This window comes from Antechinus flavipes, chromosome 4, assembly GCF_016432865.1.
Source record: "Antechinus flavipes isolate AdamAnt ecotype Samford, QLD, Australia chromosome 4, AdamAnt_v2, whole genome shotgun sequence".
Classification (NCBI taxonomy): Eukaryota; Metazoa; Chordata; class Mammalia; order Dasyuromorphia; family Dasyuridae; genus Antechinus; species Antechinus flavipes.
The window spans coordinates 169972606-170044694 of NC_067401.1; the positions used below are offsets into that span (position 1 = coordinate 169972606).

Sequence of the window (72089 nt, forward strand, 5' to 3'; positions counted from 1 at the left end):
GCTCAATTCACAGATAAATCAGCAAAAAGTATATCATAAGTATATCATAAGTTTTTAGAAAAAATTAATATAGATTATGAGTTGAAACAATAATTAAACTTAGGGGAACAATCATTAATATAATTAGGGAATCATGTGAACAATTTAGAATCTCGATTACAACTAACTTTTTAGCAAAAAACATGGCAAGAAGCAATGTCCATGGAATTGATCCTGATAGTGTAGCTAACCAATTATTTGAGTGGTTAAAAAAGATAAATCCTGTCCATAATCTGACCTTTATGCTTTTGCATTTTGTTCCTCTCACATGTTTTATTTTGCTACTGATTGGCTTAGCCCTTTGTGCTGTCAAGTGTGTTCTGTAATCATTATCAACTATGAGAACTGAAGTCCATAGACTTCATTTTTAATTTAAAAAGGAAAGAATTGTAGAGGACCAGGAGATAAGATTCCATCCAAAGCTTTGAGTTTTACAGTTACTTGGCTCAAAAAACTCCCTTATTGAAATAGCAGACGCTGCTTATCAATATAATAAATTAATAATCTAGTGACTGAAGCAAAATGCAAACACTACTTTTTGGATTAAAAGTTAAACCTTTGAATTTAGGACAGGAAAGAATGTCCACAAGGAGGCTAAAGGTATTTGGGAGAAAGATACATGAGATAATTGTATAATAAACTTTATTCTAATGCATATCTAAATTATTTACATCTCTAAGTAACCAAGATCTGGGGCTTAAGGGGTTTAATCATTTACATCATAGTAGAATTTTGTTAGGCTATAGGAATTTTTAAAAGAGTGTCATTTGTAATCAAACCTATGAGCATTTGAGGTATATATATATATGTATTTGTGTCTCTGATCAATAAACTTCAAAGAGTCCATAACCAGGACTTCTTTGCCTAGCCCTGGTATGTTACATCCTTCATCACTACAGAAGCTGGACTCCAACATTTACCCACCACAGTTTTGAAGGTACCAACAAGATTTAGGGAAGGAGCTTGGTACCCTAAATTCTTGACAAAATCCCTTTCTTTTCTTCTGAGTAAATTTGGTCAAATTTCACCTAAAGGGAGGATTTCTTCTAGAGAGTCAAGTTGAGACCAGACTTTCCCCTCAAACCTAAAAAAACCCCTCTGAGTTATGTATGGGGTAACTTGATCTTTACAGAGACCCCACTAAGGAATATATTGGAGTGCTTTGTGTTCAGTGAAACAATTTGGAAATAATTAACAATATAAAGTCCCAGTAAATTCCCTGGGAATAATCCTTTGAAAGGTTTTTTTTTTTTTTCAATAAAATATTGAGGGACTGTTTTCATGCTCTTCAGAGCTGAAAAATTTGAGCATCTACCTAATTGGAGAATGGGCTATCATCAGTTCTCTTCAGAGAACTTCTCCTAAGGGCATACTTAAAGTGTCCCCTCCCTGCTATTCTCCTAAGAGCATACTTAAAGTCTCCTCCCTGTTATCCCCCTAAGGGCATACTTAAGCCCCCTTCTTGTTATCCTCCCTATTTCAGCCAAATATGGGCAACTATGTATTTATTAGTCAGGTTCAACTTCTTGGGTAGTTCCCACGTTTAGAATGTAAGATCCTCAGCCAATAAGGATTAGGGATTAAAAGCGTCGACCCAGCCCCCTACGGTGCTTCCTCCCTTCGATTATCTGCTCGATGGGTGGGACGCCCGATTCTTGAGAGAACTATAATAAACTTTGCTTTGCTTCTAGAGATCTATCCAGTTTGTTTTTTTTTTTTTTATTAATGGTTTCTGACCCACACAACTTCATAGTAAAATCTCTAAACCTTGCTGTATTGGGAAGGAGGGGGGAAAAAATTGGAACACAAGATTTTGCAAAAGTGAATGATGAAAACTATCTTTGCATGTATTTGGATTAAATCTTTAACCTGAAGGGCTCATTTTACAAGTCAAATCTTTATAGATTTTCTTTAAGATTCTTCCTTCAACCTGTGTTTGGTTTAGATAACAATAGAAACAGCAAGGAGAATATAAAAACTTAAATTCCCTAAAGTTCATTGTAGACTGTGGGTTTCTAATTTAATGTTATTCATATAGTTCTGTTGGTAATAGTTTAAAAAAAAAAAAAAGGTTTGAGCTGGTTTTTATCACATCACCTACTTATTGGAGAAACAAAATTATCCTAAATTCTTTGGATATCTGTTTCCCAAAAGAGTTTAGCAAAAATGTCTAAGAATCTCTACAAGTAACCTAAACCAGGGAAATTGCTGTCTTCAGAGCTTTTTGAAGAACAGGCCCTTTCCAACATATCAAGAGGAGAAATTCTCAGGAAAAATCATAAAACTGTATCAAGAAGAGATTTTTTTTCAGAAACCAGATGTCTACATCAGACATCTAAGCTCTAAGATATGTGTTGATGACATGGACATTGCAAAGGGTTACTAAGAAAGAATTTGAAGTGTAATGGGCTGAGGTTCAAGTTGATGCAATGAGATCCCAAGCACATGAGACTAAATAGTAATTGGACCATACTCTATTAATATATAAGCTTGGAGAAAGAATGGCCCCCGCCCACTCTTTGTGCAAGTCCTGATGTGTTGTATAGGAAAAGACGATTTTGGTGGGTGGAGGCAGGGGAGTGGAAAAGGAAGGGGAAGGAGAGACTGCTTGTATTGCCATTGCGATTGCGAAGGCTTTTCAGCTCAGATCCCCCTCTGTTAGCTGGCTTCCTGTTGCAGCTGCCCATATTGGTATCGCAATCTTTATTCACTTCTTCACTTCAATAAAGATTGAAGATTTTCCCCTCAACCTGAATTCCTGACTCTGGCTGATTTTAAATACGCGGTCATTACATTGAAGGTTCACTCATAATCTCTCCTTTCCCATGTGCCTGCTGTCTTTGTAAGGTTGCCTTATGAAAAGGAAAGCTTGCCTTGTGGAAGGGGACTGTCCCCAAAGAATTCTGTCAATGTATCAGTCAATCTTTTTCTATGTCACACCTCTCACACTATTCACAGAATGGTAAACCACCTAGGCCTCATAATTAACAATTCTTAGTGCCTTCAGGTGTGTGTTGTTTTGTTTTTTTTTTTTTTGTATCCTAGTAAGTCAGGAAAAAGGATAAATTTGATGTCATTGGATAATTGACTATTAGCTAGTGATTTACTGAGGAAATTAAAGGGGGAATTGAAAAAATCAAAACTAATATTACCTCTGGTTTCTACTATATTTTCTTTGTGATGTATTGATTTTTATAATTTAATTAATATTTGCCTGAACTCACCGTGCTCAGGTTATTTTATTCCCCATTCCGGGCTCTTCCAAAGAGAGTCTAAACTTTGGCTGATAGACCTCTAATTTGAGCACTCACACCCCATATGGCAATTGAGCTGATTTTCTAATTCAGGAACAAATAATACTCTTTTTTCCTTTGATCCCTTTCTCTGTCAGGGACCTGTTATATAAAACAAAAGGTTAATAAAATAACAGCTCAGAGCCCCCATTTAGGAAAATATTTAATTTCAGGTAGAGATTTAGATCTCTAATCGATTTAAATTGTAGTTTAAAGATATAGATGGAAGAGAATGTTATCACTCACACCATTAGAGGAACATCTGTTTATTGTATGTAAGGCCCAACCAGGTTAAGTTGATACCTGTGGTGATCTTCTTCTTTTAAAATTAGTAGAATAGTTCTCTCTGGGGGGGCGGGGGGGGGGGGGAAGAGGGGGGAAGAGGGTAGGTTTCTCAAGGGAGGTTTTCTTGAAGGCAGTCTTAGTTGCAGTTGAAAGTAATAATCACCCAAAACGCAGCCAGGTGATAAAAGTTCAGATCTTTTATTGTCTCTAATATAGCCCGGTTAGCTTAGAGCTCTCCGAATATCTCCCAATCCAAAGATTTTGTCCTTCAGCCTCTGCCTCTGCTTTCTTCAGGCTCCAGCCAGCACAAAGATGGAATGACTCTCTTGTCTCCTTCACTTGGGGCTCAGCTAGCTTTCTGGTGAGTCTTTCAGACCAGCTTGGTCTCAGTGGGGGAAGTGCAGGAGTCCAGCCACTACAGTGGTGTGAGATGAAGATGAATCTGATTGTGTCTCTCAGAGAGCCTTCTTAATCTTCCGCTGAACTCTCGACTCATAGCTTCTTCCTCTGAAAACTCTTCTTCCACCACCAGCCAGCCAAGTGGAAAAAATATTCTCTTGAATCACTCTTCACTGGCATATATATGACTCTTCTGAGAGAATGGGATTATGGGTTTTCTCCCATAGTGCTCTTTGGCCCTAAGAGCTTTAAGGGAGATGTGAATTCAGATTATCTCATACTAAACCCTGAAATTTCCCAAACGTGTGAACTCCAAGGAGTAAAGGTGCAAACACAAGCATTGTATCAATTAATTCTACTTAGTACCTTGTTTCAGGTTCTGGCCCAAAACATCTTCTTGTAAGATCAGATCAATAATCTATCAACTCTAATGAGTTAGCAGTTTGTAAAGATTCCAACAGATACCATCCTCCAAAGACTTATTGTTTGTCCTTACTTGTCTTTGTGTAATTGGGGGTAAGTTTGATCTTCCCTCAAGGCCCATCATACTTTGTGGTACTGATTTCTTAGCCAAGACTACAAGAGACAGATGAGTCCCTAATTGTCAGAGAGGCATGTGAATAGCCATACCTGAATGCCAACCTATTTTTCCTAATATAACAATTATTTCCCTCCATTGCTATGTATTAATAACAGGGGTCTCCCTATCTTCTCATTGGGGTTGATGGACTTACTGAGATGGCCAGTCTGACCTGCTTTGTACGTCATTGTTAATAAACTGCTTATGCTCAGATTCTGTACCTCAGTTTACCTTTATTGTATTTACTCATCATATTCTGAAAGCAATATGATGAAACTCCCCACCTACAGAACTTACTCTTTCTCTGCCTTCTGTTTTGAAAATTTGGGCTCAGGATGTGACTTCAGCTCTCCAATTACTGGAGTTCTTACTTGCATGTGAGTAATTGATTCAGAGACCAGTTGTTTTCAGGACTATTTATGGGAATGAGTGAGTGATGACTTCCCTAGTGTGATTCTTGTCCCAGACACCACCAGCTTTGGGCAAGTTTACTACAAGTTGCACAAGTTTCCCTGAGATGATCTCAATGATCAGTCTCCATTGGCTTCTAGAGTCTTTTTAGGCAGTTCTGAAATGGGTGAAAGAGATTTCTCTATGGTTACTCTTAATTCAATTTTAATTCCTTTTCATATATTTGCTAGTATCCATGTGGGACAATTGGATTCCTCTATAACTTTTAATGTCACTCTACCAAGTAACTTCATCTAAGAAAACTGGCCACCTTCTGTGTAAAGGCAAGAGTTATATTTTCTTTTGTTAGTTCCTTTAAGTTATCCTTTTCTATCCTTATTTCTTTATTAATGAAATAAATAATCCTAGTTCTCACCAATAATAGCTTTTTCACCTATGATGAAATGTGTATTAGTCAACCTACAAGAAAACTGTTAATAAAAACTATTATTCCTAATATATAAAGTTGATTTACTCATTTCCAACCTACTTAAAATAAGTAAGAAGGTGCCCAATCATTCATAGTCCTTAGACTAAGTATGAAAAAAAAAAATTGACACTATTTGATCAAATGAAATAATAATATCAGATAAGAGGCCTGTTCCAGTATTCTGAAGGATTTCATTATACTCTCTGAGTTCTGTATAAAGGCATTAAGTTTTCTAGAATTGGGAAGTTCCATGACTAATAAGTTACAAAGGAGAAAATATTTCAGTAGAGATAGAACAGAGTTGTATCAGAGAACAGATATCTAAGAGCAGAAAGGAAAGTCCCTCCAAAAAGGTTTTTTTTTTTTTTTTTTTCCATAATTACTCTTAGTAACTATCTATTCATAGACATTATAATATAACCTGCTATTTCATTACCATTTCCAGGAAATTTTGTGGAAACCACCAAGAGAACAGCAGTTAACTAGAGACAGATATAAATGTAAATTTAGGCAGAGATCTATCAACCTCTGTTTTATTTTTAGGAATTTTCCTAACATTGTTGGCAGCTTAGAGTAGTTGTGATTGAATTCAAAATTTGTTTGTTTAAAATTATTTAAAATAAATTTCCAGAAGTCAAAAGGAAGGCCTTTCGAGGTCAATTTATAGCCCCTGAACTTAAAACAATCAAGTATTATAGTAGTATGTTACATAAAATTTCTCCTTTAGAAAGAAACAGGGCTACTCTCTTAAAGGAATTTCCCCATATTTTTATATGCATCTGTGTTTTTCTGAGTTCTTTCAATAAAGTGTCTAATGGTCAAAAAAATTGTGGTCCTTGAGAAAAAGGAACAGAAAGCCAAAGAGACAGAAAAAGAGAAAGCATTTTGTTTACAGGTGCCAGGAATCTATGCATTGGAAAATATAAATAAAAGCAAGATGATTACTTCCTTCAAGTATCTTGCATTTAAATGGATATAGAGAGCAAGCACAAAAAGAGGAGCTAAAAAGGTGAAGGAAGGAATAGAGTACAAAAACATGGCAGATGTCCTTAAGTGGAGGATAAGTACTGAACAAGATAAGGCCAAAGGTGGCCTATCAAAATCTAGAGGATTTTGTGTGTGTGTGTGGTTTTTTTTTTTCTATTTTCATATAGACTACTGGAAGGTAATCTTGAAGGAAAAAAATATCTGTTTATTCAAATCCATTGAAATATCCTGGGATGGCTTAACTATATAAATTTGCAATATCGATACCCAAAGAGAATGTATATATGTTGCATCTCCCCATTGTAACTGATTTATAATTTTTTTTTTAAGTGTGGTCTCTCTCGCCTGTGAAGTGCTCTTCCACTGGCCAAAGTTTCTCTTCAGTCGGAATTCTCACAAGTTGAACCTTTCTTTAGCAAAGTAATATGTGAATTATGCCAGGAGGATTTTGACTTGAGAGTCCACAATGGTTGTGTTTGATAGCAGGCAAAAATGGCAATTCTACTTCTGTGTCCTGAACAGCTTCTCCTTTTCTTTTCTAGTTACCTATGAAGGGGAAAATCCATGTCTCCTTTTAATTTCTCATTTCTAGTTTTCAGTCATGTGAAGATTGACCCAAGGGCCAGTAGAGCCTTACTGAAAGTTAATGCTGTCCCTGCAAGTCTACTTTGCCTATTTAATGAATTTGTGAGGGGGACATATATGTTTAAGTAAGTTGCCCTATCATATTTATATGTTTTTTACTAAGTTCTAGTTCCCCTTAGGAGAACTCCAGTGTCTACTGAATTATAATTCAGCTATTTCTCACAATTTAAGTTTTCTAGACAAGTAAGTTTGGCAGAAAGTATCTTCTAAAAGTAAAACGAATTTCTTAACCAAGAGCTAATAAAATTCAGAGTATTTAGTAACCTAAAAGTGAAATTGAGAAATCAATCGGAGAAATTATTGCTCCTTCAAATTCATCTTTCTAATGATCCATCCAAAAATAGATACTGAAGTTCAAATCTTCACTGGAACAACAAAATAAACTCTAAGCAAATTTAAATTATTTAGTTTTTGAGAGAAAGATTAATTTGTTTTAACTAGCTTTGAAAATAAAACTAAACCCCAACAGAGTAAGATTTTAATTTAGTAGGGGAGTCTCAAAACCTAGCATGGATTTCTTGAAAAGAATGCTTGCTGGGTTAGCAAGTTTGCCAATAAAATATATATATGGATTGTCTTTTTGTGTATATTTGTATATGTTATGTTACCAGTTCAGTGAAAATGCTACAGAATTTTTAGCTTAGGTGTGGTCAGTTTTGGAAAGAGCAAAGTAGTAGCTATTGAGCTCAATCTTAATAATATAATTTTCACTTTCTGCTTTGAACTGGTCAAGCAGAACAAAATCAGGGTGGGAGTGGGAGGGATAAAAAATAAATAGGAAATGCCTCCCTTTTCTTCCAAGAATTATTTCAAATTATACTTTTTTGTATGAGAAGGTGAGAATATTATAGCCTCAAGCAAATTAGTTTAAATAAGTGTTTAAAAATGGGAAGAATATTTCCCTTAGTTATGTTAGTGTGAGAAATACCGAAAAGTTAAATTTCCACAGAATGTTGTGAGCTTCAAAGTAATGTAAGCTACCAACTGTAAGTACCATTGACCAGTGAATTTTCAAAATGTGATAAATTAAGGAAAGTCACGTTTCCACAAAACAATTAAGTTTCAGTCTCTCAGAAGCCTTGAGTAAACAAGGAATTGGGGAACTAGGAAGGCACAGATGGACTCAGCCAATCAGAAAGAGTCTTGTAGTTTTGAGAAAATCACAAGCTTAAAATAATAGCTGATCCAGCTCAAATTGTTTGGCATCAATGACCTGATGACCAAATCGCTATTGCACTTGCTTAATAGGTTAATTGAGTATTAACACACCCCATCAGAGGAATTTTCTGCCATTTTTGAACATGGAATGTATGATGAGAAAGGGGGGACATATTTAGAGGAAAACATACAATGGGCATATCAGAAGGATTGTAATCTGGAAGGTAACAGACCAATCAGGCCTCTGAGGGGAGGGACTGTGCCCAAGCTAAATAAAGATTCTTTCATTTCTGTGCTCAGGGCTCCCTCTTCCTGAAGAGGAGCAGAGCCGCTTCTGGCCAGAAACATTAAGACAATTCTTTAAGATTCTTCTTTAATAAATTATCCTTGATATCTGATTTTCAGTGTCAAGTATGTTTCTAACATTGAGAATTAAGAATTTAAATATTTGTGGTCACTCCTTTTGGATTGATTCCTACTAAGGAAAATAGCTTTTATTTCTTTATGGATGTTTGTCTATTACTCTTTAACCTACTCAACATAGCTAACGTTTTCCTAATATAGCTGAGATGTTTTGCATTTGAAAAATTTTGCACTTTGATGCCTAAAAGATAAGCCTTGTAAAATGTAAACTATATGTGACTTGAAAATTTTCAAATGCTTTAAATAAAAAAGCTTCATTTATAACTTTGAAATTGGAAATAGGCCATGACAATCAGTAAACTGGAATATTGTATGACTTAGGAGTAAATAAAAGTTGTTTATCTAAAACCAAGCTTCAGGAGATAAGAAAACACTAAAAGTTCCCACTCCATCCTTTGTAGTTCTTCTAGGAAAATAGGTTTTTAGTCTTGAGAATTACATTTACACAAATAACAAAGTTCCCCCAAACCTTAAGATATTGCTTTAAAAACATTTATCTATAAACAAAATGGCCTTTCATTTTGGAAAATGATCTTTTAATATTTATATATGCGTAACTTGGTGAACTGCTGATAAGAAATCTGACAAAAGGGAAAAAAGATATCATTATCTGTAGAAATGGGTATGGAAACAAGAAACATTTTTGTGAATCTTTTACTTGAGAACATGGACCATGACATGTAAAAATTCAATTTGAAGTTTCAGTTTAATATCTATATTACAAAATGATACATGGATTTAAAAAAAATTATATATTTAAATATGAACCTACTCAAACATTTCCCCACCAGATGAAACTAAGATAACTTCATCAGACTGAATCAGAGTGGCAAGATGGAGAAAGTAATTGGTCATTTAGTTCAGAGGACTTCTTAAACTTTTTCCACTCCCAACTCATTTTTGCCAGAGAATTTTTACATGATCCTAGATATATAGGTATATAAATTAAACATTTACTGATAATAAATCATAACTTTGCAATTCCTACATTCAGTTATGATACTCCATTCTGGGCCATGACCCACAATTTAAAAAGCTGGGATTTAAGAATAATGTAGTTAATTGTACACAGATTGATTATACAGTATATGTGAGAAACTTTGTGTACATAAGGTAGTTAATTGTTTTTCTTTGTCAGTATCTATATTCCTGCAGAAACATATTCCTTTACAAGTAAGCACACTAAGGTTTTGGGTTCCTGGGTTTGTTTGGTTTGGGGAGGGGGGGAAGGGGGATGGAGAGCAAGCGCAGTTGGGTTTTTTAATTCTAGAGTAACCAGAAGGTGTCACTGTGAAACAAAGTTGCACAAAAACACTCTTCTATTCCTACTCCCAAACAAAAAAAGAGGAAGGAGCTGATTTCCCACCCCCCCCCCACCCCCCACCCCCCCCCCCCCCCCACCCCCCCGCCAGATCACACCGTTCTCTGCCATTCGGCTGCCCAGAGGCATAATCTTTTTTTGGATCTCATTTTATTCCCCATTCCGGGCTCTTCCAAAGAGAGTCTAAACTTTGGCTGATAGACCTCTAGTTTGAGCAGTCACACCCCATATGGCAATTGAGCTGACTTTCTAATCCAGGAACAAATAATACTCTTTCTCCTTTAACCCCATTCTCTGCCAGGTTAGGGAATTTATATAAGACAAAAGGTTGTTAATAAAATAACAGCTTAGAGCTCCCATTTAGGAAAATATTTAATTTCAGGTAGAGGTTTAGATCTCTGATTTATTTAAATTGTATGTTTTTCCAGCTAATTTCTGATTTGATCAATTGTCCCTTACTTCATATACACTAAGTATAGAGATAGGAAATATACAGAATTCATAACTGAACATGGAATTTTATGTGAAATAAAGATCAGGATAAATAAACAAGCAATTAGTATATATAAATACCTGTTAATAAACAGGCACAGGGAAGAGAATTTATGGAGAGAAAAACTTTTTGGAACTTTCCTTTTTTAAAGTGGTGATTGTAAGCTGCCAGCAGCATCATTTTGAATACATTGTTCCAAGAGGGATGCAAGGATCTGAAAGGTAATTTGCAATTGCTTCCTTAGCTGGCAACCACTCTTCTTTTTGCCACAGCTCAGTCCTCTACTCTACTCTTCCTGATCACCCATCATGATCACCCCTCTGTTGCCAACTCCTTGATTCTCTCTCAGTTCTGTCACAGACAATCTTTTAAATAATTTTCCAACTGACTCCAGGGAGACTTTCTCATCTGCCTGGGAATAGGCAGTCTACTCTTCAAAACTCTCTGACCAAGACTAGTCTGCCCACTCCTAGCAGCTAAAAGATCACAATAGCATAGTCTTTCTCAGAGCCATACATATACATATGTGCATAGATGATATATAAAATATTGCCCTTAACTCCATCCCTGATCAAGCTGAAAATATCCATAATTTCAACTTGAAAAAATGAAATTTAATTTTATGAAGATATGAAAAGAGATTTTAGACTTTGGTTTATTTCTATTTTTTGGTTCTATTTGGTAATGTATGGTTTCGCTGTAGTATAATGTTGCTTTTCCTCCACAATAAGAAGTACACAGCAACTATGCTACAGTTGTTTCATACAAAGAACTTGAGAAAACAGAAATAAGGAATTTAGTACGTGTTATGGTTTTACAGAAACCATCATTGTTTTAGTTCTTATAATATTTAGAATATTTGTAATATCAAAACTTTCATCTAGGAGCATAGATGAACTTTCTAGAACTTCCAATTCATTCTTTATTTACTCACATGTATCTTCTAATCCTCTAAAAAGAGGGGATTATTGATTATAGATTGTAAATTATCAAATTTGGATTGTTGATTTTGAACTATTATTGAAATGGAATTATTGAATTATCATTGAAATTATTATTGAATATTATTTCTACCACTATATATTTATTGAAACTGCACAATTATTCAATACTTATTTTTCCTCATAGACAATTATTTTCCTTATGGTATAGTACAAATTTTAAACTAAATGCCATTTTCCAAAGTCTCTTGATTTATCAGTCAATCATAATGTTGAGAAAGAGAGGAAAAATAAAGAAACAGCAAAATACGTTTATACTTTTGTGGATGAAAAGTTGTTTTAAATTGTTGTAAAACCTTATTATTTTATTTTAAAGACTTTCATTCCTAAGCTTAAAATCTCCATGCCAAACATTAAGGTGAGGAATCCTTCCCACTTGAAACTTTTTGGAAAAGATCTCCTTAGGTGACTCAAACTATAAGAAATTCTACTAAATAATATAACTTTTTACTTTCTATCCATGAATCTCACTTTAAAAATTCTATTCTCTATAGAGGTTAATATAAATACATAAGAGCAGAGTGCTTGTTATAATAACTTTTTCCCAAGCTGAGGAGAGGGGGGAAAAATACTGACCTGACCATCTCAAAGCCATCAAAAACATTCTTGCTAAGCTTAACAGAGCCTTTTCTGGTTTTGAGTGATCACCTATTACTTCTTTGTGAAATCTCACAGTCATTGTTTTATTTTTTACAAATATTAATTTGAATATTTGTTTTGCAATATTATTATTATGTTTTATGTAATATGAATATAGAATAATATTAATTGCATAAAGGAAAAACTTTTAAAGCATTTAAAAACTTAATGTGATCATTTGGTATACAAGATATTTTCAATGTTATATCACATTATGTTGCAATTATAAAACAATCCTAAATATGGCTCCTATTCATCTTTCAGATATTACTGATAGTAACTTAGTAATCATATCTTTGAATTCTTTCAATACCCAAGACCAGGTGACTTGAATTCATCACAGGCAATTAGGTGCTTTCTTACTATTATTTCTTACTATTTCTGCTTATCTTGGGAGCCTTGTTAGCCATTTTTGCTCTACCATTTCCTCTATAAAAGTCCTTCTCCTTGGCAGAGAAAACTAGAAAAATATGAACTCAGCAGCACTTCATGTACTATTTTCAATGATCATCATCCCATTCGTCCCAAGTAGAAATCTTATCCTTTCTTTGATCTTTCTATTTCTTCCACTATAACTTAAAAAAAAAAAAAGAAAAAAAAAAACCAACTTATTTTTTGTCCTTAAATTCCCTTACTGGCCTTAGCTCATTCTGAACTTCATCTCTCTTGACACTGTTTTTATAGGACCATTCCACATTCTTATAATTATCCTCTTTCCCCTGGCCTTGCTTCCATCTTTTGTACATTTCTCATTAAAATTTAAGTTAGTTTATGAGTTCCTATTGCATCCACATACATTTTTTCTTTGTATATTTCTCAGTTTTTCTTTTTCCTTAGAATTATTTTTCCCTGTGTTTTTAGAATTTTATTCTTGAATAAAGCCTCTCCTGGGTTGACTTCTCCTTGTAGAATTCCCCTGCAATCCCCTGGAATTCTATCTATCTTTCCTTTGAATCTTTTGAAATCTGCTTTCCCAAAATCTAGAATATATGTCACCCTATATCTGAATTTCCTTGTCTTCTGTATAACTAACTCTAGGAGGGAATGGTTACTTCCTCCTCTGGTATCTGCAATTTTTTTCACTAACATGCAGAGGAATTGGTTGCTGGGAGTGAATATTATCATTAAAGCAAGTCAAAATGTTTTCAGCACAGAGAAAGCTCCAGCAGATGTCTGCAGGATTGAAGTCTCCTAAACCTAATAAAATAATTGAAATTATGTGATAATTTTTACTTCTATGGTGCTCTGTTACTTACTTATGCATATGTTAATAGTAAAATGCAATGTGTCCTCTTTTATTTTAAGATCCTTTGCAGGCAAAGATTGATGATATTTGATCATACTGTAGGCATGAATTGACCATTTTGTCCCAGATTTCACTAATCTGAAACAGTATATATTAGTAAATCTAACTTTGTCTTATATTGCTAGTAATATCACCCTACAACTCTCCCAATGGAAGACTTCAATCAGAGCCATCCTTCAATAGATCCCTGCTCCACACCCACATGATATGATTAGAGAAATTAGTAAAGCTCCTCAACCCCAATTGGAACCATTTTTTGCAGTGCTGTCCAAAGAGAGTACAGAAAGCTCAATAAAGTTGCCCTAGGGCTACTTGGTTCAAGTGCCCACATTTCATTTATAAGCTATATGATCTGGGGAAGTCATTTGACTTCTCTGAGACTATTTCTCATCTGTAAAATGGGATAATAGCCTTTGCCCTACTCACCTCTTGGAAACTGTAATAAAAAACACATGAACATGTTGTGAGCATAACATAGCTTTATACATGTAAATCACTATTAACCTAAGAAATTCATACTTTTGATTAGGGAGGCAGTACAGTGGAAAGAAAAATGGATTTGAGTTAGGGAATAAAGTCTTGACTCTACCCTCTTATTATCTGGAAAAATAATTTAATCTTTATGGGTCTCAGTTTCCTCATCTATAAAATGAAGGGAGGGGAATTGAACCTCAAGATTATAGCTCTAAATCTATGTTTAAAGAATTAGAATCTTCAAAAGTTCTTGGTTAAAACATACTGACCATATATTAAAACTCACTCTGCCAGGTTACTGAGACATGTAAGAGGCATGTAAGAAGTGAACTAGAGTTCATCATAGGGAGGGCTAATATGTTAATATGCTCAGCTATTAACCCTGTGTAGAAGAGACACCTTATTCATTTGTGTATTTTTTGCTGTGCTTTGCACAATTATTTATTCTGAGGGTTTTTTAAATTATATGTTGAGCATATACATGCAAGGCACTGTGCAGGGTAGTCAGAATATAAGGATAAAGAGATAAAGAGGTTAATGGAAAAAAAGAAGAATGTTGTTTAATGAATGATTTTTTTTGGTTCAGTTCAGCAAACATTCAATAAATGAATGACATCCTTTCTAGGGACAACTAGGCAAGAGCTATATAGAAATAGAAATATTGTCATATTGTCAAATATATGTCATAGAAATGTTGATTTGGGAATAAAGGAGAAGGAACCTGAGCTCGGAGCACCATAGTAGGAGTCATGGGTAGCCAAGGAGTAGCACCGAATGCAATAGTAGGGGAGTAAGGCATAAAACAGGAGAGGGACATTGAAAGGAGTGTGTGAGGTTTTTTAGCCTATTTCATGTTATCCAAGGGTCAGCCTAGGATTTAGCATTTTCTTCTTGAAGCTGCTTCCATCCCTAGAGAGAGGGTGGAAGAACAGACACTTAGACAAAGTTCTGACTCACTCTTTTTTGGGGAAAAAAGAACAACAACAACAACAAAAAAAAAAAAACCAAGTGGCAGATTTCCCCATGATCTGATTCCAGCTAAGTGTAAACAAATGACAAGCTCCTACATCCAATGGCTATTAACTCTGGGAGGAAAAGAACAGGTGTCCATTAGCAGAGCAGGATCACAGCTGCCTACCCATGCCATGGCTCCAGGAATGTATGTACTAGCAGCCTACTTGCTCAGTGGCAATAGGCAAAGCTAAAACCAAAAACCAAAAAGAACAGCTGTTGGCCAACCTGCTGGCACCAGAGGGAATGAGGCAGTTGCTTTACAAACTGCTGGCAGTAGGGGTAAAGGACAGCTGGATACTTTTCCTCACTGGCAAAGGGCATGGAGAAGGAAAATACAAAAAGCAGCTGTACCTCCTGGATTTGGCACAATGATGACTTTTGATGAGCAAGAAACTGCCCTCATTAATCCAACAAAGCAGGGTACAAACAAGTTACACCCTGTGCCCAGATTATCTCCTTCTAGGTTGTTTCAGAGGAATGTTGCCTAGTGCCCTTTTGTTGGTAGATGCTATTTCCAAAGCTAAAAAACTAGAGAAACTGCATAATTGACCAGTAGGCTTATATTATGTTGACCCTGGAATGGGCTTCTCTGAATTTATCAGATCAGTTAGCTTTTCAGAAGTGACATATCCCTAGCTAAATTCATGAAATTGATCTTATATCCAGGGATGAAGAAAGATCTAAATCATTGCCATTCTTTCTCTATCCAAAAGGATGGAAGACGAGAAAGTCAGGACTGAACACACAAATAATTCACCAGACAAATTCTATATAGAAAGAAAAAAAAATTTTCTAATGTTCAATTATGTTTTAAAATTAGTACTTAGGGATTACCAAGAAGCCAACAAACTCTGCTCATTAGTTGTTTTGAGAAAAACAATTTAAAGCTTGACTTCCAAGTACTGACCCTGACCTCTAGGATCCAGTGCTGACACCTGGAAAGCACAGAGGATCAAACTATAGGGAGCCTAAAGTTTAAAAAAAAATAAAACAAGGTGAAGAGAAAGAATGTCCATACTCCAGACTGCAATGGTTCTCAAAGTGTGGTGCAATGAATTCTGGAGGGTCTCTGAAATTCTTTCAGAAGGTCTACAAATTCAAAATTAGTTTTTTTCTATTTATGATAAATATCTATTATGTAATCCATATAAACAAAAACTCTTTGGACATATTCTCAATAGTTGTTAATACCGTAAAGATACTAAGAAAAAGAGTTTGAGAACCACTGCTCCAGAGTATTGGTTCTGGAAGACCAAGATATGTGAAATATGTAACCCAATTATGCTTTCCTATTTACTGAAACTTCAACTTGGCTTTCATCAGCTAGAATAAAGCCACACTTATCTTTTAATTCTCTGGCCCAGTCCTTTTCCTGGTACCTTACAAAAATCTCCTTGCCACAGGTAATAGGATTGAAACAATATGAAAGGAAAACTGATGATCTGATGAGCAAAAAGACCTTCTTTCCCCTTCAATACACCTAGCCCTGATATTGATCCACATTACTGCTTGCCTCATGTAATATTCTATCTTGCTTTCTGATTACTGAAAGAGAAAATCACTGAACATAGATATCCCACTTCCCTTTCCACCCATTTCCAAGCAACAGGGAGAAAAGCATAATCAGGCACAATATTTCCTGCCCCCATGTTTGTCTTGTATCCACAACAATGATAAGGTTGTAAGAGGCATCCAGGGAACATCTGTTTTTCTTAATTCCAACTCACTCAACTAGCCACTAGGTTCCTGAGACATGAGTGATAAGAGTATATAGAAGAGCTGTCTTATACTATGTCCAGAAATAGTCATAACATATACCACAAGGTGGTGAGAAGTTCAACAGGAAATCATGGGGACTGTAGGCTTAATCTCTAAAATAGTCACACATATCAGTAAACAACCAGGAAGGCAACTAAAATGGCTTAGCTTGTTTCTTTTTGAAGTTACTCATTAGTTCCTACACTCATCTGCCCCAAGTAAAGAGAAGCCAAGTCAGACTTTGCTTGGTTCTTTTAATAACAAGCTATTCTAGATGACAGCTAGGCAAAGGAATAGCTGCCATCATGTGAACACCAATTGTATCATTTGAGCTCGCAATATTGGAGGGACTTTCCTACCCACACATTCCTCATAGCAGACAAGGTTAGTGGGTACTCTTTGGACACAACTTTTTTTACTTTCACAGTGACACTTTCTATCCTGGCAATGTCCTGAAAAAGGTATAAGAGGGGAAAAAGTCAATCTAGTCAATTCATAAGGAAGGCTTGGTAATGAAGCCAATAGAAATTGATCTATCCTTATAACAACTCTTTCCTCAACTTTCCTGTGATTGAAATACCAGTAGTCCTGGGAGCTGTAAAGAATATTCCTAGAACTATGTGCTAAAAGCAATTTTCTCTGGGGTAGAACTTCATTCAGTGGGAAGATAAAATAACTACTCTTATTTTCCATGATATACTTTGTTCTGTTTAGTAACCCTTTAAATGTTTCCTAATTAGTTCCAGTAATGGGAATGGAAACTTTTTTTTCTGGGAAATTCAGCTATATTATTAAGCTATTAAGGGATTTGTATCCTGTTAGAAGCAGGATATCCCCAGTATCCTTCTCACATGTTCCCTTCTCTGATAATTGAAGAAATTTCCAAAGTTACACAAAAAGGCATTACAAAATTTAGGAATAGATAACATTTTTCATTTAATGAGAATCCTGTGGAATGTAGATGGAGTGGAAGCAGCGATCCAGGAGGAGAATGGTATTTCAGGAGGGATTCAGCCTGGTGCTTGAATATCAAAGAGGGAAGGTGCTGGTCATGGAAATATAAAAGATTATAGTCATCTTCTGGAGCTGAGAAAGAAGCTGAGGCTTATGGCTCAGCATTGTGTTTGATCAGATACCCACTAAAGGTGATATAGGTGTCAAACTCATCACTGAAGATGGCATTCTCCCGCTCCCCCTTGAAGAGCCGTACCCAGACTTCATCCTGTTCCTGAAGTTCCAACATCAAGCTTTGACTCTGCATGATGCTTCGGTCGCTCACCTGGGCATAGAGTATCACCACTTCAGCATCATTCTTCATGATGTGGAGATAGGTCTCCTTCTGGTTCCAGGTGTGCACATTGAGGCTGAAGAAGTAGATTCCAGGCACGTAGCAGTAGAATTTACCTGTGAACATGTTGAAGTGACTGTAGAGGTTGACAAATTCCATGTCAAAAATCAGCGTCTGATAGTAATCATTGCTGTGCAAGGGCTTCTTCCGTCCCACTGAGAAGGCAGCATAGTGGTTCTTACATCGGTCACCAGGAGCCCCCATTGTACCCTTTTGTCCCTTTGGCCCAACATGGCCCCTGGCACCTATTGATCCTGTTTTGCCAAATTTCCCTTGGAGGCCCCGCTCTCCTCTGTCACCCTTTTCACCTAAAAGGGATATAAAAAAACATGGCATTAAGTGGTTCACCCTTCTGTTATCATCCCAGGAAACATTCTGTCTTCCCTCATACTTTCAGCATCCAGGTTCCCAGATTAATTCTTCAATCCTAACTTCTACTCTGGCTATCCCATTTTTATTTTTCATATCCTGAGCACAGAGATGATTTGATTCCCAAACAATCCACCAACCCCAAGGAACTTTCTATTTTGATCCAGAACCAACAATTTTTTTTTTCTTGAAAGCCCTGGCAAGGAAAAAGGGATCATATGGGTTTGTCCAAAAGCAGCAGTTTCAGTGACCAAGCCCATGGCTCACTTTAAGCGAATTAATTGCAGATGTCGGAGCTCCAGGATCCAGCCTCCTCACCACAAAATCCAGGTCACATGTGTTCCCAGTTAGATTTTGCAGTGTTGTGCAAGGTTATCTGATGCTCGCAGTATTGTGGCGTTCAGGTGGCATTTCAGAAAACAGGCTGGGGAGCACCAAACCTCAAAACAAAGAACAAAGAAACTTGCAGTCAAGAATGCAAGTATAGGTAGAAGAGACCCAAATTGTCTCCATACCTTGCTGTTCTGATCTATATTATCCTGAGGATTCATCTCCTGAGGCACATCTTAAAAAAGTATTCACAACCTTGCCTAGAATCTCAAAAGGAAGCAGAAGTTTCCTTCTTTCTCTTCTAGGCAAAAAATCACTATGACCTTGTAGTCCAAACTGCCCCAGAAGAATTTATTTCCCTTCTAAATAGAGTATTCATTCTTAGATATGGGGAGTAATCCCTCCTATACTCATTTTTGACATGTTCAAAGAATAAGACCATCTCCCTGACCTTTTAAGATAGTGATATTGATCTGGGGCATTGGCATTGGCATTGGCTGGTACATGGGGATGCCTGAGTCACAACAGCGGAAACACTGAGAGGCAGAGGACTGTTCTTCCAGGCTGGGATTGTTCTTTTCATGGTGATCTTCAACCCTGAATGAAAAAAGGATTACAGAAAAGAAAATAAGACCTTCTAACAAAGAAATAATCTCTTTTAGTCATTTTACTGAATAACTCCCACAGAAATGTGGAAGGAGAATTGGATTTTGAGTCAGAGAATCTGGGATCACATCCTAGCTTTGCCTAGTTTGGCTTTCATTTAATTTCTCAAGACCTTGATTTCTTCTGCTATGAAAAAGAGAGAGTTGAATTAGATGACTCTAATGTCCCTTTCAGTTCTAAATCTGTGAACTTTTAAAATACGATGTAAACCGCTGTTCACTCTCTTAGCTTCCATGCTGAAGTAGTACCAAATTTTATGCTCACCACCCTGCTTTCCCTCAATACTTCCCCCAAATGTTCAGAAGGGAGCTTTTATCCTTTTTAACCAAACACAATCAACAAATGATTATCAACTATCTATTTATTACTATGCAAAATATTGTCCTAAACTTTGTTTATTGGAAGATAATGAATGAAAGATGCAAGGTTGTCTGGGGGTTATTTACACCAATGATGGGTCAGCATGTAAAGAGATCGGGTTTCATCAGCTCATCTAGATGCATTTATTAAGTATCTAATTTTGTCAGGCACTTTTCTAGGTGATACAACTAGAAAGATGAAAATGAATCTGTTTGGAACTGGAAAAAGTCTTAAGGGATGATCTAGTACACCTCCTCATTTTAAGGATGAGGAAACTGAATCCTTGAGAAATAAGGTGGCTGATCTAAGGTCAAAGAGATACTAAATGGCAGTATGGATGTTGAAACCAGAGCTTTTGACTTGACATCTGGTGCTCTTACCACTATTCCACACTATTAGCAGAACAACAACAATCATTGTGAATATGGCCATCAATAAGGACTTGTGATCTTGTCTAAGCACCAGCACAGATCACATCCCATGTATGTAAAGCTTATCAGATTCGTTGCAACTACATTCCGCCTGACTATTGTTGTTGAATTGTTTCAATCATATCTAACTATTTGCGATCAGATTTAGGGTTTTCTTGGCAATACTGGAATAGTTTGACATTACTGCTCCAATTCATTTTACAGGTGAGGGAAATAAGGCAAAAAGAGTTAAGTGACTTGCCCAGAGTCAGATAGCTAGTATGTGTCTGCAGTTGGATTTGAACTTAGGTCTAAGTAAATCCAGACCAAAATCAACCCACTGTGCCACTTAGCTGCCAACAATCTAGCTGGAGTTACATAAGGCTCAGTTAGATAGTTTCAGAGGCTGTATCTTAAATCCTGTTTTTCCTGATTCTAACTTAATCCATTATAATACACTGCCTTTCAACACCATGATAAATCTAAGTAGAATAGAGCACTTTGCATTTGGCTTATTTATAGGGAAATAGTTATAGTCAAATATAAAATAAAATACATCCTTGACTTGGTTTCTCATATGTCCCATAAGAAGGTTGTTTCTTTTTTAAATTATCTACAAGATACAACCCAGGTGTAACCTTCTATATTCTATTGTAATGTTTACATCTTGAGCCAAAAAATCACTAGGATCACCTATAAGGCAACAGTTTCATGCTACCACCTAGTGGTTTCCTGTTGAATTGTACAGATTTCTTGAGTCAAGAAAGGTATTTGACTAGGACCTCTGAATCATAGCTGATTTTACACAGATGGGGTGTTCTCATTAGGCTTAAAATTTTAGACTAGAATTACATAAGACTCATTCAAATGAAGTGATCTACCCATAGTTACCCAGCTTATCAGATGCATTCCATTTAAAGACTCAGCCTATCTTAATTCTAGATAGAAAATTAAATCCAGAGGTTGCCCATATAGTTCTATTCTGCTACTTCACATTCCTTTCTTATGTCCTCGAAATAGAGCTAAGAAACAAGTGAGCTCAGTTTGCAAGATAATTAAGAGGTAAAAGAAATGAGGTGACAATTTCCACATAGGCTTTTTTTTTTTTTTCTTACAAGGAACTCAATGTATTTTATCACAGAGAGTTTGAAGTCTACACATCCAACACAAGTGGCAGTAAATCCTAAGTTTTTCCATGGAATAGCCTTTTCTGATCTTGCTGTCTTAATAGGAAGATAGAAGGCATAAGAGAAAAGGAGGAGACAATGTGGTCCAGTGGGGGGAAAACACAAGATTTGGAGTAAGAGGATCTGGCTTCTAAATTTCTCCTCCCTCCACACTACTTGTGCAAAGTTAGGCAAGTAACTCTTTGGGCTTTAATTTCCTCATCTGCACAATGAAAGCATTGGGCCAGAACTGCTAGTCCTGAATATATGATTCTATGATGTATCCTATGATCCTTCTCCACTTGAATCATAGCATTCAGAACTAAAAGAGACCTTAAAGGTCAACCAACCCTCTCTGCAGAGGAGGAAACTGAGTCACTGAAAAGTTAAGTGTCTTGACCAAAAGTCACCCAAATAAATTAGTAGCCGTTATTAGTGAGCCTCTGCCTGTTCCTTTTGAAGTTTCTGTTTTTGTGATGCCCTGCTCAATGCTGTGTCACACCAGATGAAAGTCAGGATTAATCGCATTCCTTTATATGTAGAAGGAAGGTAGGAAGGAGGCCATTCGCTTTTTTTAAATGAACTCAACCATTTTTTAAGTTCCTGTAGTAGATAGGCACTGAAAATATAAATAAGGCAAAGTTCATGCTCTCAATGAGCTTACACTCCAAGAGTAGAGAAAGACATGCACTCATATAGATAATTATAATACAATGAAGTCAGAAAGCCCTATGTTCAAATCTGACAGAGAAAATCTGGGCAAATCACTTAACATCTTAGTATCTCTGGCAATGCTAAGAAAACATGCTGACCTTTGTCAAAGGAAATTTCTGTACTGGGAAATAGCTATGTTTGTCCAGACTAAAGGATTATTCACTTTCAAGATAAGGAACTTGAGTCATTAAGCAGAATGTTCTGAAGATCACAATCTAGCAGAAAAGCTAGACTTAGAATCCAAAAATTCTGTTTTGTTAGCCAAGGACTTTAGACATAATCATTCAGTGATAAGCCTGTGAAGCTGGGAGATCCAGCATTAAGCTCATTAAAACCAGTGATTAAGAGCTCATATTCATAAAATCATAGGATTTTTAAATTGTAAGAGCTCATATAGATCAATGCAGTTCAATTCCTCTTATTTTACAAAGAAAGAAAGTGAGATTCCTAGATATTAAATAACTCCCAAAATTATAAGGTAGGCAGTAAGAAAGTCAGGATTTGAATCTAGGTTCACTGATTACAAATACAGAACTTTTTTCATTACATCACACCACCAAGACAAATGGCTCACATAACCCAGTTCCCATGCTTTAAACCAGTGCCTTAAATGTCTCACTTTTCAATGTGATCTGGCAACGGTGATGGTGGGACTTCCACCTTAAACTCTTCCTGAGTTTCCTCCTGGTCCTTCTGAGGTTGCTGCTTTTGTGATACCCTGCCCAGTGCTGTGTCACACCAGATGAGAGTCAGCAGCAGGCAGGATCCAAAAATGAATCCAAATTTGTAGGAACCAATCATTTTTTCTTGCTCTAGGGTAGAAAGAGACACACAGGAAAAGTTTGAGAGTCAAACCATAGCAGATGAAACAATAACTGAGATGCCCTCCCTTATCTATAGCTATGGGGAAATGTCTCTGCCAGAACTTATTTTGATCTTATAAACTATAATGATAGGAATCACAACCTGGGACTTGAGCCCATCTGTTTGAGGCTTGAGAGATGAGAACTGACTGGCTAATTTCTTAAAGTAACATTCACTGCCCCAGCACAAGAACAGTAACTTTTCCAGAAGCTTGAAGAATGAAACATATGGAAATTCATATTTAGAACTCCATTAACCATTGTTATTCCAATTATTAGACAATCAGTTGTTTAGAGGAAGCCAAATATGATGGAATGAACACTAAATCAGGAGCCAAATGGTTTAGACTTGAAACACTGCTCCATGAGTCACTAGTTGCACGAAGAGCAAACTACTTCAACTTTCTGAGTTATGGTTTCCTTATCTGTAAAATGGAGATAACAATTCTTGCTTCACCAACTCAAAGGGCTGTGAATATAAAGAGGAATACTAAGAGAACCCTCCAATTTGTTGAACTGGCACTAGGCATGCATGGCTCTATGGACAAACATGTTCTTATCCAGTGCTGAAGGAAATGGTTAACAAGCAGTTCACAGTAGTTTTTATGTCTCCCTGTGATTGAATGATGATTGACATTTGAGCCAGGAATAGTTGTCTTCACTAGAACTTTAAGAGCAATTAAAAAAAAAATTCTGCCTTCTGTTCTTTTAGGCTATCCCTTGTATTTTCATCAGAGAGAGGTTCCCTCCCCTTCCCCATGGCGTGCAATGATAACAGCGCATAGTAGTAAGAGCATGGGCTTGCTTAGATGAGCCTGAAATTGGACTCGATGTTTCTAGCTGCCTCTTCCTTTTTGTATTTCTTTCCCTGAACCCAAGTCACTAAAGGACAATCTTGAGAAAGGGTCATTTCCAGTCTTGTCAGTAATCTTGGGAATCTGAGAATTTTGGATTTGACAATGTAGTAGATTGTGATTCCCTCTACATATTCTCAGAGGAAAAAATGATAACTACCAAGAAAATTCTGTAGCCAAAAAAACTAAAAATATCGAAGCCATGCTATATTTTGTCAGGAAGTATGGACTTTTGAGTTGTTTAGACTCAATTCTAAGGTGAATGCGGAATATCTTTTGAGTAGTTTTACAAAGTTGCCTTTAACTCTCAGGAACAATAGATAATAGGTTACTCTTTCATGTTGTAATTTTTGTTAATGTGGTTTTTGAATTTTAAGCATTTATTTTATGGAAAAGGAAGTAATTGTTATCCTATATCTGATATCTACTTTATATATTGTGTATTTCTTCTAGAAGGGATCCAATTCATTTCTTTAATTTAATAGAGACCCTAAACATGAGCCATACATAAGTTTTGTTTAAGAGATTTTTGTGACACTCGGGGATGAGTGGAATGAGCCAGAGAATGTGAGAAAAGCCTTCTCTCTTAAAATTGAAATCTAAGTCCTTGTGAATCCAAAGCCACAGTTCTTATAGAAAGGAGGGCTCTCCCTGGGGACCAAGGTAACTCAAAGTGTTATGTGAGTTATTCAGGACTATATAAATGTGAACTGTTATTACTGGACCCACTTAGAAAAGGAGAAAATTCCCAAGTGATTTTGTAGTCATTGAAGTGGTTAAATCATCCCTTGATTGCACTCTATGTGATACTGGATTATTTTCTCCCATTGTCCCTCCCCAGTAAATTAGGTGGTTAAGAAAGTAGGTAACTACAATAGTCCTCTAGGGAATTATTTAATATACCTTCTGAAACATCTAATTTAGAAAGAGTATTCCTACCCCTTAAGATGATACCACTCTAATTCAACCTTCATTTCCCTCTCATATCTGCTTTCTTAAAAAGCATTAGACCTTAAAATCCTTAACAAAATCTCAAAATATTCATTCCTGAAAGAAGCTGTAGAACATTTGCTGAATTATTGATGACAGGGCAATTCTTGAATTTAAAATAAGAAAAATTTCATATATCTTTTCACCATTCAAAACTGGGCATTTCAAGGCTCTTTGGACAACGTCCACTTGGATAGAATACTATAGTATGAAACTAAAATCCTGATGCTTGTATACACTAAGCCTTGGGATTAGTATCTCACAATGGTCAGAATGACCTGTCATCTCTGATGAATTCCAGTTTATCAGAATCGACTTTACTTATAGATTCCTAAACTCCTACAGCTGGAAGGGACATTAATTGCTAACTTCATTGTTTTAGGGGTATAGAAATTGAAGTCTAGAAAGTGATTTGCCCAAAGTCACAAAATCAGTGACTGTGGTGTAAAAGTTAACTATGACAAAGCAAAATGATTAAATTATTTACTTTTACAACAAATCTTATAATATTCTTACATCTTTAAAAAAAAACTTTTGATATGCAATATATTCTGCTTTTGCTGCAATCCCTTGTTTTACACAATTTGGTATTGAGTTCACAAGTTTATGACATATTTTTTGTCACAAGACAATACATTCCTTTGGATATTAAGCATACCTTTGATAAACAGTCTGTTTTCTCAAGTCTAGCTTTAATTATAGGCCAAAGGTTTTGTGGTGGGAGTTATATTCTAACCCCTTTCCTTCATACAAGTTAAACAATTTTTTTTCCCTTAAAAGGTATTGAAACTATTCTTTAGACAAGATTCTCAGATAAAGATTTGAGCTGTTAACAACACTAGTAGGTTGCCTGAGTACAAAACAACTCCAAGGAACTCCAGATGCTTTCTGATGTTTGGTTAGTGGACTACCATGAGCAATTTAGAGGCAGAGTAGCTTCATTCAGATGAATCAACTTTCAATATTCCATTTTTTGGTATCATCTTTTCCATAATAAGCAATTCTTTCTACATAGCAATAGTTGTTTGTCATTTTTGAAAAGGACCAATGACATCACAGGTAATGTCTTGACTCATGAGTGAATTGGATTTAAGTGAGACAGATTTGTGCAAAATCATCAGCCTCTATCTCTCTTCTAAAGTCATGAAGTCTAATGGCAAGACAAAAAATCAGGATGACTGCCGATGGCTGGGGATGTAGTGAATTATGTTTATATCTTCAATGTCTGATCAGGATTTAAGTGCTTCCCAGTGCCTATTTCAGCTTCCTTCATGGCTGTTGAAATAAATTGTTTCTGGCATTCTCATTGTTTTTCCAACTTCAAGAAATCTAAGCCTCACTGTAGAAGAATCAATAACAACCCCTCAAGGTTCTAGGTAACCTCCTAAGGTCTTTACTTCTTTCCTGAAGACCAATTAGACTATTTTACCTAATAATAGCTTGTTGGGTTCTTGGAACTGTTTTTGTTGTTAATTGCTTTGTTTGTGCTTTGATGTAACTGATCTTATTTCTTTGCGTGCTTGAAACACTAATAGTCACTGCATTACCTCTAACAGTCATGAATTGTGCTCTTTAAGAACTATAGCTTTTACATCCTTTGAATAATACCAATTTTTTTAAACCACAGAACTAAAAGCACAACAAATGAAATGCATTTGTACGGAAGTAAGTCCCAGCAATCAACTGGCAGAGAACTCACTAAAAATGGGAAAGCCAGCTAAATCCAATTGGATCTAGTCAAAGTTTTGAGTCACAGATACACATGACTATTGCTGTTACATAACAAAATTATTGTTCTATGTAATTTGTTCACTATTATATCATGAAATTAGCAATGGATCACAGATCTCTTTTATCTCCCATCCAAAACTATAAGGAAAAAGTAAGTTTTATCAAGAGGACAATGAAGAAGGAAAATTTGTAAAGGTCATAGGCATGATTTTTTTAAACTTAATAGTATTTTATTTTTTCCAATTACATGTAAAGATAGTTTTCAACATTCATCTTTGTAAGATTTTGAGCTCTAAATTTTTCTCTTTTTTTCCTTTCCCTCTCTCCTCAAAACATCAAGCAATCTGATATAGGTAACATATGTACAATTATGTTACATATATTTCCACTTTAGTCTTGTTGTGAAAGAAGACTCAGAACAAAAGGGAAAAACAACAAGAAAAATCAAAACAGAAAACAACAAAAAAGTGAAAATAGTATCTTCAATCTGCATTCAGGTGCCATAGTTCTTTCTCTTTTTTTTTTCATTTTCCCATATTGAGTCTCTTGGATCTTGGATCATCAAATTGCTGAGAAGTTAAGTCTCTCATAGTTGATCTTTGCACAATGTTGCTGTTATTGTATATAATGTTCTCTGGTTCTGTTCACTTCAGTCAGCATCAGTTCATATAAGTCTTACTAGGTTTTTCTGAAACCCATGTGCTCATCATTTCTTATAGAACAATAGTATTTTGTTAAATTAAAATACTGCAACTTGTTTAGCCATTCCCCAATTGATAGACATTCCCTCAATTTCCAGTTCTTTGTCACCACAAAAAGAGTTGCTATAAAGATTTTTGTATATATAGGTTCTTTCTCCTTTTAATGATCTCTTTGGGATACAGACTTAGTAGTGGTATTTCTGGATCAAAAAGTATACTCAGTTTTATAGCCCTTTAGGCATAAATCCAAATTGCTCTCTAGAATGGTTTTATCAGTTCACAATTCTACCTACAATGTATCAGTGTTCCAATTTCCCCTACAGCTTCTTAAATGTTTATCTTTTCCCTTTTCTATCCTATTAGCCAATCTGATAGACATGAGGTGGTATCTCAGAATTGTTTTAATTAGTATTTCTCTAATCAATTATGATTTAGAGCATTTTTTCACCTGACTGCAGATAGCTTTAATTTCTTCATGCATGATTTAAAAAAATCATTTTATTGTATCACTTGCTGTATTACTATACAGCAACAAGATTGTTTCCATCAGTTTATTCAAATGAATTGTATTTTCCAGAGTTTTCATTTTCCCAATGATTCTGACATTAGTTCTGACATTTTAAAATATTGTGTAAGAAGGATTCTCTGATTGTTAGAAGTTATTTTCATTATATATGTAAAGAAATTAATAAGATTCTAGAAGATCACTTCCTTGGCGATACTTGAGCAATGGATGAGACAAAGGCAGCTTAGAGCATTGGGTAAAACTGGCAACTTCAGCTGGGAAAGGATTGACCCTTTACTGAGCTCAGAATGAGTTTTTGTTTTACAAATAAGGCAGTGTCCCTCAAACAAGAAACAACTTAATGGGTATAGTATTGTACTTTTCACATGCATTTATCATTTTCTTATGTATTTATCATTTATATGTAAGCAAAAAGGATACTCTTTTACCCACTCCAATTCATCCTCCATTCAGCCATTAAAGAGATTTTCCCAAGTCCCATCATGTTGCACATACTTCTAGCTAATCGATAAAGTCCAATGACTTCCAACTGTCTCCAGGAACAAATACAAAATGTTCTGTTTGGCATCAAAATCAAGCTTCCTCCTATGTTTCCAGTTTTCTTGCAACTTACTCTCTGACATAATCTTAGCTTTGGTGACACTGGCTTCCTGGCAGTTCCATGAACAAGGCACTTCCATCTCTTGGTTTGAAGCATTCTCTCTGGCTATCCTCATGCCTGAAAAAGTCTCCTTCTTCCATTCCAACTACTGAGTCCTTTAAGTTCCCACTAAACTTCTCTACAAAAAGCCTTCTCTAACTCCTCTTAATTCTCATGACTTTTTCCTGTTAAGTATTTCCTATTTATTCTATAAACAGCTTGCTTTGTATATATTTGTTTGCATGTTATTTTCCCCATTTAGATTGTCAGCTCCTTGAGGGAAGATACTGTCTTTTGCCTCTTTTTATATCCCTAATACTTAGCAGAGTGCCTGATACCTAGTAGATGCTTAATAAATCTTTACTGATCAACTGATGTAATGACTTACAGGGCCAGATTCCAGCCCAAGTTTTGATTCTAAAGGCAAAATTCTTTATACTTCACCAAACTACTACAACAAAAGACATCACAATTCTGATCAATATAGTGACTAATTGTGACTTCATTCTTTTGATGGGATGGGACTATTTCGAATTACCTCTGAGATCAGGTTACTAGACAAGTAGTTGCCCTGTCTTCCACTTGGCTTTGGTAGAAGTGAGCTCATGGCCACTTCTGCTTTTTTGATCTTAGGTAAAAGAACACTACAAAATGGAATAGTTCACAGACCTTGTGTGTTTGGGAAATCCAGGGGTCTAATATGAATGGTAGCAGTAGCATTGTCCACTGATGACAGACAGCAGTGCAAGTACCTACAACAGATAGCAACATCCACAGGAGTGGCAGCAACTTCAAGGAATATAATTTTTCATTGCAGAGAGACGTTCCAGCTATGGCTTCTAGAAAGTCACTTATCCTGGGAATCTAACAGAGAGTTACACTTAAGAGAAACTTCAAGAGAACTCAACAAGGGGAGAAAATGACTTCTAGGGCCAGAAGTTGGGAGGTTCCACATCCTTACATGTGTTCTCCACATGTGTGTCTCATTTTGATTATGCTTTAAGACTGAGTCAACTCTCCCCATGGACATTATGTGCATTTATGGGAAAGTGTGTCCCAATGTTTGGGGAAAATATTTTGTATCAACTCTTCTTGTTCTAACTTCTCAGTGAAGACATTTGCTAATAGCTAATTACGTCCTGTTGGCTAGGTATAACTGGAGGATGCACATGTGGGGGGTGTTTGACTGAATAACAACAGTGCTAGCTGCACAGTCCTTGAGCGTTAACCCTAGAATCCTGAGTAACTAAGAGCAATCACCTTCAAACTGCGTTTCAGTGTAAGATGGTAGAGTGAGGCATAGAAAGAATGCTACAAGTCCTCTGGAGTTGCTTGGTCATTAAATTGATTTGAATTCAGATATATTTTAAGTCTATTATTCTTTTTATTATTGTGGTCATTATATTTATTATTCTTTTGGTTCTACTTATTTCACTTTGTATTAGTTCATCCAAGTCTTTCCAGGTTCCTTTGAATTCCTCATATTTGTTGTTTCTTATTAAATAATCATTCTATTAAATTTACATACAATATTTGTTTAGCCATCCCTTAGAGTCATCTACTTTTTTATTTTTTTGACTACCAAAAAAAAATTGCAATGTTTTTCTATTGTTTTGTTTTGTTTTTTTTCTCTTAACCTCTGAGCTATGGGCCCAATAACTGGACCAAAGAGTACAAATAGTTTTGTCATATTTCTCACAGGATTCCAGATTGTTTTCTGAATGGCACAACTTCACTAACTGCTAATTCATGTACCTGTCTTCCATACCCCTCTAACTATTCTACTATTTCCATATTTTGTTATCATTGCCTACTTGCTGGTATAAAATGAAATTTCTGAATGCTCTTCCTACTATTCATTATGTTTCTCTAAATAGAAGTTCAAAAGATATAGATTTGTCATTAGGGAAATATTGAAAATAATTTTCCACAGACTCTCAAGATTTTTTCAAAAATCTTGTGCTCCCATGGGGTTTGAATCCATTCCAATTCATTGGAGGGATACTCATCCTTCCAAAATAACAACACACCTTTGGTTCTATGAATATCTACAAAGAAGAGAACATTATGTCATCATTTCCAAGAATATGATCCTTCTCCAGTGAAGGACGTGGTCACTAAGTGATTTTTTTTCTTTTAGTGGCATGTAGTTTTCCTCCTGCCCATTCAACATTTAACTCATGCTAACACAAAAATAGGATTGGCATATAGACAGTAGGCTAAGGATACCTAACTTTCAGTTAGACTCTGCTGACTCTGGATAACTCCTTGATATTTTTTTTTTTAAAGGTAGAAGAATTTATTTATTTATTTATTTTTAAATTTTAATAACTTTTTATTGATAGAACGCATGCCAGGGTAATTTTTTTACAGCATTATCCCTTGCATTCACTTCTGTTCCAATTTTTCCTCTCCCTCCCTCCACCCCTTCCCCCAGATGGCAAGCAGTCCTTTATATGTTGAATGGGTTACAGTATATACTAGATACAATATGTGTGCAGAACCAGTTTTCTTGTTGCACAGGGAGAATTGAATTCAGAAGGTATAAATAACTGGGGAAGAAAAACAAAAATGCAAGCAGTTTATATTCATCTCCCAGTGTTCTTTCTCTGGGTGTAGCTGTTTCTGTCCATCTTTGATCAATTAAGGCTCTCTTTATCGAAGAGATCCACTTCCATCAGAATACATCCTCAAACAGTATTGTTGTTGAGGTATATAATGATCTCCTGGTTCTGCTCATTTCACTCAGCATCAGTTCATGTAAGTCTCCCCAGTCCTCTCTGTATTCATCCTGCTGGTCATTCCTTACAGAACAATAATATTCCATAACATTCATATACCACAATTTACTCAACCATTCTCCAATGGATGGACATCCTTTCATTTTCCAACTTCTAGCCACTACAAACAGGGCTGCCACAAACATTTTGGCACATACAGGTCCCTTTCCTTTCTTTAGTATCTCTTTGGGGTATAAGCCCAGTGATAACTCCTTGATATGTAACTATCCAGTAAATTTTGCACTAATGAAGCTCTGGTCAACTCAGCAAGCATTAGTCCCCAAATCTACCCACCTAACTTGAACATTAATGAAAATTCCCACACTAAAAATCTTATTTTTCCTTATGCTTCAAGAGTTCTCTTGAATTCAGATTTGAGGGAAAAATAAATGGTAACCTCAATGGTTAAGGAACAACTACATTATTATAGTCTAACATTAAGAGGAGGGAAAATCTTTCAGTAGTTCTTTCCTTTTTCCCCAGAGAATTCATTAATCACACTTAATTGTTCATTTGCCAAACTGAAGAAGGTGAAGAGAGAAAGAGCAGCTTTTAGTTGATGAATGATATTTATTCACCTCTCCAGAAAGCCATTTAATATTTAATTCTGCTGCTATATAACTATATATATTATGTAATATATAATATAACTATAATACATAACTATATGTAATGTTACATATCTATATATAACTTTTGAGTTATTCCAAAGGGCTTGGTCATAGAACTAGGGGGCCAGGAATAAACAGAGTTTTTTGTCGTTGCTTTGTTTTGTTTTTATCATTAGGGTTTCCTAAGCTCTGGAGAGTTTTTGATTTAACTTATGAGTAGACTACCCAAAGTACCACTAACGCTGACCTTCCTGGAAAGGATTTGTGGATGGATGAAAATGAAAGCCACAGCAAATAGAAGGAATGAAGGTGGGTAGAATGAAGAAGGAAGCTGTCACAACAAGAGAAATATATTTGACCTGTCAAAGAGATACCAATAAAAAGAACATCATCAGAACTTGTAGACTTAAAAAGATGAGAGCTTGCTGATTAGTCAGAACTATCCCTTTTACCTTTCTAGTCCAATTGTTTATCTTTTTTCTAGTCCAAGTACATTTTTGTTTGTTTCATATCTATTATTTCTAGTTTAGATTGTATCTGCCTACCATCTATTATTTCCAGTTTAGATTTTATTTATCTACCAGTTTTTTTTTTTACCTACCTACCCTGATGAACAGTAGAAATGCTAAGCTCACTATGTGTTTTATTTAATGATTTACAAAAGAGATTATAAAGGGAAGTATTCTCTCCTTTAAAATGATAAATATTTGATTCAAACATGTGTGGATGATAGACATAGAGATAGAAGCAGCAAGGTAAAATGTGAGGACCAGTGGTTTTTAACAACTAGTTCTCTGGGAGAATGTACAAGGGACACACTTTTAAGTTTAATTAACATTTTCTCCATCACTTTCTTAAGTCTAGATAATCAATTGAACAATTAAATGAAACCCAGATTGGTAGCATTTGCTTATTTCTGAAGTATAAATGCTCACACTGAAAATTTAACAAGATTTGCCTCCAGCATACCCTTGATGGAGACTTAGAACTAGAGTGCTGCAAGCCTGGCAAAGTCTGACAGTTTTAAAATGTATGCTGATACTAACCTCAAGCTGTGAGTGAGAAAAATACAGGCATTTTCCTTTTTTTCCCTTTTTTTTTTTCTGGCAGCAGATATTTGGCACATGGAGTTTGAAAATTAAGCAGTATCCCACAAATTTCTTAGGAGGAGAAAGCTAGGTCCGGGGAAGAAAAATAAGCAGTAGGAAAGGTCCACAAACAAGAAAGGAGGGGAATGATTTGCCTGAGCATACCCAGAGAGCACTTTTAGCTCAGAAGATGATTGACAAGTCAATCTGCCTTGCTCACCAGTGCCATCTGCTAACTCCAATAAACATAAATACAAACACATACATACACAACACATATTCATACATACATGTGCATATATCTACATTTTGTGTGCGTGTCTGCATATGTTCCTGCTTTCACCAATAAGTTCCTGGTTTACCAATAAAGCTAAGACTCTGAGATTTTGAAGTTACCTTCACTCTCTGAATCTTCCTCTCACCGTTTTTTTTGTTTGTTTGTTTGCTTGTGGGTTTTTTTTGTTTGTTTGTTTGTTTTGGGTTTTTTGCTGAGGCAATTGGGGTTAAGTGACTTGTCCAGGGTCACATAGCTAAGGGTTAAGTGTCTGAGGCCAGATTTGAACTCAGGTCTATCCTGACTTCAGGACTGGTGCTCTATCCACTGCACCACCTAGCTGCCCCTTCCTCTCACCCTTTCAAAAAAAGTTCTCCATCTTTAGAAAAGGAATGATTAGTTGAGATGAGAGAGTTCTTTTATTAGAACTATTCATTATAAAACTAAGTAAAAAGATACTCTTGAGCTGATTGCTAGTTTGTCAAACAGTGGCTTCCTTCCTTTCGGTCTGGTCTATACCAAACATGAAAGAGAGAGAAAAGGTAGCCTTGTAGACAGATACTCAATAGTCCCAAAAGAGTCTAAACAAAAATTCTTCCTATCTTATAAAGTCACCACTTTCTCCTATTGAAATTTCTCATGTTCTTGGAATAAAAAACCTCTTTAGAGCACTGAAAAGAATCTGGACAGCCTGGAAGTCTAAGGACCAAGACTGATTTCACTCTTTGAGTGAGCTCTGCCAGCTTTGCATACCAGTTTGGCTTCCTACCCTATTATTCCATCCCAATAGAAACACCAATTTTCTCTGGTAAAAAAGATGTCCTTACCTTACCTCCTAGCATTAAGCTCTCAAGCAGTAGCCTTACTTTTTATCAGAGAAACCCATATGTTAGAGATAGGATAGAGAAAAGAAGATTTCTGATGAGACTTTTTGTCAGAGACAATAAATTTTTGTTATGTTTATGATTTACTGCCTTCCTCAGTAGCTAGTGACATGGCACTTGATAGCTCCCAAACTGAAGGGTAGTAAAGGGTTTAATTATTTATATGACTTTATGTCTCCAGAATTCAATTAAAATTATTGATTGATTAATTGATTGATACCAGGAACAAAAATTGCTCTTCCAATATTTTGGACCCTTTCCCCAAACTTTATTAGCCCTCAGTCTTCCAACCACCATCAAGTGAAGTTACCTAGAGATAAAATTTTGTTCTATTTCCAACTGCAGATAAGACAAATTGAATATTCACCATAACCACATAACAAAATCAGTTAATAGTATTTATTTTTTATTTTTCCACTAAAAGCTATGGATCATTGTCAATGCAGCAATAACAAAGATTCCATTTAAAATTACCAGGTTTTGCCTTAGACCCCCAACTTCTTGACTTTTGAGAATATGGCAGTTAAGTTTGCTCTTATTCCTATTGAGGATAGAGGAAGCATGACTAAGTTAGCTCATGGAGGCAGGTATGTGGCACAGTGGATGGAAAGCTTGGCCTGGACTCAGGAATATCTGACTTCAAATCCAGCCTCAGACACTTAATTGGCTTTGTGACCCTGGGCAGATCACTTAATCTCTGTTTGCCTTATCTGAAAAATAAGGATAATAATAACATAACAGTTATAAGATCCAAATGAAATAATAGTTATAATAATTTAAAATTATAAATTCAGCATAGTGCCTTGCACATAGTAGGTGTTTATGAATGCTTATTTCTTTCCTTCCTCTTGTTTTCATTCTACCTGATCTATTTGGTTTGGGACTATAATGTCCTGTTCTTCATTAGACTTTTCTCTTCTTTCCCCATGTATCACTCAAGCCTTTATGAACTAAATAGAACATTTTAATTCCTTGGTCATAACAACCCTCTGTTCCTCTTCTCTTTCTTGCACAATCAATAAACAAAAAATAGATCTATTTAATAAGCTTGGGAGCTAGTGTTGGGCACCATTTGGTCTTTGGGTCAAATTATTATCTAAAGATGATGCAGGAACATAAATAAATACCAACCAGGAATTCAAAACAGCAATCCCCATAGGTTCACATATACCCATCCCTCCAAATAACTCTTGTGTTTCTAAATATACTTAGCTCAAGGAAAAGTGAAGGAAGAGATACAGTGTATCTAGGATACTTAAACCCTGAGGTTGCTGGAGAAGGATAAGCATCCAGGATAGTGAAGGGCCATAAAATCATGTTTTAAGAAAATATCCTGAAGAAATTGGGAGTAGAATGGAAGAAAAAAATAAATGCTCATTAATTTAAATATAAAAAACATCTATTTTTAAAAAGAACAGGGGCTACTGCCAGAGAAGGCCCTATAAAAAGAAGTTCATTTTAGGCAAAAATTGTTTTTCATTTTTTTTCCTTTATATCTCCATTCCTTAATATCTTGCAAATAATTATACATTTTTAAAAGATGCAAATGAGTGGAGTGCTATAACATTGAGGCAATGGCTTCAGGAAGGTGAGAAACATGATAAAAGGGTAGAAAGTAAAGCAAAGGAAGCAGAGAGATGCCAGTAGATAAACTTCATAATTTTTATGGGGCTAGTTCACTTTAAAGAGCACAATAATCCCCCAGATGAGGATAGCTGCTTTTAATGAACATCTATTGTATTTGAAGCTACAGCCTCTCAATCACTTATTAACGGTGTAATTTTGGTCAAGTTAATAAGCTCTAAAGTAAAAGCAATATTATCCTTTGCTATAGGCAGGACTCGTTTTTACCCCAAAAGTCAAGGTCCTCTGAGCCATGAATGATCTATAGGACTAGGGCTAGAGTCATTAACATGACTTTGCAGTTGCCCAACACATAAGAAAGCCAGCCAACAAGGAGTCAATGTTCCTCAAACTTGATGGTCTACTGCCATGTAAATCAAAATCTCTTTCTGACCCAATACACCCTCTGACCAGAGGTATTTCTGTATGAATCAAGAAAGACTGTGCTACTGAAGCAGTATTATATCCTTGCTGAGTATCCTCTCCATTTTATTGTGAAGTAAACTTCTTTTTGGTTAAGTGTTGGATGGCCTATGAGTTTCCCACTTCTTTCCAATTCCTAGCCTGAACAGCTGGACCCACCTCAGTCAGCTACAACCCAGAACATCAATTTCCTCACCTGTAAAACAGAGATAATAAAACCTGAGCTATCTCATATAAATACTGTGTAGTAAGTGCTTCATAAACCTTAAAGTGCTAGATAGTTGGTTTTATTATTATTATTATTATTAAAAGAAGCATTATCGTCAGACTTGCAGAAATCATATACTAGAACAGGGGTGGAGAACCTTTTTTTCCTGCCAAGGTCCATTTGCATATTTATAACATATTTTTGATTATAACATCATTCCCAGGTCATATAATATTATCAACTTAAAGAACTCAAGCAGAGGGAGGTTGTTATCACCTGTGGTTGTCTTAGCAGGGTCAAACCAAATGATTTCACCAACTTTATATGATCCAGGCCAAATGTTCCCTATACCATTTCTAGAAGAATAACACCAGAATAAAGAAGATCTAGCTATTATCCCCAAGAATACCTGAGTTCATATATTGCATTTTTTCTTGTCAGAATATACATTAGATTTTTTCATATTAAAGACCCAATATGACCTAGATTAGAGAGCACTAGGCTTAGAGGCAGGGGAAATGAGGTTAAAGTTCTACTTCAATTATGTGATTATATATAATGTGTGGGCTAGGTTTCTCGAGGGTCTCTGGACGAGTCTTGGTCTTAGGTGGAGAAGTGATGAAGGCAGGAGAGCCATCACAAGGATGGTCAAGGATGGAGTCTGGAATCTCCTCTGTGTCTGTGTGAGTCTCTGAGTCTGAGATCGAGCTTGAGCACACACTCTCTACTCTCCAGTCCTCTCATCCCTTAAATACCTTAGTACGAATACATCACTTAGTATGAATATATCACCATATCACAGTAAGTATATGTGAACTAGAGAACTATTATCTCATCAATCACACTGAGTAAACAACATGCTGTAAGTATCCTTGCTTCAAGCAGAACACAAGTGGTCATGTCTTCCTTGACTTCTCAGGAAAAGGTATGAACACCAAAAGGAGGTAGAGAGCCAAAGCAGATATTGTCAGTGGCTTTCCTCTGGGCTAAAAGAGTTTTATACTTTACCCAGAGTTCCCCCACTATCTGTAGCCCTCTGTATCTCCCACTTTCTTTTGTTTTACTTGAAAGAGATATACATAAATCCATCAGCATGGGAGGTATTACACAAGTATGTAGAAATATAACACAGGCTAGTAGTACTGTAGCAAACAATATGAATCAATATGAGGAATTAGACATGTCCATAAGTCCTAGAAAGAGAGTATATAACAATCACACATACACCTCCTTCAGCAGCCAAGAGATAGTCCAAAACCAATCTATTGTCCATTATTTCATATGTCAGGGAATCCAATGATTCCTGCAAATTTTGAAGTCCTGCAGCAGTCTCATTAACAATTTTTTGATGTTCATGAGTCAGTTGCCATACACATTGGATTAATAGCCATGCTTTTTCAGTGGTATATGTAGTCAGAGATGGAACCACCAGATGTTTCTTGGGTCTTTTTGTTTGTTTCAAAGGTCTTTTCTGCCTCTCTCCAATGAACAAGGTGAATACGGCTTGTTGACACACATCTGATTCCTTCTCCATCTGGAGAAATACAAGCAAACCATCTCCTCCAAGCAGTTAACCTATCTGGTCCCTTCCATTCATCATTTTATGGATCTCTCTACATCACTTGGAGATTATCTAAAGATAATGGAGCTGCTCACACTGACCACTGCCCTTCCACAGGGTTGTAAAAACCTATTTGGCAGAGCCAGGGCATCTTTATCAAAAATCAAAAAATTAATAGTGTAAAGAGCTAAATTTAAAAGTTATTTAGGGCTACCTGTGGCTCCCCCTTTCTTTTGTTTTTGGAGGAGTGTCTTGATGTCTCTGTTTCTCCTCTCTATTCTTGCCCGTCCTTGAGGATTAAAAGATATTCTAGTGGTACATAAAACCTGATACTGTGCCCAAAAGTGTGCAAAATGTTTAGAAGTATATGCAGGTCCATTATCTGTTTTTATTGCTTGTGGCACACCCATAATTGCAAAAGCTTGTATAAGGAATTCAGTGACCACTTGGACTGTCTCTTTTGCTGCTGGTATCGCAAGAGTAAATCCTGGAAAGGTGTCTATTATAACATGGATAAAAGAAAAATGACCAAAAGATTTATAATGGGTCACACCCATTTGCCAAATTTCATTAAGTCTCAAACCATAAGGGTTCTTCCCTGGAGGCAGTGTAGGAGCGTGGAAAGGAAGGCAAGCTGTACAGGCTTTTACTATGCTCCTAGCTTTCTCTTTTGTTATCCCAAATTGCAAACATAAAGCTTGAGCAACCTGATGATATTTAAAATGAGATTCTGGGGCTGCCTGAATAAAGGAGAATTGGCTAATATGGTTAGAAGGCTATCTGCCTTTGAATTTCCATAAAAAATAGATCCTGGAAGTCCACTATGAGAGTGGACATGCAAGATATAAATCTTACCTACATGCTTTCTCACTTGCTCTTGAAGTTGCTTAAAGAACTGATATACATTAGAAGCTACAAATTTTATTTGGGCTGTGGTAATTCTTAGTACCATACCTATTATATAGGCTGAACCAGATATTATATTTACATCTTCTGGATAATAAGTAAGAGCTAGCATTATTGCATATAATTCATTCTGCTGACTGGACTGAAAAGGAATTTCTGATTACTCTCTTTATAATTAAGTCATGAGAGTATACAGCACAAATGTTATGTTTGGATGCATCTGTAAAGATAGTTGGTCCTTTAAGAGGAACCTTAGAAACCTTTTCTTCAAAACTCCATTGCCAATTATATAATAGCCAGGTTATCTTTAATGGAGATCCGTGTGTAAAATTTAGAACTGTGGCCAATAAAATTTGCTACTCTGGGATGGTTTCATAGCATTCATTAATTTGTGCATTGAGATAAAAGGTGTATATCTTGTCAGGTCTTATTCCAAATAATTGTATTATTTGCTTAATGGTTTTTAATAAAATTCTAGTCACAAGCATTGGGTTAAGGAGTAAGGTTTTGGTCTGATTGTGCTGGAAGGTTCACCTACTCGATCACACTGTGTCCTTGATGAAGGACTGCTGTGGGTGCCTCTTTTGTAGCAAAAACTGATATTTTCAAGGGTTTTTGAGTAACTCTTTCAACCACATTGGATAAAGCCAGTTCAACTTCTCTCAGAGCCTCTTGAGCTTCTTTTGTATGCTGGCGTGGTGAGTTTAAAGCAGTGTCTCACCTTAAAATGTCATATAATGGTTGCAATTGATAGGTGGTTTAGCCTAAGCTAAATGGACGTATCCATTGGATATCTCCTATCAATTTCTAAAAGTCATTTAAGGTATTTAGCTTCTCTGTTCTTAAAGAAAGCTTTTGGACTATAAGCACTTTAGGATATACTATATATACTAAATAATGAAAAGGAGAGTGCCTTTGAATTTTTTCTGAAGCTACATGCAATTTGTAGTTCCTTAGTATTTCTATGGTCTTTTGTAGACATGCTTCTAACATTTGCCCCTCAGGTGCATACTCCAAGATATCATCCATGTAAAGTAACAACATAACTTTTGGAAATGCTTTTCTTACTGGAGTAAGAGCAGCAGCCACATCATTCCCTGTGGCAAAACTGTCCATTCATATCTTTTATAAGGCTCAGCTAAATTATTGCTGGGTACTGAAAAGACAAATTTTTTTATATCCTCTTTATTCAGAGGGATAGAATAGAAACAATCCTTAAGATCTATAACCCAAAGAAGCCATTCTCTAGGCAATTGAGTAGGAGATGGAAGTCCAGGCTGAAGAGTTCCTATAGTTTCCATCTCTTCATTTACTTTTCTCAAATCATGCAACATTCTTCATTTTTCAGATTTCTTTTTTTACAACAAATACAGGGAATTCCAAGGACTTAGAGAAGGTTGTAAGTGTCCTTGGTCAAGTTGTTCCTGTACTATATCTTATAAGGCCTGAATTTTTTCACTTGTTAGGGGCCATTGTTCCACCCACACTGGTATATTGGTTTTTCATTGAATGGGAACAGAGAAGAGTACAGGCAGGCCTTCAACAGCAGCCCTGCCTAAAAAGCCGAAGTACTCAATTGTAATCCTAACTGTTGTAAGAAGTCTCTTCCCTATATATTGATGGGGATTTTATTTACTACTAAAGGAGTAAAAACTTTTCAGCTGCTACTGATCCTCCTATGCCAAATATATAGGTATCTGCCTTAATTTTTGGCCAATGATTGAGACAGTTGGCACCTCTAATGACTGTATGATCTGCACCTGTGTCTACCAACCCTTTCAATGGTATGCCATTTACATAGATAGTGAGAATAGGATGGTCAGCCCTAACAGCTACAGTCCAGAATTTTCCTGAATCCAGGAAGTCATCTGGATAAATATAACCAAATTGCCTATCAGGAGTGTGTATCAGTAAACCTGATGCTACTACTTCTTATGAGTGATAGATCACACATTGTCTACCTGTATTAGTGATTGGGATGTTAGCTACACATTCCCCAGTTTCCCAAGTCAGTGTATGGATAAACACTGTTTTGTAAGCATTCTTAGAAGGTGAAATGGTTAAACCTATTGTGCCTGGAGGCAAGGAATCTATAGGCCAGACAGGGACAGATTTCACCTCTCCAGGGGATATCTCATAGTCCCAGCTGCATACAACTCTATTTTCCCCAGTTGTGATCCCTTTCCCTCATCAGGTTGCTTCTTGCTTGATTGATCATGTTGGAGTACTGAACTTTTAAAGAATCTCTGTGTGTAACATTGCCTGCCATCATGCCCCACCTATTTTTTTGCCTGGGACCCTGGAGCCAAACCCTGCTTCCCATTTCCCTGAGTCAATCTACATCCTGACGCCCAATGGAAGCCTTTGTTGTATTTTGGGCATGGGGTTTTAGGTCTTTTTCTCCCACCTTGTTTTTTCGCTCTTCCTTTATGCCAACATTGAGCTTTCAAATGCTCTATTTCACCACATTGAAAGCATTGACAAATTTCTTTGGAAGTCTCTTGCCAAAGGGACCCTGTCTTCCCATGTTCAGATCTTGAAACGTCTGCATCATAGCCTGGGCATAAAAGGTATTTGTGCCCACTGTGGCACAGCATCTTATGATCTCCTCTAAAGGAGCATCCTTTTGTGGTTCTAGTATAATTCTTCTACAATCCTCATTAACATTTTCCTTAGAAAGCTATCTTATAATAATTTCTTTTGCTACATTTTCACCAAAAGTTCATATGACAGCTGTCTGCAGACATCCCAAAAAAATCAGCACGCACACACACACACACACACACACACACACACAGAAACAGAGAGAGACAAAGATTCATTCTATGAGGCAGAAGAAATGAGAAAATATATTCCAGGCATGGGGGATGGCCAGTTCAAAGACATGGAAATGGAATGTCTTGTATGAGGAACAGAAAGATGGCCAGTTTGCCTAGACTGCAGAATATAGGATAAGTATCAATGTACAGTAAGACAAGAAAGATAGATTGAGATCAGGTTGTGAAGAGCTACAAAAGCTAAACAAAGGATTCATATTTTATTTTGAAAGCCACAAGGAATCACTTGAGTTTATTGAATAGGGGAATTGCACTTAAGGAAATCACTATTTAGAGGACAGACAGTACTGGTGAAAGACTTTTGGATGGAGACTAATGAGGATGCTGTTGTAAGAATCTAGGTAAGAGATGATGAAATCTTACACTAAAGTGGTAGGTACATGAGGAAAGAAAAGGAGTAGAATGTGTGATATATTATAGAAGCAAGATGTGGCAACAGAATATGTAGGATAAGGGATTTGAAGCACCAAGATTAACACTGCTATTATGGACCTAAAAAAACTAAGTATATAAATATAAATCGCTTAAGAGTCAACCTTAGCTTTCTTGAAATTTTTTGCTCAATGTATCCTGCCTAGAGGAGGACAAGGTATTTGTAGGGATTACCTTCATCCAATTCAATGTGACCTTCAGATTCAAGTTGGAAGTCTCCTTAGCATCGAAGCCAAGTCCAAATAACATTTTTATATCATTGAAAAAAGACTCCATGAGATGGAGGAGTTATCTAGTATATATTTATGTGTGTGTATGTATGTATGTATTAATGAGGGCACATCTATATTAATGTTAGTTACATACATCAAATAATAAGATGATTTGATTTTACTTCCTCTTTAATTTAGAAGTCATATTTAGCTATTTTAAGGAAAATGGATATTAGATTAACTAAATCATATTGAGCTTACACTGTCTTCCTGAAAAAATGGCATATTTTCTATAAATTTTCTTGGCATGATTATGATGGTAGCATGTTTTAAATAGAGAACAATTTTCCATATGGACCAAAAACATAAAACATTCCAGTAGTTTTACTACATTATGCTTGTTTCTATTTTATGTACAATATTACATTACAGAAATAAGCCATGAGTATGGAACTGAATCCAAGGCTAATTCACAATAGCTATCATCGTCATCATTACATGTAGACCAAGAGAAAAATGCTGTGTGTTGCAAGGAACTAAATCTGGAGAACAGATCCAAAAACCTTTAGGATAGAGTCTATAATCTGAGTATCTTACGACTAAGAGTCTATAGGCCTCTTGCCCAAGCACTTCAGAAAGATGTCAGTCCTGGGTGGCTTTCATAAATCTAAATTATTGGGAAATATAATCTGTTTCTCTTGTACCTACTAGCCAAATATACCACAAGGGAGGCTAGCAACCAAAGCAAAAAGAGCTTACTTAAAGCATGCAAATATTAGAACTTTGCCCTTGGCCAACAACAATATTTGAACTATCCTTCCCTTTTCTTTCTCTCTCTCTCTCTCTCTCTCTCTCTCTCTCTCTCTCTCTCTCTCTCTCTCTCTCTCTCTCTCTTTCTCTCTCTCTCTCTCTCCCCCCTTTCCTTTCTCTCTCTCTCTCCCCCCTTTCCTTTCTCTTTTTTCCATCTGTCTTCCTGCCTGCCTCTTGTTCTGTTCCATTTCATTTCAAGGAAAATTCCTGCAGGAGCCAGAGAGATGGTCACCAACTTTGAGTACATCCTGTTCTGCAGCTGTTCTGCTATAGTGCAGTTCAGAGCCTTCAAACCTTCAACACCACCCCTGCAGAAGGAAAAAGTAGATTCTGGAAACAAAGATAACTTTTCTGCATCCAGTTCATCATACAGAATACTTGTTGGGTTAAGGATTGCTCCAAAGTATCTTATTTCAGAGGCACTATATCTAACCCCAAAAGCTTTTCTGCTGTTATGGACAAAGCTGTACAAATCTCAACCCCACTCTTTAAAGCTAGACCGTGCAAGCAGGAATGCCAAGCCCAGTTAGAAAAAGCAAGCATGAACAAGAATACAGAAATTTAACCATATTATAAAATACTTGAGAGGACTACTTATCTAGTGGTTAATAAGCATAATTTAGTTAGTGTTATAAAGGGGAGTCTTTGATATGTTTTCTTTTTGCAAAGGCACTAGTGTTCTCTCTTCCCCTTGTCCCCTTCTTTCATCTCTCTCTGTCTGTCTCTCTCTCTCTGTCTCTTTCTTTCTCTCTCTCCTCTCTCTCTCTCATACACACACACACACACACACACACACACACACACACACACACACAGTGTACTCTCACCCCAGAGAAGCAAGAAGGAACAGGACCAGGCAAGATCAAAGAGATATGTTCAATTAGTGAAAGTCCCAACATTTCATTTTGGGGATCAGAGAAAAGGGAAAACTCCAAACCTTCACTTTTCATTTCCGTGTTTATGGTCAAACCTTCACTGCCACATTAAAAAGGTAGACACAGAAATGTGAGGTAAGAACTAAGGAAGAAAAAAGTGAATTATACAATAAAATAGCACATTTTGTAGTCCTGCACCCAGTAGCCTGCAAAAGTAGGCAAGGAGAAAAGAAAAATCATTTATTAAGCACTTAACTATGTTATCAGGTGCTGTGCTAAGAATTTTATAAACATTCTATTTCATCCTCATAATAACCTTGGGAGATGGGGCTGTTGTTATCATCCTCGTGTTACAGACCAGGAACCTGCAGTAACTAGAAGTTAAGTGACTCTTGAAGGGTAACATAGCTAAGTATCAGAGATCAGAATTAAGTATCTAACTCCAGATCTAGTATTTTATCCCCAGAACAACTTAAATGGCTTGGCTGCAGAAAAGAGGAACAGAACAAAATCCCTAAATTTTAGAAAAGTCTTTAAAAAGTTACATCCAAAGAATGCAAATGATTTCTTGCATTGAGAAAGCATCTTAGTATCCCAGAGTGATCAGCTCCTTCATTTTATATTCAGTATAAAGAGAATACAGGCCTAAGCAGGAAGAAACCCAGATCCAAAAGTGTATATTCCCATACTTCATTATCAAAAGGATGAACTTTTGATGACAGACCTTTTCCTTTTAAATTTCCATGGAATTCTTCAGACTATCAAAGCTGAGTATTTCAAAGGGGATGAATTTAGCATTAGATGGGTGGACAGACATGTGACTTTGTCAAAGTGGTTTATCCTTTATGCAAATTACAAAATAAAACAGCTGTGAGGAAACATTTCTTTGACCTTTCCACCTTCCCAGTTCTTTTCATTGTTACACTCATCCCTTTGGTATAGGCCCAGCACATGGCCCAGCTGGTCCCTAGAACCACAGTTATCATCATCCCAAGTAATAGAGAAACACACCGGGTGCTGGCAATAGAGGACAAGATAAATAGCAGCGAGTGTATAGTATAGACACTTGGCAGTATGATTGTGCCTACAAAATTCTTTTCATCTTTGTTTTGATGGACAAAGTTCAATGCCAGAATATTTGGTTTATGAGTCATACTAATTACAGCTGAGGGAGAGAGGAGGGAACCAAGAACAAAAACCAAGCATGTTTAGGAAAAAAAAAAAGTTCCATACTTATTAGATTGGATAGGGAAGCTACAACCTAGGAATGAAGAGGGCCAGATGTTCCCTTCCTATGGGAGTATTGGATTGGGTCACTCCCAGTGGGCATCAGTGATCCTTAGCAGCTATATGTATCTATCATACTAACTATATCATCAGGATAGAGAACTATTACATTGGTGATAAGAAAGAACTTTAATCTAAAATTCATATGCCCAAGTATCTAGAGCTCCCTCCTTTTAAACTGCAAAGATAATCTCTTTCAGATTGCACATCCTCTAACCTTTTGCAAGATAGGGGTGAGAGACAAGTCCCAGCACTGCCACTGACTTACTGAGTCATCTTGGGAAATCATTTAATCTCTCTGAGCCTCAATTTCTTCAACTTCAAAAATGAGGAGATTAAACTAAACAATTTCTAAGTTCTCTTATTGCTCTAAAGCTCTATATTTCCAGAGGCAAATGGGAGAAGGCAAAGATGATGCTCTTCTTCCTGGGACACTAAGCAGATTTGCTGAAGAATTTCCTAACTTTCTGTCCCCAGATCCAGCTGTTGATGGTATCAAGGCCACTATCAGTAGCTATAATTGTACAAATATAGACAGAAATGCACACACAGGAATAAGCACATTTATTTGCAAAGATGCCATGTGTGCCTTGGCAGATCATTGGAAAAGCTTATGTTTCTTTGCTCTGTAAAAAAAACAAAAAAAGTAGGAATAAAGCTACTTCCAAGGAGGTCACAGTTCCCACTGGGACCTGTGATATATCTAGCCTTTGGGAAAATTCATTTTTCTCAGAGAACTTTACATTTTAGTTTAGGTTATTAAAGAAAGACTCTCCCTTCTACACAAAATTCCTCATTTTCTAAAACATGGAAGAGGAAAAGAGAGAGAAGGAGGGAGGGGGGAAGAGAGAGAGAAGGAGGGAGAAAGGGAGAGAGAGGAAGGGAAAGAGAGAGGGAGAGGGAGAAGAAGAGGAAGAGGGAAAAAGGGAAGGAGAGACAGAAAACAGAGTAAGAAAGAGAGGAAGGGGAAAGAAAGAAAAAGAGAGAGATCAGAGAACCAAAATTCCCTTTCAAGTGGAAGAATTATAAAGTAGAGTCAAGGGATTAGAAAAATCTACAAAGAAACCCGGAACCGGGATAGACGCTTTCTTTGGAAAAAGAAGTGCACAAATGGCAAGGATCTCCCCTTCCTTCCCCCTCCCCCCATAATTGGTGTTTCTATCTAACGACAGAAAATCACAAGGGTGCACAGAGAAACATTTATGTTTACTATTCCTCTCCCTCCAACCCCCGACATAATCTACATAAATATAAACACAAGTTGATTGGTCCTGAGTCAATGTGTGTGTGCACAAGTTGTGTGTTGTGTAGTGTGTAATAGAGCAAAGATAGGGAGTTTATACAACATGTTGTGTCTCTGGTATCACAAATGTACCAACAAAGACTCATACCCTCCCGAGGCATGAGCAGCAGCCCTAAAGCCCTCAAGTGAGCCTGGTGAAGTGACATTGTTTTTTCCTGTCCAAGCTGGATTCCCTTCAGGAACATCTCAGTTATTTAAACGCAGAAGCTGACAGTCAATGCTTCCGGTAATATTTGTGGAGACAGTTGGGATAAATCTTGACTCTCCAATCATAAAAAGAAGCTACCCACGGTGGGTAGCTGTTTCCTACCAAGCATATTCAGAGAGTGGGTCCCATCTTTCTTTTCTCAGAAAAGCACAAGAAAAAACATGAAGAAGAAAAAGAAGAACAAAAAGAGGTGTATGTCTAGTCCTGAGAATGTTTACTAGCAAAAGTCTTCGGAAGAAGTTCCCGAGCACTCCTTCCCTTTCCATAACCAGAGAGTGAGGCCCTAAATTGCAGCCCTTGGGTATATCTATGGCGTGAATGACATCAAGGAACAGACACGGAACGGATCCTTTCCCTTTTTTGTACGCCTATCAGCAGCCCAGAAACTCTCAGCCTTCATCACTAAGAATCCGCCTGCTGCAAACTTCGGACGCTTTTGCTGTGGGGATTTTTTGATAAAGAATTGGGCTGGGGTCAAGGAAGCAAAATCCAAATCAGCGCCTGATTCCCTTCTCTACCGTCATCCTCTCCTCAGAACCTTTTTAGCTCCCCTTCCTCTCCCAACTCCCCCCTACCTCCCAACACAATCTAGCCCCAGCCGGTTCAGCCTACCTTGCTGTTAACTTTCCGGGTTCAGGGTTTTGTTTTCTACCTCGTCTGTCTTTGCACCAACTGTCTTGTTGCCTCAGCAGAGGCTCGCTCTTTTAGAGCATCTCCTGGGGGCTGGAATCTCCTCCCCAGCCAGGTCTGAGGGAAAGCACAGACTTGTTTGAAAGGAGAGACAGCAAGGGGGGAAAAGTCCCGAGGGAAGGAAAAAAGCAAGGAGTGGGGGTAGGGGAACAGTGCAAGCAACAGCCAGTCCCTCCCAGCACCTTTATCTCCACAGCTCCACGATTTCTTTGGCCAGAAGCGGAAATGCGGTTTCTCGAAAGTCAGGGAAGAGAGGAAGAAACCAGGACAAATACGTAAAGAGAAAACCCCAGCCAGATGTGAGGCGCAGTGGAGCCTTGAATGGCTCCCATTGCGTTTTATATAAACGGCAGCAGTTAAGTATTAACTCTGTATGTGCCTGGGTTGGCAGGGGAAAATCAACCTCTGCTGTTCCCCGCCACCCCTTGGGAGCTAGCCCAGACTGGAGAATCAGACTTGCAACATCAGAGTATCTGAAAGTCAATCCAGATGTTAGCCTCTTGTGCCTTTGAGAGCTAGGAGGCAGTGGCATCAGGAACCCAGACCAAGGATATTCAGGGCCAGGTTCAGGAGCATTAGAGGGCAGAGACATCAGGTTATGAGATAAGAGCTTTTGGTATCCAGAAATGCCTGAGACCAAACCTGTGGATCTTAAGCTTCCATTCCAGTACAAACCTAAATGGACCCTGGAAGTTTAAGACATCTGAGTGAAGAGAGAATTTGATGCCCCAACTCCATTCCTCCTCATTAAACCTAATAGCCAAGCTAGGGAAAGATAAAAAGAAAAGAGCTCTGACCAGAGAAACGTTTTCTGTTCTGACAATGAGTCTCTTGTCTCTCTTCTCACTTCTCTTTTCCTCCAATCCCTGTGTGAAAAGTGTCTGGTTTGGGCAGAATATCTTTACTTTAGGAAACCACTCCAATGTGTATTCCCTTTGGCTGTATCTGGACAGGCAATAAGGCAATATGGTATACTGGCATTGGGTTCCCAGGGGAAAGATGCTTTCCCTTGCTTTGGTATTTCCTTCTTGGAGCTCTCCACATATTTTTTTCTTGGAATGCCAAGTACAAACAGCTGGGGGTGGGGTGGGGAGGAAACATTTTTTTGAATGAAGAAATAGCTACCATACTTGATACACATCTGGCACAGGTAATGTTACCCCAAAGGTGGGAGTCAGGAAGGAAGCCAGCCATGGATGATGATGGAAGAACAAAAGGAGATTGATGGCAGATGAGCAATGATGTCCCATGGCAAGACAACCCCATACCATTCAGATTATGAGCAAAATGAGCTGACAGTGCTAACATTCTAGTTTAGGAGCCAGAATTCTGCCAAATACTTATATGAATTAAAAATTTGTTAATTACTTTTCAGTAGTTTTTAAAAATAGTATTTAAAACGAATCTATTTGTGATAGAGCAAAACTTAATTTCAAGAAATTCTCAATTCAGGGAAGGTCAGTTTATTTTTAAGAGACATTATTAGAAGATTAAAAGTGTTTTAGTTTCGAGATTCAGTTCTAGCTAATGATAAGAATAAGGTCAGAAATCCCACATTTTGTAGGATTTAAGTCTAAGCCTGGCAAATTCACATCCCTTATAGCCTATCAATCCAGGAAATTTCAGAGATAAATTCATTGTCATTACTGTAAGTAACTTGAGGAAGTTCAGAAATGAATAAGGGCATGAGCCCAAAAAACTGATTATAGCTACTTTGTCCTCAGATGGCCTTCCCAACACTGATATCACAGGAAAATTCCACCATAATATTTTAATAATAGCCTTTTATCTTAAAAATACATGCAAAAACTGTTTGTGGCAGCCCTTTTTGTAGTGTTAAGAAACTGGAAATTGAATGGATGCCCATCAATTGGAAAATGGATGAGTAAATTGTGGTGTATGAATGTTATGGAATATTATTGTTCTGTAAGAAATGACCAGCAGGATGAATATAGAGAGGCTTGGAGAGACTTACATGAACTAATGCTAAATGAAATGAGCAAAACCAAGAGATCATTATCCACTTCAATGACAATACTATATGAGGATCAATTCTGATGGAAGTGGCTCTCTTCAACAAAGACAGGGTCCAAATCAGTTCCAATTGATCAATAATGAACAGAACCAGCTACACCTAGTGAAAGAACAGTGGGAAATGAGTGTGCATAATATAGCATTTGCACTCTTTCTGTTTTGTTTGCTTGCATTTTTGTTTTTCTTCTCAAGTTAATTTTAACCTTCTTTCTAAATCCAATTTTTCTTGTGCGATAAGATAACTATATAAATATATATACATATAGTGTATTAAACATATGCTTTAACATGTTTAACATGTATGAGACTGCCTACCATCTAGGGGAGGAGGTGGAGGGAAGGAGGAGAAAAGTTGGAACAGAAGTTTTTGCCAAGATCAATGTTGAAAAATTATCCATGCATGTGTTTTGTCAATAAAAAGCTATAATAATAATAATAATAAATAAAAAATACATGCAAAGATAGTTTTCAACATTCAACTTTGCCAAATCTTGTGCTCCAAATTTTTCTCTTTTCCTTCCCCTCACTTTCTCCTCTAGACAGCAAGTAATATATGCTCAATATGTGCAATTCTTCTATACATCTTTCCATATTATCAAGCTGCACAAAAAAATTCAGATCAAAAAGAAAAAAAGGAGAAAAAAAAGCAAACAACAACAAAAAAATGAAAGTACTATGTTGTGATCCACATTCAGTTCCCGTAGTCCTCTTTCTGAACACTGATAGCTCTCTCCATCACCCGTCTATTGGAATTGATCTGAATCATCTCATTGTTGAAAAGAGCCAAGTTCAACAGAGTTGATCACCATATAATTTTGTTGTTGCTGTATGCAATGTTCTCATGGTTCTGCTCATTCACTCAGCATCAGTTTATGTAGTCTTTGCAGGTTTTTCTGAAATCAGCCTGTTCATCATTTCTTATAGAACAGTAATATTCCAATACATTTATATATTCATCTATTCCCTAATTAATAGAATATCCACTCAATTTCCAGTTATTTGCCACTACAAAAAAAGCTGCTGCAAATGTTTTTGCACTTTTGGGTCTTTCTCGACTTTTATGATCTCTTTGGGATACAGTAGAGACATTGCTGGATCAAAGAGTATACCCAGTTTGATAGCCCTTTGGGCATAGTTCCAAATTGTTTTCCAGAATAGTTGGATCATTTCACAATTCCACCAACAATGTATGTGTCCCAGTTTTCTCACACACACCCCCCCAACATTTATCATTATCTTTTCCTGTCAACTTAGTGAATCTGAGAGGTATGTAGTAATACCTCAAAGTTGTCTTAAATTGCATTTCTCTAATCAATAGTGATGTAGAGCATTTTTTCATATGAATAGAAATGGTTCTAATTCCAAATCCTTAAATCTTGTTATAATTCCAAATTATCTTCCAAAATATTCAGACCAATTCATACCTTCACCAACAGTGTGTTATTGTGCCTGTCTTCCTCAGCCCCTCCAATTGATGGAATACCCATCTTTTGCCATCTTGATACTGTAATGACCGTGTATTTAAAATCAGCCGGAGTCAGGAACTCAGGTTAAGGGAAAAATCTTCAGTTTTTATTGAAGTGAAGAGGTGAAAAAAGATTGTGATAGCAATATGGGCAAGAAGGATTGCGATAGCAACATGGGCAGCTGCGACAGGAAGCCAGCTAGCAGAGAGAGAGATCTGAGCTGAAAAAACATCCTAATTGCAATTGCAAAAAATGCTAGCAGTCTCTCCTTCCCCTTCCTTTTCCACTCCCCTGCCTCCACCCACCAAAATCGTCATTTCCTATACAACACATCAGGACTTGCACAAAGAGTGGGTGGGGGCCATTCTTTCTCCAAGCTTATATATTAATAGAGTATGGTCCAATTACTATTTAGCCTCATGTGCTTGGGACCTCAGTGCATCAACTTAAGCCTCAGCCCATTACATGATACTATGATTTTTATTCAAACAAACAAAAAATTAAGCATTCAGACAAAAAGAGCAAAATCTTGGTAAAATCAAAATTTTCAAATGCTTTATTTTTTATCCTCTAAAAAAATAGTGAAACTTCAGAATAATACTATGTATTTATACATAGTGAAAATCCATCATGAGACAAATCCAAGGTGGTTTCATTGCCAAAGTATCATAGGGAAAAGCCAAAACGAGAAGTTGTTGGGGTGTTTTTAAATTTGAGACAAAAATGGTTAGAGAAGGGTGCAGTCAGAACACACATATAGGGAAGTAACTCAAGTTTCTAATACTACAAGACTACTAGTATCTCCAGGTGATCTCACTGTATTGTTTTCCCCTGGTTTGTAGAATCCTTATTCTATTATCAACAAACTTCCTTTCAATTTGGACTTTTTCTTTTTTTTTCTTCCTCTTCTAGTATTCATAAAGATGTGGATCCTCCCAGATCACATTGCATCTCTAGTCATACTTTCCAGTACTAGTCATACCTTCCTTCATGCTCCTTGATATCCTGGAGCTTATTAGCATATTTCTTATTCCTCTTTGCCACTTTAAGACTCTCCCTTTGCTATTGTCACTCTGCAACTTATCTTTTTTTTAAAAAAATAGCTTTTTATTTACAAAACATATGCATGGGTAATTTTTCTTTTTCTTTTTATTTACAAGATATATGCATGGGCAATTTTTCAGCATTGACAATTGCAAAACCTTTTGTTCCAACTTTTCCCCTCCTTCCCCCACCCCTTCTCCCAGATGGCAGGTTGACCAATACATGTTAAATATGTTAAAGTATAAGTTAAATACAATATATGTATACATGCCCATACAGTTATTTTTGCTGTACAAAAGGAGTTTGAAATAGTGTACAGTTAGCCTGTGAAGGAAATAAAAAATGCAGGCGGACAAAAATAGAGGGATTGGGAATTCTATGTAGTGATTCATAGTCATCTCCCAAAGTTCTTTAGCTGGATGTAGCTGGTTCAATTCATTACTGCTCTATTGGAGCTGATTTGTTTCATCTCATTGTTGAAGAGGGCCACGTTCATCACAATTGATCATCATGTATTATTGTTGTTGAAGTATATAATGATCTCCTGGTCCTGCTTATTTCATTCAGCATCAGTTCATGTAAGTCTCTCCAGGCCTTTCTGAAATCATCCTGCTGGTCATTTCTTACTGAACAATAATATTCCATAATATTCACATACCACAAATTATTCAGCCATTCTCCAATTGATGGGCATCCACTCAGTTTCCAATTTCTGGCCACTACAAAGAGGGCTGCCACAAACATTCTTGTACATACAGGTCCCTTTCCCTTCTTTAAAATCTCTGTAGGGTATAAGCCCAGTAGTAACACTGCTGGATCAAAAGGTATGCACAGTTTGGTAACTTTTTGAGCTTCCAAGTTGTTCTTCAGAATGGCTAGATGTATTCACAATTCCACCAACAATGTGTCAGTGTTGCATGAGTGATTTTTCAACATTGACCCTTGCAAAACCTTCTGTTCCAAAATTTCCCCTCCTTCCCCCCACCCTCTCCCCTAGATGGCTGGTAGTCCAATACATGTTATAATATTTACTATATATATAATATATTAAAATATTTATTAAATCCCATATATGTATACATATTAATACAGTTATCTTGCTGCACAAGAAAAATTGGATCTAAAAAGAAAAAAAAACCTGAGAAGGAAAGCAAAAATGTAACCAACCAATAATAGAAAGAGTGAAAATGCTAAGTTGTGGTCCACACTCATTTCCCATAGTCCTCTCTCTGGATGCAGATGACTCTCTTCATTACTGAACAATTGGAACTGGTCTGAATCATCTCATGGTAGAAGAGAGCCCCTTCCATCAGAACTGAACTTAGCCTTTTTTTGAGTTCATTCTATCATCCATTTCAGAATCTGGTGGAATATCAACTGGACCCTAGATCATTCTCCCTCCTTTCTTAATGAATCAGTATCTGGTTTTCATTCAAAAAAGTCTGTCAAAAGACAGATACAAAATAAGTTCGTAGTTTTCATTTGAAAAGTTGATCATAAGATAGATCCAAGGGTAGAATTCAAGATTCAACCCTTCTTATAGAGGGCAACATATACATTGATGTTACTTCAAATATCCTGACTTCTTTGTCTTTTCAAGGCTATTGTTGAATAAATTTTCTTAGATTCTATATGGATTGTAAATTTGACTTCATTTGAACTCCAAGACAAACTTGATCCAGAAATAACCCAAAGTAGATGATGTAGCTCTAAGAATGATTTAAAATAACTTTGTGACTGATTTACATGGTTGAAGTGGAGGGAGAAAGGAGAAGTGTTTGAATGGCACCCTGAAGTCTCATGCATGTGATGAATTCTCTCAATCATATGGGGAAAGAAATCTTCACTGATTTGGGGCATGAGCCTTGGCTTTAGGTTGACAGGTAGAATAAAAGTACCATCAGTGCTAGTATTACTTTACTTGGCTGTTGTTGATGGTCCTAGAAAAACTGTACTGTCATCATAAGAAAAAATGTCACTGACTTCAAAAAAGATAAAAGTATAAGTGAAGATAAAAACTAGGATTTTACCCTAGTGATAAAGCCTTGGACTTCCCTATTGTTTCCTACTTTCGAGTGGCTTCTTCCAATCAATCAGGGAGAGCACGAAGGCTAGAACTCAGGGGTTGCAAGATAAGCTTAAAAAACAATCTGATACGTGCCCATCATTTGGGGAATGACTAAGTTATGGTATATGAATATAATGGAATATTATTGTTCTGTCAGAAATGATAATCAGGCTGATTTAGAAAAACCTGGAAAGACTTACATGAACTGATGCTGAGTTAAGAGAGCGGAACTAAGAGAATATTGTATCCTGATAAAAGCCTCATTTCTAAAATATATAGAGAATTGACTCAAATTTGTAATAGTTCAAGCCATTCTCCAATTGATAATGGTCAAAGGATATGAACAGACACTTTTCAGATGAAGAAATTGAAACTATCTGTAACCACATGAAAAGGTGCTCCAAATCACTATTGAGCAGAGAAATGAAAATTAAGACAACTCTGAGATACCACTATATATTTGTCAGATTGGTTAAGATAACAGGAAAAGATAATGACAAATGTTGGAGGGAATGTGGGAAAACTGGGAAATTAGTACATTGTTGGTGGAACTGTGAATGGATCCAACCATTCTGGAGAGCAGTTTGGAACTAGTCTCAAAAAGTTATCAAATTGTGCATTTCCTTTGATCCAGCAGTGTTTCTATTGGGATTATATCCCAAAGAGATCTTAAAGAGAGAAAGAGACCTATATGTGCAAGAATGTTTGTGACAACCCTCTTTGTATTGGCAAGAAACTGGAAACTGAATGAATGCCCATCAATTGGAGAATGGCTGAATAAATTATGGTATATGAATGTTATGGAATATTATTGTTCTGTGAGAAACAACCAGCAGAATGATTTCAGAGAGGCTTAGAGAGACCTACATGAACTGATGCTAAGTGAAATGAACAGAACCAGGAGATCATTACACACAGCAACAATAAGACCATACGATGATCAGTTCTGATGGATGTGATTCTCTTCAACACTGAGATGATTCAAACCAGTTCCACTTGTGCAATGATAAAGAGAACCATCTACACCCAGAAAGAGAATCGTGGAAACAGAGTGTGAAACACAACATAGCATCCTCACTCTCTCTGTTGTTGTTTGCTTGCATTTTGTTTTCTTTCTCAGTTTTTCTTTTTCTTCCTTCATGATCTGATTTTTCTTGTGCACAAGATAACTATATAAATATGTATACATATATTGGATCTATTTCAACATGTTGGACTATCTGCCAGCTAGGGGAGGGAGTGGGGGGAAGGAGGGGAAAATTTGGAACAAAAAGTTATGCAAGGGTCAATGTTGGAAAAATTACCCATGCATATGCTTTATAAATAAAAAGCTTTAATAAAAATAACAAAAAAATTTTAAAAAAATTATATGATAATCAACAGGAATGGACTTGGCGCTTTTCAATAAGGAGCTGATTCAAGGCAATTCCAATAGACTTGTGATAGAGAGAGTCATCTGTATCCAGAAAGAGGACTGTGAGGACTGAATGTGGATCAAAGAATAACATTTTCATTTGTTATTGTTGTGTATTTGTTTTTTCCTGTGTTTTTTTTTCCTTTTGATCAGATTTTTCTTGCACAACATGACAGATATAGAAATATGTTTAGAAAATATGCACATGTTTAACCTACATAAGAGTGTTTGGTGTCTTGGGGAGGTTAGAGAGAGGGAGAAAAGGAGAAAAATTTGGAACACAAAGTATTGCAAAGGTGAATGTTGAAAACTGTCTTTGGAGGAGAATTCTGGGAAGATGACTGAGTAGGTTGATAAATTTTAAGCTCTTCAGATTTCCCCCACAAACAGAACAAATTTGTGCTTCAAGGCAAACATAAACTGGTGTTTTTAGTTTATTCCAAATAAGAAACATTTGGACAGAACAGGGGTCCTCCTGTTACAACCGAGAAGACCCAAAGAAAGACCCCAGGTTGAAGATTAACAAGTATGAAATATAAAAACCTCCACGCTAGCTCCACAGAAACACCTTATAGGGACCTCTGGGAGAGCTGGATTGGCCTGGAGCTTCAAGAGGAATCACAGAAACTTTTACTGCTGGCCTGCATACTGAATTTGGAGTCTGAGTCCCAGAAGACTGAGTGAACCTCAGCTGATCAGGAATACCAGGCCAAGCTGTGTTGTAGAAAAGGAGCCTTGAATGAGAAGGAATCAGCATATCCAGTGAATGCAGAAGCAGTGGAGCTGGGGTGCTGCTGGCTGTGGATGCTTGCTGGAGAGTTCCAGGTCAGAGGGAAGCGCTAATGCGAAGCTGGAGGCATCATCTCCGCCATCCCACAATTAGAGGTGTTTACACTTATACTTCTCATTTCAAAAAAAATATAACAACCTGGCAAAGAAGAAATAACACATCATAGAAATTTACTATGAGAACATGGAAGACTTGGATTTAAGGACAGTGATGTTAAAAAAAAAAAAAAAAAAGCTTCATCTAGTCCAAAGAGTAATGTTAAATGGCTTCCTGCCCAGAGAGAATTTATAGAAGAATTTAAAAAATTTTTTTTAATAAAACAATAGACATTGAAAAAAAACAAGATTATATAAAAAAAAGTTAACCAATGAGAAAAGGAGATGAGTCTTTCTTTTTGAGATACAGAATGTGAAAGACAAAAATAACTCTTTGAAAATTAGAATTGGATAAGGGGAAGCCAGGGATAATATAGAGACCAAGAAATCGCAAAACATAATATAAAAAATGAAAAAAATAGAACAATGTGAAACATCTTATAAGATGTTTCTGTATCTGTAGAGCAGATTAAGAAGAGAAAATATAAGAGTAATTGTACTATGTGAAAGCTGTAATCAAAAAAAAAAAGAACCTTGACATGATAATTTTTATCTTTGCATGTATTTGAAAAAATAAATACTATTTTTAAAAAAAGAAAAACAAACTGATAAGTCGCTAGAATAATGGTTTGCAAGGATATGGCTAGAAGTCTCATAGAAAATCTTAAACTCTACATGTTCAAAATAAAACTCATTGTTTTTCCCTTTAAACCCTCCCCCTTCTTTCTACTTTCCTTATTAGTATAGAGGGTAATACCATCTTCCCAGTCCCTCAGACTCACAATCTAGAGCTCAGCCTGCAGTCCTCATTATCTCTCATCCTCTGATGCCCAAGTTGTTGCCAAGGCCTGTCAATATCACCTTTGTAGCATCTCTCAAATAAACTACCTTCTTCCTCTGATACTGCTACCATTCTGGTGCAGGCCCTCATGCCTGTATTAAGGCAATAAATTGATGAATCTCTAGCCACTCCATTCAGTCTTTCATTTAACAACCAAAGTAATTGAATGACTGACAAAATTTATTTTCATAAAGTCAAAGTGGCAATAGGCTTAGGCTATGGATCTCTTCTGCTACAACACCATCCTTATATGAACAGAAAAGCTAATGAAATTTGAGACAATATGTTAGTTTTTCCATTTGGAACCCAGAACACTCAGAAGATGGCTGAATATGGCATAGCACTTGTTCCCTTTCTCAGAGTGGAGAATAATGATATCCTTTCCTTTTAAGAGTTTAGATAGAGTTTCTGAAAAAAGAGATTGATAAGATCTATGGCCAGCACTTAGAGCAATGAAAACTATTTTGCTTGACCCAATATTAATTCATTTCCTAAATCCCTTGCCCCACTTAAAAGTCCTGAGCTACACTAATCATTGCACTCAAACTTGAATGGCTTCCAGAATGAGTCTCTGCAGGTTAAAAACAACAACAACAACAACAACAACAAAAGCAAAACACAAGTATTCTTTGAATCTTGAGCCATTCCAATTCTAAGACCTTGGAGGGGATTAAAAGTCATTTGCTGAAATCACAGAGATCTAGAAAGAGAAAGGAAAAATCATCCAAAGTAAAAGAGGCTTCTGAAAATCAGTAGTCAAGTTACTATAATATCAGGGACTACCCCTACACACACAACAGGTTATTTGGAGCATATTTTCTAAAGGAATTCCTGAGAGCAGACTACCAATGGAGATGGTATACTTTCTTAAGTAGGCATGCTCCTGATCAGCAAGATTGATACTATCTCATAGAATATATTCATCTATAACCTATTGGCACTAACCTGCAAAGGGGAAATATTCTTTTTTCTGTAGTTTCTTGTATCTGTAAATTAATTTGATTAATATCGTCATTTGTATTATATCAATCTAATCCAAGCATGGGAAATTAATCTCTTCAATTATTTATATATTTGTTTCTATAAAAAGTATTTTATAAATGTATTTATATAATTCCTGTTTGTGTCTTAGCAGGTAAACTCCCAGATAATTTATATTTTCTAAAGTTATTATGAATGAATTCTCTCTCTTCTTTTAAGTTTTTGTCAGTAATATATAGAAAGGTTTGTGATTTATGTGAGATTTTTCCAAATCCTGTTACTTTGATGAAGTTATTAACTATTTCAGTTAATTTTCAGTTGAACTTCTAGATTATTTAAGTAGTCCATCACATTATGCACTAAAAGCAGTAATCATGATTCATTTTTGCCTATGATTTTACCCTCAATTTTTTTCTTTTCTTATTGTTATTGCTAGTATTTCCAGAACTGTATCAAATAATTATGATGACAATGGATATCCTTATTTTACCTCTGACCTTATTAGAAAGTTTATTTGGATTTCTTTTAAAAAGGTAATAATACTAGCTCTTGGTTTTAGATAGTCTATTAAGCATATTAAGAAAAGTTCTAGTTGTTTTTATACATTTTAGTTTCTTTAACATAACTAGGTTTTGTATTTTGTTATTTTTGCATCTAATGATATAAGCATGTTATTTTTTTTTTGATTTTGATATTACTCTAATCTGTTTCATTCATAGATTTCCTAATATTGAACCATCTTTGCATTCTTGGTATAAATACAAGCTAGTCATAATGTATACTCTTGTTGCTGTAGCCTCTTTGTTTAGTTTTATTTGATTTTTGATAAATATTATTAAGAATGTTTGGTTTCTATAAGTGTTGTTTTTCTTCTTTAATGCTGCCTAGTTTAAATGTTAGCACAATATTTTTGCCATAATTTGTTTTTTAGGATTCTTTCTTTAATTTATTTAAAAGCATAGGAATTAAACTGTGATTTTACTAATATAGGGAATTCCTGAGTGGGGCAACTCCTCTGACCAATGCAGGTTGGTATTTCTTAAGTTTTTTAGTTTTGGAGAGTGGCTTAGAACAAAGATATCAAATTTGTAGCTTATATGGAGTCACCTGAGATCCTCAAGACTTCAGGATATGCTTTCAGCCAAATTAAAATGTAAATGAGAAATTTTTAATAAAATACAGATACAACAAAACATAGATAATGTTAATTTGTAGTTTACTACATATAGTTTGGAGGCATCTCTTTTTAAGTTTGACAGCATTGGCCTAAAGCACTGAATCACCCCATGTCACAAAGCCAGTATGTATCAGATGCACAACTAAACATGGGTTTTCCTGACTTAAAGGTTTATTCTATAACTGCTATGCTGTTGTGTTTTTCTTCTTTAAAAATAATAGTTCTCACATCCAGCCATTCTGGAGAACAATTTGGAACTATGCTCAAAAAGTTATCAAACTGTGCATAGCCTTTGATCCAGCAGTGTTTCCACTGGGCTTATACCCCAAAGAGATACTAAAGAAGGGAAAGGGACCTGTATGTGCCAAAATGTTTGTGGCAGCCCTGTTTGTAGTGGCTAGAAGCTGGAAAATCAATGGATGCCCATCAATTGGAGAATGGTTGAGTAAATTGTGGTATATGAACGTTATGAAATATTATTGTTCTGTAAGAAATGACCAGCAGGATGAATACAGAGAGGACTGGTGAGACTTACATGAACTGATGCTAAGTGAAACGAGCAGAACCAGGAGATCATTATATACATCAACAACGATACTGTATGAGGATGTATTCTGATGGAAGTGGATCTCTTCGATAAAGAGATCTAATTCAGTTTCAATTGATCAAGGATGGACAGAAGCAGCTACACCCAAAGAAAGAAATGGGAAATGAATATAAACTGCTTGCATTTTTGTTTTTCTTCCCGGGTTATTTATACCTTCTGAATCCAATTCTCCCTGTGCAACAAGAGAACTGTTCAGTTCTGCACACATATATTGTATCTAGGATATACTGTAACCTATTTAACATGTATAGGACTGCTTGCCATCTGGGGGAAAGGGTGGAGAGAGGGAGGGGAAAAATCGGAACAGAAGTGAATGTAAGGGATAATGTTGTAAAAAAATTACCCTGGCATGGGTTCTGTCAATAAAAAGTTATTTTAATAATAATAATAATAATAGTTCTCTCTGGGAAAAAGCAGGTTTCTCAGGGAGGTTTTCTGGAGGCCGCCTTGGTTTTCAGTTAAAAATAATAATCACCCAAAATGCAGCCATATGGTAAAAATGCAAACGTTTATTTTCTCCTTCCAAACTAGCCCAGTTAGTTGAGGCCTATCTCTCTACTTGGTTCTAAAAGCTCTTGCAGCTTTGTCCTTTGCTTCTGCCTCTGCTTTCTTCAGCCTCCAGCCAGCCAAATGGAACATGGAATGAATCTCTCTTGCCTTGGAGAGAGGGCTTGTGGGGTTCCTCTCAGAGGGCTCCTCTATGACCCCAGTCAATGTTCTGAAGTAACTCTCTTCCAAGAGAGGGCTTCTGGCTGAACTCACTTGATCCTCCCCTTTCAATCTAATTCAGCTGAACTCTCTCCAAGAGCCTCTGCTGTTTCTTATACACGAGAGAGTGGGATTATGGGATATCTCCCAGCATGCTCTCTGGCCCTAAGAGCTTCAAGGGAGGTGTGAATTCGGATATCTCATACGAAACCCTGAAATCTCCCAAACGTGTGAACTCCAATGAGCAAAGGTGTGAAGACAAGCATTGTATCAATTAGTTCTACTTAGTACCTTGTTTCAGGTTCTGGCCCAAAACATCTCTTTGTAAGATCAGATCAATAATCTATCAACTCTAATGAGTTAGCAGTTTGTAAAGATTCCAACACTATGCTATGCTGCCTCATGATGTTTATGTAATTTAAGAACTGGGTTTTTTAAAATATTTGATAAAAAACTTATTAATAGGTCTGTTTCTCTTTTGGAAAAAGTTCTTTTGTGACTTGTTTAATTTCTCTTTGTGATATTCAGTTATACATAATCCCTATTTTTCCTCTTAATCTGGGCATTTTATATTTTTATAAACATCTATTCTTTTCATCTAATATTGGTTTTCTTGACATATAATTGGCCAAAATAGATTGTAATAACTTTCTTTATTTTCTCTTCATTCATTGTGAATTATTCTTTTCATTTTTTTTTTATTTTGGTGATTAGGAACTCTTTTTATCAAATTTGCTAATAGTGTCTTTTTTTATTCATTAAAAAAGTTTCTAGTTTTAGTTATCCCTTGAATTGTTTTTTTTTTCCCAAATTTTTTAATCTCTTTTTTGGTTTTCAGAATTTCTATTGTTTGGTTGGACTTTTTTATTTGTTACTTTTCTAGGGTTTTTTAAAGATGTTTTATACTCAATTCATCAATCTATTTTTTCTCTTTTGTTTATAAAAATATTTAAAATTTCCCCTAAGAGCTATATTTCCTGCATTCTAAAAGTTTGAGCATATTTATGATCTTGTGAAATTACAGATAAGATGACAAATCAACAGTGGTAGAATTCCTAGTATTAGTAAAATCATTGTGTTTCTGGGAGTGGGGAGGATAATTGGAAAAGAAAATGTCTGTGCAACTTTGTGTATTCAATTTTGTTTCATCTGATAAAAGTAAGGTTCATAAATATCTGTTTCTCCAATACTTCTATGTATATATACTTTTCTTTTGAGCACTATAATTATTTGAAATAGTTTATTCCTTCTTAGTTTTCTTCATTTCAATTCCTTTTCCCCTTACTTCTCTTTCCCCTCTTAAAACCAACAAAACAGAACAAAACCATACCAAGGATATATGTCTCTTTCTTACCTCCCTCTGGAATCTTTACAAATTGTTAAGTCATTAGATGTAATGGGCTGAGGCTCAAGTTGATGCACTGAGGTCCCAAGCACATGAGGCTAAATAGTAATTGGACCATACTCTATTAATAGATATACTTGGAGAAAGAATGGCCCCCACCCACTCTTTGTGCAAGTCCTGATGTGTTATATAGGAAATGACGATTTTGGTGGGTGGAGGCAGGGGAGTGGAAAGGGAAGCAGAAAGAGAGACTGCTGGCTGGTTTCTTGACACAGCTGTTTGCATTGCTATCACGACTCCCCTTCACCTCCAATCCCCCTTCACCTGCAATCCCCCTATACCTCTGCTGCTCGTATTGCTATCACAATCCCCCTTCATCTCAAAAAGAATAAAGATTGAAGATTTTCCCTTAATCTGAATTCCTGACTCCGGCTGATTTTAAATACATGATCATCACTTTTGGCGCCCAAGCATGGGAACCAAAGACCCTACTTTCACTGAAGAAGTCTCCAGTGACCAGGAATTTAGGTGAGTATAACCAACAAAGAGAGAACTTATTTTCTTAAAGACTAAACTAGCAACCTTTTTTGGCTGAAATGGGACAGATCCTAGCTAAAGATTGTCCATCCCCCACCCCAACCCCACCCAGGAGTGGCGCTATAGAAAGCCTGCTTAAGCTGATAGACGATCAAGGACTACTTATAACTTGGGAACAGATAGCTAGATTTCTTGGTAAATTAAAACGCACCTCCCATTGGTTCTTAGAGGAAGAGCAAATCTCTCCAGATAATTGGACATTAATTGGGCAACAGCTCTCTGCATATTACTATGAAAACGGTCCTCATTCAATTTCCATTGAGGCATTCTATTTATACAATATAATATAGTTGGCTTTAAGAAATTGTATAAATTATAGAAGAAAGAATAGGAATAGCCAAATGGGGAAACCTGAGATAAAGGAGGAAGACAATGAACAGATTAATGACCATATCTTCACAGAGCATGGAGACTTAAGTGAGACTCAAGGGTGTGGTGAATCTGAGGCAACTTCAGCCCCACCTAAGGAGCAGATAATTGACTTTTCTCCGTAAATTCCACCCTCCAGGATGGAGGGAGGAGGGGTTGTGGGTGGGTAGTGACAGCACCAGCACCTCCCCCCTCCAGCATCCAGCCGCTCTTATGATTGGATTGCAAAAGGGACTAATTAAGACTAAGGAAGAAGGGAGAGATGTATTGGAATTTCAATATCATATTTTTCCTGTAATTCAACAGTTTAATTCTTCAGGTCAAGAAAGTAGAAAATAAACTCCTTTTGATATAGAAATCCTCAAAGACCCGAGAAAGGCTTGCACTCTTTATGGGGCTACATCAGCTTATGTTAAGATGTTATTACAGAATTTGGCTTTTGAAATCTTGATCCCTAATGACTGGAATTCTATAACAAGGGTATGCCTAGAACCTGGACAAAACTTGTGGCTTTCTGAATATAGTGAGCTCTGTAGGATACAAGCCCAACAAAACAAAGTGGAGTTCATGCTGCAATCACCTATGACCTACTAACAGGTGTAGGTTCCTATGCAGATGTTGTAATACAGATTAATTATTCCATAGCAGCACATGAGCAAATTGCTGCTAATGCTATCAAAGCATGGGCTTCTCTCCACAATAAAGACGACAAGGGTGAGGCCTTCACAAAAATAACACAAGGGCCAAATAAACCCTTTGCTGACTTTGTGGGATGTTTACAGACAGCTATCACAAGAACTAATGGGGAAAATGCAGTAACAGACATTTTGATAAGACAACTTGCTAAGGAAAATGCTAATGAGGTTTGCAGAAGAATTATACTAGGACTGCACAAGGATGCTCCTTTAGAGGAGCTCATAAGACGCTGTGCCACAGTGGGCACAAATGTCTTTTATAGCCAGGCTATGATTCAGACTTCCCAAAATCCCAACATGGGGAGACAGGGTCCCTTTTGGCAAGGGACTTCCAGAGAGACTCGTCAATGCTTTCAGTGTGGTAAAGTAGGGCATCTGAAAGCTCAATGCTAGTATAGAGACAGAATGAGAAAACAAGGTGGGAGAACAAGATCCAATACCCCATGTCGAAAATGCAACAGAGGCTTCCACTGGGACTCAGAATGTAGACAGATTCAGGGAAACGGGATGAGGGGCCCAGCCCCAGGGCCCAAGGCAAAAAACCACTTGGGGCATGATGGCAGACAATGGTGCACCCAGAGAGTGCCTACAAGTCCAGTACCCAGACATGACCAATCAGCCAGAAAACCATATGATGGGAGAAAGGAATTACACAATCAACCAGCCAGGAAGAAACCTGATGGGAGAAAGGAATTACAATTGGGGAGAATAGAGCTGTATGCAGCTGGGACAACTGAGATACCCCCTGGAGAGGTGAAATCTGTTCCTTTCCAGCCTATGGATCCCTTGCCTCCAGGCACAGTAGGCTTGACCATTTCACCTCCTTTTTGTACGTACAAAACAGTGTCCATCCGCACACTGATGTGGGAAACTGGGGAATGTGTAGATAATATCCCAGTAACTAATACAGGTAGACAATGTGTGACTTATCACCCAGAAGAAGTAGTACCATCAGGTTTGCTCATACAGAATCCTAATAAGCAACCTGGTGATAGTCACCCAGATTCTGACTCCAGACCACAAAATCCAGGAATATACTGGACAGCAGCTGTAACAGCTGACCAACCTATGCTCACGATCTATATAAATGGCCTACCATTAGAAGGATTGGTAATCACAGGTGCAGATAATACAGTCATTAGAGGTGCCAGTTGGCCCAGTCACTGGCCAAAGATTAAAGCAGACACCTACATGTCTGGCATAGGAGGATCAATAGCAGCTGAAGTTAGTGCTGCCCCTATGAGATGGACTTTTGAAGGCAAATAGGAGTTTTTACTCCTTTTATAGTTGAAAAAATCCCCATCAATCTGTGGGGAAGAGATGTTTTACAGCAATTAGGGTTAAAAATGAGTACTTCAGTTTTTTAAGCAGGGCTGCTGTTGAAGGTCTGCCAACACTTTCATCTGTTCCTATCCAATGGAAAACTGATACACCAGTGTGGATAGAACAGTGGCCCTTAAGTAGTGATAAAATTCAGGCCGTATTAGATATAGTACAGGAGCAGCTTGAACAAGGGCATTTACAACCTTCTCTAAGTCCTTGGAATTCCCCAGTGTTCGTTGTAAAAAAGAAATCGGGAAAATGGAGGATGCTCACTGATTTAAGAAAAGTGAATGAACAGATGGAAACTATGGGAACTCTTCAGCCTGGACTTCCATCTCCTACTCAATTGCCTAGAGAGTGGCCTCTTTGGGTCATCGATATTAAGGATTGTTTCTACTCTATCCCTCTGGATAAGGAGGATATGAAAAGATTTGCCTTTTCAGTGCCCAGCATTAACTTAGCTGAGCCTTATAAAAGATATGAATGGACAGTTTTGCCACAGGGAATGAAAAACAGCCCCAGTATTGTCAAATGTATGTTGCTGCTGCTCTTGCTCCAATAAGAAAAGCATTTCCAAAAGTTATGCTATTACATTATATGGATGATATATTGGGATGTGCACCTGAGGAACAAATGCTAGAAGCATGTCTACAAAAGACGATAGAAACACTAAGATACTACAAATTATACGTAGCTGAAGAGAAAATTTAAAGACATGCTCCTTTTCAATATTTAGGATATGAAGTATACCCTAAGGTGCTTATAGTACAAAAACTGTCCTTAAGAACAGAGAAGCTAAATACCTTAAATGATTTTCAGAAATTGATAGGAGATATCCAATGGATGCGACCAGTGTTAGGCTTGACTACCTATCAGTTACAACTATTATATGACATTTTAAGGGGAGACAGTGCTTTAAATTCACCACACCAGCTTACAAAAGAAGCTCAAAAGGCTTTGAGAAAAGTTGAACTGGCTTTATCCAATGTGGTTAAAACAGTCACTCAAAAACCCTTGAAAATATCAGTTTTTGCCACACAAGAGGCACCCACAGCAGTCCTTCATCAAGGAGACAGTGTGATAGAGTGGGTGAACCTCCCGGCACAATGAGAACAAAGCCTTACTCCTTACCCAGTGCTTGTGGAGAAAATTTTATTAAAGGCCATTAAGCAAACCGTACAATTATCTGGGACAAGACCTGATAAGACATACACCTTTTACACCGATACACAGATTAATGTGTGCTGTGAGACCATCCCAGAGTGGCAAATTTTATTAGCCATGGCTCCAAATTATGGGTCTCCATTAAAGATAACCAGACTTTTACATAATTGGCGATGGATTCTTGAAGAAAAAGTTTCTAAAGTTCCTCTTAAATGGACCAATTATCTTTACAGATGCATTCAAACATAATATTTGTGCTGTATACTCTCATGACTTAACTATAACGAGAGTAGTCAGAACTCCTTTTCAATCCACTCAGGAGAATGAATTGTATGAGATCATTCTAGCTCTTACTTATTATCCAGGAGACATAAATATAATATCTGATTTGGCCTATTCAGTAGGTGCGGTACAAAGAATTGCCACAGACCAAATAAAATTTGCATCCTCTAATATATATCAGCTCTTTAAGAAACTTCAGGAGCAAGTGAGAAAACATCCAGGTAAGATTTATATTTTACATGTCTACTCTCATAGTGGACTTCCAGGTCCTATTTTTGATGGTAATTCAAAGGCAGATAGCCTTCTGACTATGTTGGTCAATACTCCTTTATTCCAAGAAGCCCAGGCATCTCATTATAAATATCATCAGGTTGCTTGAGCTTTACATTTACAATTTGGAATAACAAGAGAGGAAGCTAGGAGCATAGTAAAAGCCTGTAGGGCTTGCCTTCCTTTCCATGCTCCTACACTGCCTCCAGGGAAGAACTCTCATGGTTTGAGACCCAATGAAATCTGGCAAATGGATGTGACCCATTATAAATCTTTTGGTCGTCTGTCTTTTATCCACGTTGTGGTAGACACCTTTTCAGGATTCATTTTTGTCACTGAATTCCTCACACAAGCATTTGCTATCATGTGTGTGCCACAAGCAATAAAAACAGACAATGGTCCTGCATACACCTCCAAACATTTTGCACACTTTTGTGCACAGTATAAGATTTTACACACCACTGGCATACCTTTTAATCCTCAAGGACAGGCAATAGTAGAGAGGAGAAACAGAGACATTAAGACGCTACTCCAAAAACAAAAGAAAGGGGGAACCACAGGTAACCCTAGAGAACTTCTAAATCTAATCCTTTATACTATTAACTTCTTGCTTTTTAACAAAGATGCACTGGCTCTGGCAGACAGTTTTATAACCCACCAGAAGGGCAGTATCCAGTGCGAGCAGCTCCACTATCTTTGCATAATTGCCAGGTGATGTGGAGAGATCCAGAAAGTGGTGAATGGAAGGCACCAGATAGGTTAACTGCTTGGGAGAGAGGATTTACTTGTATCTCTACAGGTGGAGAAGGAATCAGATGGGTGCCAACGAGCCATATTCATTCGCCTTGTCCATTGGAGAGAGATAGAGCAGATCCTTGAAATAAAGGAGAAGACCTAAGAAATTTCGGGTGGTTCTGTTGCTGATTGTGCTCACCATTGAAAGAGTGTGGCAATTCTAGCGTTTGACTCATGGACATAGAAAATTGTTGGACCTCAAAACCCTCAGAAATCATTGGAGTCTCTGAGACATGATAAGATTGTTGTAGGACTTGAAAACCCTCAGGAATCATTGGATTCTCTGAGACATAAGACTTGAAAGCCCTCAGTAATTATTGGATTTTCTGAGAAATGATAAGACTCTTATAGGACTTCAAAATCTACTGGATTCCCTAACACATAAAAAGACTTTTGCAGGACTTCAGAAACTTGGGGGGAATCATTGGATTCCCTGACATGTGAAGCAATGGACAATAGATTGGTTTTGGACTATCTCTTGGCTGCTGAAGAAGGCGTATGTGTGACTGCTGTTTACATACCCTCCTTCTAGGACTTCTGGCAATCTTTTATAACACCATGTTGATTTATATTGTTTGTTATACCGTTACTTGCGTGTACAATTCATGTTTGTTGCACCACATTAAGCCTGCACTGACTATGGCATTATTGCTATGTGCTTGTGTAATACTTCCCATGCTGATGGATTTGTGCATAATAAGACTTTTCAGCCCAGAAACCCGTTAGCAACCCCCATTTCCCTTTGGTGCTTTTCATCTCCCTTCCTGAGATGTCAGGGAGGGCGTGATTATCTCCTTTTTAGTGCTTTCACCTCCCTTCCTGAGAAGTCAGGGGAGTCATGATAACCTCCCCTTGGGGGCTCTGACTTCCCTAAGGAGTCAGGGATGGCATGACCACCTGTGTTCTAAAATAAAAGAAAGCGGGAGATGTAATGGGCTGAGGCTTGAGTTGATGCACTGAGGTCCCAAGCACGTGAGGCCAAATAGTAATTGGATCATACTCTATTAATATATATGCTTGGAGAAAGAATGGCCCCCGCCCAGTCTTTGTGCAAGTCCTGATGTGTTGTATAGGAAATGAAGATTTTGATGGGTGGAGGCAGGGGAGTGGAAAGGGAAGTGGAAAGAGAGACTGCTGGCTGGTTTCTTGACACAGCAGCTTGCATTGCTATTGTGACCCCCCCTTCACCTCCGATCCCCCTTCACCTGCAATCCCCCTTCACCTCTGCTGGCTGGCTTCCTATCGCAGCTTCCCATATTGCTATCACAATCCCCCTTCATCTCAAAAAGAATAAAGATTGAAGATTTTTCCCTTCACCTGAATTCCTGACTCCGGCTGATTTTAAATACACAGTCATCACAATTAGAGTTGATAGAGACAATAATTATCTAATTTAGCATGGTTCAATATGATCTGATCTTACAAGGAGATGTTATGGGCCAGAAGAAACAAGGTACTAAGATAGAAATGATGCTGTGTTCACACCTTTAGAGAGCTCATATAAGCAAGAAGCTCTTAGGGCCAGAGAGCCTCTGGGACAGACACAGAGCACTCTGGGAGATTGATAGTCAGAAGCCCTTTCTCAGTGACAAGAGAGATTCATTTGCATCTTCCACATTGGTGCTGGCTGGAAGCTGAAGGACAAACCTTTGGATTTGGAGACATTCAGAGGGAGCTCTTAGAACCAAGGAGAGAGAGAGGCCTCTAAGAAAACTAAACTGGGCTATATTGGAGACAATAAAAGATCTGAACTTTTAACACCTGGCTGCATTTGGGTGATTATTACTTTTAACTGAAACTAAGGCTGCCTCCAGAAAACTCCCCAAGAAACCTGCTCCCAGAGAGAACCATTATTATTATATTTTAAAGAAGAAAAACAAGGCCTCCTCTCCCTCATTAGAATGTAAGCAGTTGACTATCATTTGTTCCTTTCCAATTGCTTAAACGTATTTACCTTTTTGTTTCTCATGGTTACTACATTTGCATTTCAAAGTTTGTATTCAAGTCTGCTCTTTTCATCAAAAATGTGTGGAAGTTTTCTAGTTTTAAATTCCAGTGAAATTAAATTTATTTTTGCGAAGTTATTTTTGTTTTAAGCTTTTACCTTTTGAAATAAATTATTCAAAGATTTTATCCACATTTACACTAGTTTCAGTGTATAGTAGTCGTGATTTTGGAACTCTTTCTTTATAATTCCTTCTAATATTTTTTCTTTGACCTGGAAACTCTTTATTTTGACTGTGATATCCCTAGATGTTTTCATTTTGTGGCTCCTTATAGAAGATAATGGATTCTTTTCATTTTCTTTTTGCTTTCTGGTTCTAACCAATCTGGACAGTTTTATTTTATGATTTCTTGAAATATGGCATCCATGTTTTTTTTTTTTTTTTAATTTGGACATGGTTTTCAAGGAGTTTGCTGATTTAATTATTTTTTAATTCTAAAGATAAGACCTCACAAAATGAATATTACCATATACAAAGTAGAACAGAAAAAGAGAATTATATGTAAAGCCACAAATCTTTACTACATAAATTTCAGCTTCTATTCAATTTTAGTATTTTCAGCAGGAATGTTTAGAAGTACTTTATTTCAAAAGTCCATCTTTTCCCCCCTGAAACTTAATTTTTTGTTTTTAAAATTATTTTTTAAGTCAGTGAAAATCCACCTCCATTACACTGATGAGGTCCTAGGTCACTAGTTAGGGTTGGCAGAGAAAGTCTGATGACATAAGATGACTCCCTGAGGCAAGCAAGGAAAGGCTTGGAAATGGAGATAGAGATCAGCTGAACCCTACATTCCTACCCCCGGTGGAAGTCTTGGGTAACAGTTATGTCAAACCACTGAGGTTAAATTTCCCCTTTAAATCTGTCCATGGCTTATGCTGTCTTTGCTGAATCCCTTAAGTATTAACCTGCTACAATATTCTGCCTTATGGTTGGTATCTTTTCTTTCCCCCTCTTCCCCATGCTTCATGATTTCTTTCGTTTCATCTCCCAAAATGTTTCAGGGTTCCTTTCTCCTTCTTATAGCTAACTCAATAGTGCACTACTACCTGATGGAGTATGTTCCCTTTCTCCTAGTTAATTGTGAATTCCTTTGGGGAACTTGTCTTTTTCATTGTTAATTGTTAAAATTCCTTTTTTTGCTCATTATATGCTCTCCCAAATCTGTTTCACATTTATCTTTCCTGATGTCTGTTGTATCTCTTCTGAAACTTCTCCTCATAAATAAACTTACTTTTTGCCAAAGAAAAAGGCCATTGTAAATTCATCACAAGGCCAAACTCCAACATTTTGTGCCAAATCCCAACCTTTGGTGCCTCCTCAATCTCATCATTTGTTGCCTACATTAACACATCACCAATCTCCATTGAGAAAAAGACAAAATCCCTGTTACAAACATTTATAATCAAACAAAACAAATTTCCACATTGGTCATGTCCAAAAAAAAAAAAAAAAAAAAAAAGGTCTCAATATACACTTTAAGTCTGTCACATCTCTATTAGGAAGTAGGTAACATATTTCTTTAGGAGTTCTCTAGAATCATGGTTGGTCATTGCATGGATCAGAATTCCTAAGTCTCTCCAAGTTATCTTTTCAATGTTGTTGTAATTATGTAAATTGTTCTATTAGTTGTGTTTATTTTGTATTGGTTCATAAAAGATTGTCCAAGTTTCTCTTAAATTTCTTCATCATTTCCAATAGAACAATAGTAATCCATCACATTCACATAACATAACTTGCTCAATCATTTTCCAACTGATGGGCACCCACTCTGTATGAAATTCTTTGCCACTACAAAAATAGCTACTATAAATATTCTTATAAATATAAATCCTTTTTATCTCTTTGGGGCAATAAACCTAGCAGTCTCATCACAGGATCAAAGGATGCAGTTTAATACATTTGGGGGTGGGAGAGCAGGGGAGGAGGGGGAATGGTTCCAAATTGCTTTGCTAATGGCTAGCTAATTCACAATTCTACTAATAATTCACTAATGTTATCTCTTTTCCCACAGCCCCTCCTATATTTGTCTTTTCCTTTTTCAGTAATTTTGCCAATCTGAGATTAAAAACTTAGAATTGTCTCAATATGCATTTCTCTACTAGTGATTTAGAGCATTTTTTTTCATATGTTGATCTTGGATTTCTTCCACTTAGAACTGCCTGTTCATATCCTTTGAGAGTTTATCAGTTAAGGAATGAATATTATTATGTAAATTTCAATCATTTCCTTATATATTTGAAAAATGAAACCTTTATCAGAGAATATTGTTGTAAAGTTTCCTCCATATAACTGTTCTCTTCTAATTTAAATTGCATTGATTTTCTTTTTGCATTTGAAGTTGGATTGTTAACTGTGTATTTACTTTAATCTTATTTTCTTATAATTTTCCTTCTCTTTGTTTCCCAAACTCTCTTTATAAAGAAAAGAGTAGTCGAAGAGTATGTTTAGAACCTCAATCTAGATTTGTTGCAATCTGCTTATGTTGTCCCACTCCTCTTCTCTTTCTCTTCTCACCCTTTCTTTCTTTTCTTTTAAAACTCTCTTAGAGACCACAAAATAGAAAATTTTGATTATATCAAATTGAAAAGTTTTTATACAAACAAAACAAATGCAGACAAGATTAGAAGGGAAACAATAAAC

General features: G+C 36.7%; 1 protein-coding gene across 4 annotated transcripts; it reads right to left on the reverse strand.

Moving 5' to 3' along the window:
* Positions 1–13910: 13910 nt before the first annotated feature.
* On the reverse strand, positions 13911–47695 carry C1QTNF1 (C1q and TNF related 1). 4 transcript variants are annotated; one of them, XM_051995463.1, is made up of 6 exons: positions 47558–47695; positions 47298–47432; positions 22678–22870; positions 19194–19339; positions 17975–18351; positions 13911–17740 (listed from the first exon to the last, which is right to left on the reverse strand). In XM_051995463.1, the coding sequence occupies exons 3-6, from the start codon at positions 22857–22859 to the stop codon at positions 17543–17545; spliced, it is 903 nt and encodes a 300-aa protein (XP_051851423.1). In that variant the 5' UTR covers positions 22860–22870; positions 47298–47432; positions 47558–47695; the 3' UTR covers positions 13911–17542. The 4 variants fall into 4 exon arrangements, with proteins under 4 accessions (XP_051851423.1, XP_051851425.1, XP_051851422.1 ...); XM_051995465.1 differs by having other exon boundaries at positions 17975–18099; positions 18289–18351; positions 47298–47695; XM_051995462.1 differs by having other exon boundaries at positions 47298–47695.
* Positions 47696–72089: the final 24394 nt, after the last annotated feature.

Excerpts from the sequence above, each read along its gene's own strand:
- C1QTNF1 (XM_051995463.1), bottom strand. The coding sequence starts at position 22,859 with ATGATTGGTTCCTACAAATTTGGATTCATTTTTGGATCCTGCCTGCTG. Across the intron at positions 19,340-22,677 it reads TTGCCAGATCACATTGAAAA|GGTTGAAGATCACCATGAAA; the intron begins GTGAGACATTTA and ends TTTTTCATTCAG. Across the intron at positions 18,352-19,193 it reads CAATATCACTATCTTAAAAG|GTGAAAAGGGTGACAGAGGA; the intron begins GTCAGGGAGATG and ends TATCCCTTTTAG.